Raw genomic sequence first — 72,089 nt, 5'->3', positions numbered from 1 at the left:
GCCCATCTCACAGGGTTGATGTTGTAGGTAAAATAGCCAGCTGGAAAGATCACAAATGGCAATCACAGGACCTGGGCCACCACAACCATCCTAAGTACAGGTAGTCCTCAACTTACAACAGTTTGTTTAGTGACTGTTCAAGGTTACAACAGCACTGGAAAAAGTGACTTATGACCTTTTTTCATACTTACGACTATTGCAGCATCACCATGGTCACGTGATCAAAATTCAAAGGCTTGGCAACTGACTCGTTTATGACGGTTATAGTGTCCCAGGATCATATGACAAACTTTCTGACAAACAAAGTCAACGAGGAAGCCAGATTCACTTAACAACCAACCATGTTACTAACTTAACAAGTGCACTGATTCACTTAATAAGTGTGACAAGAAAGGTGTAGAAATGACACAAAATTCACTTTACAAATGTTTCACTTAGCAATATAAATGTTGGGCTCAATTGTGATCATAGGTTGAGGACTACCTGTACATGCCAGTTGCCAAGCACCTGAATTTTGATCACGTGATCTTGGGGAGGTACAATGCTGCATTGATTGTAAATATGAGTACTGGTTGTAAGTCCCTTTTTTCATTGTAGTTTCAAATGGTCACTAAATGAACGGTTATAAGTCAACTACTTGTAATTAAAAACACTACTCCTACAACTGTTTCTTTCCTTGAATATCATTCTCCTTTACATTTTTAAGCTCCCACTTAAAAAAAAATCAGTTTTCTGGAATGAGCAAAATGAAAATTAAGTTAACACAGTAGCACATTTCATTCTTTTGCATTTTTTTACTGGAAGAAAACACTCAAAAATTATGATTGCCGAATAATGCTAAAAGTGGCTAATTCTGTTAACAATCCATTAGGAAAAAAATTAAACATCAATTAAGTAAGGTCCACAAGGATGGAAAAAAGAAAAAAAATGCTGGAGGATTACAGTTGCTATAATGAAATAAACATTGTTGTGCTAAAAACTATATCAGAAGTCAAGAAACTAATGCTGGTGAGTTAAAACTAGAGGTGATCATATGTATATAGTTCCTTTTATACTCAGTGGGATTTGAACCAACTGAATAACAAAATAACAGAATAACAGAGTTGGGAGGGATCTTCCTGCTCAGGCAGGAAGCCCTATACCATTTCAGACAAATGGTTGTCCAATCTCTTCTTAAAAACCTTCAGTGATGGAGCATCCACAACCTTTGGAGGCAAGCTATTCCACTGATTAATTGTTCTGTCAGGAAATTTCTCCTTCATTCTAGGTTGCTTCTCTCCTTGATTAGTTTCCATCCATTGCTTCTTGTCCTGCCTTCAGGTTCTTTGGAGAATAGGTTGACTCCCCCCTCTTTTCTTGTGGCAGCCCCTCAAATACTGGAACACTGCTATTATGTCACTCTTAGTCCTTCTTTTCACTATACTAGACATACTCAATTCCTGCAATTGCTCTTTATATGTTTTCACCTTCAGCTCCCTAATCCTTTTTATTGCTATACTCTGCACTTTTTCCAGAGTCTCAACATTCTAGAGTCACAGCAATCAAGGTTAAACTCTTATTTCATCTGCTCTAAGTATGGATCCAGAGCTCTCGCTTTTAATCTTGAACTTTCCAAGATAAGTCATTTGGGTGAAAGGGACTTATAAAGAGTTAAGATGTTGGACCTTCAGAATGAAGGAACTCTTTGTCTTGAAGTTACAACACCTGAACCTAAAGCAGTATTTCCCATTTTTTGGGAATTTTAAGATATGCGGACTTCAGCTCCCAGAATTCCCTAGCCAGCATGTAATTATTTTGTAATTACAGATCAGGCAGGCCAAAGGCCTGACTTGGTAGATGGCCATTTTATTTTTATGGCTCCAAGATATTAACCAACTGCAGAAAGATGGAAAGGCTCCAGCCATTCCAGAAGGTTGAAATCCACAAATCTTAAAGTTGCCATGTTTGGAGATCCCTTGTCTAAAGGTAAGGTAATATAGGTAAGTGGACACTCCTAGATGGGGAAAGGAGCAAGGAATAGTGTGGATGGCCCGCATGAGGGCAGAGTGACTGCAAGAGATTGCATGGGTATGGGAGACTTACCCAAGCAACTTGGAACCTTCCTTGCAAGGTTCTCCACTGATTTTCTCCCTGAAAGCTTTCCAGGAAGGAAGTTGCAAGTTCAAATCCAGTGCTCTACTCCCATCAGCCACAGTCATGTGATCCCCATTGACTTTCTCCCTGCTGTTTTCCCGCCCATTGATTTGAGGGAAGGTAACGTTATAAATGAGGATTACATGATCATGACAGCACAGCAGCACTGAAATGGCAAGAACTTTCCAAAATTTATTTTCCCACAGGAGTATTGGGTCTTGGCGTTCTGTAAGGTAGCCCACAAGATTTTGCCCTACGATGATGCACTGTTTAACTCAGTTAAAGGTTAAAGACTTGAGAGTTTCAGTAGCATATAGATAGGATATGACTGAATGCATTCATATGTTCTTGATGTTGCGAACCATCTTAAGATGTTTTGCGGGCATATAACAGCTTCACAGAAACTAACCACAGCATGGCTTAACTTAATATAATGTTAATAATAATAATAATAATAAAGTTGGAAGGGACCTTGGAGGTCATCGAGTCCAACCCCCTGCTCAGGCAGGAAACCCTACACCATTTCGGACAAATGGCTGTCCAGTCTTTTCTTAAAAACTTCCAGTGTTGGAACATTCACCGCTTTTGGAGGCAGATTGTTCCATTGGTTAATTGTTCTAACTGTCAGGAAGTTTCTCCTTAGTTCTAGGTTGCTTCTCTCCTTGATTAGTTTCCATCCGTTGCTTCTTGTCCTGCCCTCAGGCACTTTGGAGAATAGCTTGACTCCCTCTTCTTTGTGGCAGCCCCTGAGATATTGGAAGACTGCTATCATGTCCCCCCTCGTCCTTCTCTTCATTAAACTAGACATACCCAATTCCAGCAACCGTTCCTCATATGCTTTAGCCTCCAGTCCCCTAATCATCTTTGTTGCTCTTCTCTGTACTTTTTCTAGAGTCTCAGCATCTTTTTTACATCGTGGTGACCAAAACTGGATGCAGTATTCCAAGTGTGGCCTTACCAAGGCATTGTAAAGTGGTATTAATACTTCACGTGATCTTGATTCTATCCCTCTGTTAATGCAGCCCAGCACTGAGTTGGCCTTTTGGGCAGCTGCAGCACACTGCTGGCTCATATTTAAGTGATTGTCCATTAGGACTCCGAGATCCCTCTCACAGTTGCTACTATTGAGCAAGGTACCCCCTATACTATACCTGTACATTTGGTTTTTCTTGCCTAAATGTAGAACCTTACTTTTTTCACCATTGAATTTCATTTTGTTAGATAGCACCCAGTGTTCAAGTCTGTCCAGGTCCTCCTATATCTTAAGCCTGTCTTCTGGAGTGTTGGCTATTCCTGCCAGCTTGGTGTCATCCGCAAATTTGATGAGTTCCCCATCTATCCCCTCGTCCAAATTGTTGATGAAGATGTTGAAGAGCACTGGGCCTAGAACAGAGCCCTGGGGCACCCCACTACACACTTCCCTCCATGTAGATGCGGTTCCATTGAGGACCACACGCTGAGTACGGCCGGTCAGCCAGCTACGAATCCATCTGGTGGTGATGCTGTCTAACCCATATTTTTCTATCTTTTCGAGTAGTAGGTTGTGATCTACTTTATCAAATGCCTTACTGAAGTCCAAGTAAATTATATTCACAGCATTCCTCTGATCCACTAATTTTGTCACTTGGTCAAAGAATGCAATAAGGTTTGTCTGGCATGATCTGTTTTTGACAAACCCATGTTGGTTTTTAGTAGTGATTTTGTTTGCCTCTAGGTGTTCGCTGATTCATTGTTTGATTATCTTTTCCAGAATCTTCCCAGGTATTGAGGTCAGACTGATAGGTCTGTAATTTCCTGGATCCATTGAAAGCCAACTTTTAATCTTTAAGAAGCTGCAAAATTTACTGTTGACCTTCTGCAAAAAGAACAACATAGATTCTCCTCCGGATGACTCTTTCTTTTCCTCCAGGAGAGGCTGAATCTCTCAACCAAAATGAGTGACCCACAGCCTCTCTGTGACAGCAGCTGCTTCTCTCTCCAGGTCTGGTGATTTTTCAGCTGGAGCTGGCTGGAGTTCTGCATGCCAAAATTAACAAGAAGCAGATCCGATCTTTCATCCGAATTAAGATGTGTCATGAGCTTTTATCACATCTGACAGATCTTTAGGAGAAAAAGATGCATGTCTATGTGTGAGAAAGAGCAAGACACGGGCCAGAGAGCTATGTGATAAGGGGAAACCACAACACACAGAACAATCTGATCTTAATCCTCTTGTCTTCTTGGTTTTATGTATGTTTAATTAAATTAATTGTTCTAAGTGATGTGTATAATGTGTTTTAATCACTGGGTTTACTGTATGCTACCCACGACTTGAACAGAGGAAACCTTTACCTTTATCTTTATAAGTAGTCCTTGACTTATGACTACAATAGGGGCCAGAAAATTTGTCATTAAGCAGTGCAGTTGTTAAGTGAGGCATCACATGAACACTCCAGAAGATAGGCTTAAGATATAGAAGGATCTGGACAGACTTGAACTTTGGGCGCTATCTAACAAAATGAAATTCAGTGGTGAGAAAAATAAGGTTCTACATTTAGGCAAGAAAAACCAAATGCACAGGTATAGTATGGATGATACCTGGCTCAATAGTAGTAACTGTGAGAGGGATCTTGGAGTCCTTGTGGACAATCACTTAAATATGAGCCAGCAGTTTGCTGCAGCTGCCAAAAAAGCCAACACAATGCTAGACTGCATTAATAGAAGGATAGAATCAAGATCACATGAAGTATTAATACCACTTTACAATGTCTTGGTAAGACCACACTTGAAATACTGCATCCAATTTTGGTTGCCACAATGGAAAAAAGATGTTGAGACTCTAGAAAGAGTGCAGAGACGAGCAACAAAGATGATTAGGGGATTGGAGGCTAAAACATATAAAGAACGATTGCTGGAATTGGGTATGTCTAATTTAATGAAAAGAAGGACTATGGGTGACATGATAGCAGTATTCCAATATCTCAGGAGCTGCCACAAAGAAAAGGGGATCAACCTATTCTCCACAGCACCTGAAGGCAGGACAAGAAGCAATGGATGGAAACTAATCAAGGAAAGAAGCAACTTAGAACTAAGGAGAAATTTCCTGACAGTTAGAACAAATTAACCAGTGGAATAACCTGCCTCCAACAACCTGTTGGAGTTGTGAAGGCTCCAACAATGGAAGTTTTTTTAGAAGAGATTGAACAACCATTTGTCGGAAATGGTATAGGGCTTCCTGCCTGAGCAGGGGGTTGGACTAGAAGACCTCCAAGGTCCCTGCCAACTCTTGTTATTCTGTTATTCCACAATGGTAGTTCAGCAAATCACTGTGGTGACATTATGTGACAGTGACTTGTGAGTTTCCTGCCAACTTCCCCATTGATTTTTCTTGACAGACGTCAGCTAGGGAGAGCTGTTAGAAGCCCTCTGCCCTTGAGTTTTCCTCAAGGTCTCTAAAGACTGTTTTGATGTATTGGATTGCAGTTCCCATCACCCTAGAGCAGGGTCTCCAAACTTGGCAATTTTAAGACTTGTGAACTTCAACTCCCATAATTCCTTAGTCAGCTATGTGTTGAAGTCTACATATCTCAAAGTTCCCAAGGTTGGGAAACACTGCTCTGGAGTCTTGTAACCTGCTGGCTGAGGAATTCTGGGTGTTGAAGTCCATAAATCTTAAAAGTTGCCAAGTTTGGAGACCCCATCCCCTAGAAATCACAGCTAATTGTCAGAGTGGTGGAAGCTACGGACCAATTTATAATGAATCCAGAATGTCAATTGGTTTAGAGCTTCGAGTGGCTCCATTTTTGCAAAAGCTGATGAAATTTGTAGTCTAACCCAACCAAAAAGAAACATATTGGAGAAGTCTGGCCCAGAAATTAGCAGAATATGTGCATTAGAGATTGTATTTTAACTCTCTACGAAGAGTGAAAAAGGCTCCACAGCGTGCAACTTTGGCAGACATTGTGCAATGTTCTGGCTGCAGCAATTGAGCTTGATAATTTATTATAACTTATCAGAGAATGAATAATAGAAAAGATTTTCCTCTAGGCATGAGTAATTGCACATTCAGTTACAATGAATATCCCTGTCAGGGAAGAAAGGGGTCAATGATGTTTGCATGGCCTTACTGGAAGATGACCTTCCTGCTTCCCCCAAATTCCTAACCCCAAATATAAAGGAAGGAGTCTCCAATCCCATCTTCCCCCATGCAGCTTCAACTATGCAACCTTTTCTAGAGAAAATATTGGGGGAAGAGAGGAGAACCACAGCAAAACTTCTTGCAGCCCTGATGACCTCTAAGCAAGGACTGACCCGCCAGTGCCAAACTACAACTCCCAGCAGCTCCAGGCAGGATAGAAATGTATGGTGGGCCACAGGTTCTCCAGGTCTAGTGGACCCCACAGTTCAAAGTTCAGCCAGTTGCACTCTGTTGTTTAGAGATGCCTTGCAATGGTAGCTCCTAGCAGGTGTCAAAAAATATCAAGAAATTTCAATCATGCCACCATCTTGCCTTTTTTCAACTCCCCTGCCCTTTGTGGACCATCGAAAAGCCATTCTCTCTATCGATTCTTGCCTTTTCTATAGTTGCCACATAACTGCTGACCTTCCTCTTGGCTGTCAAGTTAGGAAGGGAGAGGATCAAAACCATTGTACATGCATCCCCTGAATCAGGGGCCTTCAAATTTGGCGACTTTAAGACTTGTGGACTTTAACTTCCAGAATTCCCCAACCCACATGGCTGGCTGAAGAATTCTGGGAGCTGAAGTTCACAAGTCTTAAAGATGCCAAGTTTGGAGCCCCCTGCTCTAAATCATGGTGTGTAGAAACCTGGTTTATTGTCCTGGACCTCAATTGCAGCAATCTGCGTTCTCACAGTACCTCCTTTGGAGTTAAACAAAATATTTGCCCTAACTCACTTTACCTTCATTTTTAGATTCTTTGATTTCTTTAAAAAAGGGAAGGAGGCGAGCACCATCATCTAGAATCATCTTTATTTACAGTATTTTCAACAATAGACCTTCAAGAATGAAGGCAGAAGGTATCTACAATCTCTCCTATCTTGTGAAATATAATAATAATAATAATAATAATAATAATAATAATAATAATAATAATAATAATAATAATAATAATAATAGTAAAGTTGGAAGGGACCTTGAAGGTCATCTAGTCCAACCCCCTGCTCAGGCAGGAAACCCTATACCATTTCGGACAAATGGCTGTCCAGTCTCTTCTTAAAAACTTCCAGTGTTGGAGCATTCACNCATCGCGGTGACCAAAACTGGATGCAGTATTCCAAGTGTGGCCTTACCAAGGCATTGTAAAGTGGTATTAACACTTCACGTGATCTTGATTCTATCCCTCTGTTAATGCATCCTAGCACTGTGTTGGCCTTTTTGGCAGCTGCAGCACACTGCTGGCTCATATTTAGGTGATTGTCCACTAGGACTCCGAGGTCCCTCTCACAGTTACTACTATTGAGCAAGGTGCCACCTATGCTGTACTTGTGCAATTGGTTTTTCAGGAAGATAACATCACACAATTTCACTATCACACCCTAGGCTATTAATATTAGTTGAAATTTAATCTGTTATGCAAATTTCATGTATTCTGTTTCAAATTGCCTTCTGATTTTGGCTCTGCCAAAGATTTTTGTTTGATCTTCTTCCTCCTAAAAACTTCATAAGGTAATTCAATGCATCTCTATTCAAATGTAAGCTCCTCTTTCTTCAGAGAATCTGAATATAGGAACCTGCATAGGACTGCAGCATTTAACATATACGGTATAGCAGCTGCTGCTTTGGGAGGCTTATATGGAATTTGGAAACATGTAATCAATATTTTTACCAAATGGCACATGGGCTTATCAGTCATAAATTGTTGCTATGATGGGTGGGGCCAGTCCAAAGCACCTATATACAAGAAGAAATTAGACTTCAAAGATGTTCTCCAGCTTATTTTCTTATATGTGTTCTAAATTCAGAGAATCTAAGACAAAGTCATGTGGTTCATGGAAAAGCCTATTTTCCCATTCTTGTTTTAACATAATACAAGACCTTGTGGTATTTTTCAGTCTTTGTTTCTGTTTCATGGAAATAGAATGAATTATCCTCTGAGAATCTGGCCGTTGGACTATATAGTTCAATAATGTCTACGATTCTAACTAGAGTAACATGTATTAGACAAGAATTGTTTAGTATTGAACTGGGAATAGACTGTAAACAGTGCTTGTGCTCTACTACTATTTCTAGAGCCTTTTCCCTTAAAAAAAGTAGGTCGTGTTATATCTGCAGCTTTGCTGTCATTCACACACACAAAAATAGTAGTAACTAGGAAAAGAAAGGTACTTAAGTACACCTGAAAAAAAAAGCCTTACACAGAGACAGGCTGTCAAAGAAAATATTAGTGTCCATTGTAAATGTCATTATTCATTTTGCAATAGTAGTTGCACTGCATTTTAAATTATGGGGTGTACATTACTATTTGATGTGCAACCAACTCACTCATAACATAGCACAGTACGAAGATGCTCACATACCCATTTAGAGCCAGGATGACATAACAATAAATATATCTGAACAAATATTCTATGGAACATAATGAAATAAAATTAGTACAACTATTGAATGAATGCCTCCAGCTTCATAACTTTAGTTTAAATAGTGATATTTTAATACATAAGTAATCCTTGAAGTGAGCTCCTGGGTGGTGGGGTTTTATGTTTCTGTTATTTCTCTATATAATCACCATCATTCACTACATATGTCTGCCAAACAATGTACAAGCTTCTTAAAGCTATTATTTAAGAACCCAACTTTTTGTTTCTTCGACACAGTCCTTTCCACTGCTTCATTTGAGTCAAAACGATGCTCACAGAAGTAGTCCTTGAATTTGGAGAAAAGATGGAAGTCCTATGGCGACAACTCTGGACTTTATAGTAGATGGAAAAAGACAGTAACAATCAACTTTGTAATTTCCTCCTGGATGTCACATGAGATGTAAAGCCCAGCATTATGTTGCACCAAAATTTCCTTCTGCTTCTCAATGCTGCTTAGCCATCCTGTGAAAGTTTTGATTGCTGCAATATAGTGCTTTGAGTTCATAGTGATGTCAGGTTTAAAGATATCTATGTGAATAACACCATTTGCACACACACACCCAATGTAACCATCAATCTTCCTGCCAAATCCTGATTTTTGATTCTGCCCAGTTAAGCTTTGGGTGATATTTGAGGAATCTGCACTTTGTGTCTGGACCATAATGTTGAATCCATGTTTCACTGGCAGTTGTGATGCAATAAAGGAATCCATCACCTTTACTAGCATGATAGCAATTGTTGGCAAATATCAACCTTTGAAGCTTTTATCTCTGCCCATCAATATTTGAGCAACCCATTTTGCACAAACCTTTCAGTATTGAAGAACATCAACACAGTGACCCACACGGTCCTGCGAAATGCCAAGCTGACAGCAATTTCCCTTTGACTGATCTTTGATTGTCTTTAATCAGTTCATCAAAGTTCCTCATGTGTAACTCAGTTGCTGTTATAGATCATTCTTGAATACACAAATCAGCTCTCCCTGGTTCACTGTCTTTATGTATTTTGGTTCCACTGTGCCCATTTATCACATCAACGCAGCCAACATAATAAGGAACCTGCATTTGAAGGTGAATTTTAGTGGAGGTTAAATCATGGTGCATTGCTTAAAGCACATTGTTGAGTAGTCATTGTAGGCTTCCATTTAACAACCAACGGCAACACAACATTTGCTGACAGCAATCTATTTCTGGTTAGTTTTTTTATCCCTTTCTCCAAGAAAATCAGGAAAGTATATACATTCATGTACATAACCCTGAGATTAAATAACCTGGGATTACTCTGTAAGATTTAGGGCATTTAAATCTTATTTGCCTTAAGTAGTTCAACTATAAATCAACACCCAGGACTTTTTTTCTCATAGAACGCCCAGAACAGAGTTCCGGCCCCTTTTTTGGATGGAACCTTGTAGGGTAGGCAAGGCGGGTTGTATGACGTGTGTGAGTTCCGGCACCTTTTTTTTTTTTTTTTTAGAAAAAAAGCACTGTCAACACCTATTGTTCACTCTGAAGTAGGGAATCTATTGTTACTGTACTAGAATTTGCCTCAGATTGGGTATAATAGAGGACCATATGTTCCCCACCTTTTATGCTTAAGAGAATTAAATTCTGGAACAGCTTGAGGGTTTGTTATCGCAAGAGCAAAGTGTCCTAAGGGGTCTTCCTTCCATCATCCTATACTGACAGGTGTGGAAGTTTGCTGGATGACTTTGAGCTAGTCACCCTCTCTCACTCCCACTTTCATGACAGAGTTGCAATGGAAAGAAAATGAGAAGAGGGAACACTACATACCCTGGCTTGAGCTTCTGAATGTAAAGTGGGATGTACAGCTAACAAATATAGGTTTTTTTTTCAATCATAGTTATAAATAGGGGCAATATCACACTGACAGCAAAAACAATTGATAATACAGCTTCAGCTGTGTTATGACTCATTGGCAACATCATTCTGAATCATCACCTGTTCTGATGGCTATATTCTTTCACAGCTCCTATTCATTTCAGAACATTTAAGACAGGGGTGTAGAGTGTGCCTCTTGTCTCTGATGGTGATGATCATTATTCCACAGCCTCAAGGCCAGAATGAAGAAGACATCTTTTATGCAATACTATCATGCTAGATACCATCTTTGCCCCAGGTTAATTACTTAAACAAATTCAAAGGACCTGCTGACTGGCCATTCAAACAATACAGCATGCAATTCTCAACTGCTCTTCCCAGAGGCAAATGCAAGAATATATTTCTCTCTGATCATCATCTTTTCTTTCCTGAGTAAATTGAGGGAGGAAGACAAAGATTATTTCAGTATTGAACAATATGCTACAGGCCACAGTGCTATTGATCCCAATCCAAGCCTGACGGTGATTGAATAAACCAATTTACTACATACAATATTTCTCTCAAACTATATTATCTGCTANGGCTTTTAGTAATGACTTTGTTTGCCTCTAGGTGTTCGTTGATTCGTTGTTTGATTATCTTTTCCAGGATCTTCCCAGGTATTGAGGTCAGGCTGATAGGTCTGTAATTTCCTGGGTCCATTTTTTTTCCTTTTTTGAGGATGGGAACTACATCAGCTCTTTTCCAGTCCTCTGGTAGTTCCCCTGTGCTCCAGGATCTGCTTGTCTATTAAGAGGCAAAGATAAACTGAGGATAATAAAGAGGAGAAGGATGAATGGTTTTTCACACAACCATTGCAGCATCCTGATGGCCACGTGATCAAAATTCAGGAACTTGGCAACTGGCATGTATGTACTGTATGACGGTTGCAGTGTCCCAGGGCCACGTGATCCCCTTTTTCCAACCTTCTGATAAGCAAAGTCAATGGGGAAACCGGATTCACTTAACGACCGTGTGACTAAGTTAACAACGGCAATGATTCACTTGACAACTGTGGCAAGAAAGGTCATAAAATAGGGCAACGTTCACAACAACTGGCCAACTTAGCCACAGAAATGTTGGGCTCAATTGTGACCGTAAGTTAAAGACAGTTATAGTTACTCAACTCTACAGCACACAAAGCTCTAAACCAGGGGAGTCCAACCTTGGCAACTTTTAAGACTTATAGACTTCAACTCTCAGAATCCCCCAGCTAGCATGGCTGGCTGGGAAATTCTGAGAGTTGACGTCCACAGGTCTTAAAGTTGCCAAGGTTGGACACCCTTGTTGTAAACTCTGCTCTATAAAGCACAGTTGCAATTACACAGGAAACTACAAACAAGCAAACCACACTGCACTTCAGTTCAACATGTGCGTGCATGTGTCCAACCCAAACTAAAGTTTTGAATGATAGCTTCTCTCATGTTGCCATTTACTGTGATGGTTGAGTTGAAGGAGCCACTTGAACAAGCTGGAGGACATCCATGCCTCACCTAGCCTGCGAGATGTTGCACCATTCATCTTTTCAGCTCTAACATTAGAGCTGTTTGTAGACTTGTCACACTAGCCAGAGGATTTGAGTGCAAGTGTCACTGTGACAAGAAGCTTAAATTTGTCGTAAGGGTGATCCTTGACTTAGCAACCAGTCTGGGGGATTTTTATGACCCATATTCGAAGTTCAAACAGTTGCTACTCCCACGGTCATAAAATCAAGTTGGTGACATGACCAACCTGCTTTACAACTATCACAAGCTATGACTGTTGATAGGATGGCACCATTACAGTTCATAACTTGAGGACTACCTGTACCTAGAATATCACTGCTACAATAAGATGCCAAGAACCCTGCTTTTGCCTAAAATATCATAACCAAAAAGCCCTGAAGCCAGGCTTAACGTTCATATTTCTTCTCCTTTATCTTAATAGCTTCAGCTCCTCTTCCTTTTCCCCCTTCTGTCCCTTATCAGATCTTGCAAGAAACCAAAGAAGTTTGAACCCCCAAACTCTGCAAGTTCATTGCTAACCACAAAGCATCAAACGGAAAGAAAACCGGTCACAGAGGCAGTTGGGAGACTAGCAGAGTGGGAGAATCCTAATTTGTCAGAGATTCAGCTTGATGGAAATAACCCAAAGTTAACGGGTTCTTTGCCATATATGGAGAACAGAGGTGAAAAAACCAATCAGAGGAATAACTGTTGACAAAAGATCTTTTCAACTTTAAAATGATGCTGTGAAGGAGATGAAGATGATTCAGTCACTTTCCATCTCTCTGTGTTTATTTTTCTCCCACTAATCACTTTTTGCTTCATCTATCAGATATCTGAATAGATTAACATATATTTATTTCTGGCTGGAGTGATTCAAGAAGAAGAGAAAGAACTGGAGAGAAAAAAAACACAAAATATGAAGACCTGCAAATAGAAATGGAACAACTATGGCAAAAGAAATTCCAAAACATCTGGAGCACCACTTGAATACCATGGGCATTGCCAAAATCTCCATCACTCAATTTCAAAAGGCAGCTTTACTTGGAACAACTTACATCCTATAATGATACCTTTAACACAATCAAACAACGTCTGCCTATCCCAGGTCCTTGGGAAAGATTCAATAGGTGGAGAAAAATGCCTAATCCAGTCTAAACAACTGGTTGATTTGCAACCAACCCTAATAATAATTATTATAATGTATTAGCCACCCAGGACTGAAAAATCCATAAAAGCAGGTAAAACATTAAAACAAATAGACAGCCCAGAGAAAAACAATCTTAAAAATAACCCAGAGAGTTCACCGGGATCTCCACCCCATAATAGGAACAAAAGGGGAAAGGCAGGTATTAAAAAGAGCATCAAAATCTCTTTAGCAATCCTTATCTTTTTTTTAAACAAATAAGTGAGATTTTTTAACAATTATTTTCTTTTAAATGGAGCCTCCACAAACAGGTAGGATCTATCGGAAAACATAGTTTGGGTTCATCATTTTATTTTGTACTGAAAGCAATCCCTGTTGTGTTGAGAACAATTTTTAGTTAGGCTTTTCACTTTCATTCCTTCTTAGCTTCCCTTCGCACTTTCCCTTTTATTTCTGGTCTGAGCATGAAGATAGAAAAGCACCATGTTTATGAGACTGAAGCTGGTCTCTTGGTTATAGCTGCAACTAAGATGGAATGATGCAGAGAAAAGGGAGAGGATGAGGGGTATCCACAGGGGAGTCAAAAAAGTCAAAATAGCAACACCTTATGGACTTTTTGCTGAAAATGGAGGAAAAAAATTAATTTGTGATTTATGGGTTTGATGATTAGAACAGTGAAATATGGGAAGAAAGGAGCCATGAGGTAACCTTATAGAGAGAGAGGATAAAGTATAAATGCATCTATAACCCATTAGCACTGATAATGTTACCTAATTGGGTAATGAAATGTCTGCAAACCAACAAACCAATAGAGCTCAAAGAACTCTGCAATTATAACTAATGTAAAACGAGATTGGAAGCCACTTCTTTATAGCTTTCTTTTTCGTCTTCCTGATTTGTCTTTGTCTTTTTTCTTTAATTTCTTTTCTATTTACTGAACACTTTTCTTTACTTTCTTCTTTAAATTTGTATTGTTTTTGCAAAAAAATTACTTCATAAAAATGAATTTTTTAAAAAAAATCAAAATGGCAGCTGAGATTGCGTGTTCGAAAACCTGCCCCCTTTTCGTAGCTGACATTTTGTATGTTTTGAACACAACACCCACCCACCCCGGATGCCTCTGACAGAATGCATGATTGTGACAGTATGACAATATGATTGTGAGTTATGCTGTATGTATATGTTTAAGAGAAATGTTTGTGGCATGGTTAAGCGTAACTCAGCATTACCATTTATGCGTGTGGGATGATTTACTTTTGAAGTGAGTCACAAACACAGACACAGAAGAACTATAAAACACTTCAGAGCAGTAATATTACCCATTTATCATGCACTTATAAAAAATAAAGATCCACTATAACATTGGTTTTTAAAACATTTCCTAGAGACTGTGTTAATCTTTTCCTTAGCAGTAAATAACTTATGGCTGGGGAAATCTGGGCAGTTGAGCATAGCTGGCTGGGGAATTCTGGGCAGTTGAAGTCTGTTCATGTGTCTTAACGTTGCCAAGGTTGGGAAACCCTGCTTTATTGAATAGTGGGGCTTCTATGTGGTAAATAGGGGCTATCATATATCATGTATTGATATTGACTATAATATGTTGCTTTTGAATTATACTTTGGAAGATTTTGTGCAAATTTTCTTAGGTTTGTACATTTTAACTCTCTGAGGAGGGTGCTGTTACAATTTTTGGCCTCATGGGTCACTGAAATTATAAACAGTTACAAATGTTTTTTGTAAATATTAGACACACAGAAGTTCTGATTTGGTCTGGTTTAAACTCAGTTCCCATTTTATTAATTGGTCTGGTTGGAAAAGCCAGAGAAACTTCTTTACCCATGCTGGGTTATAACAAGAAACTGTCTCCCCCTTGAGTTATGTTCAAGATTCAATAGGCAAGACAAGCTGAAAAACCCATGGCATAAATATAGCCTTTTTGAGAAATAATAGCGATGTCACTTTGGGACAATGTTTAGAACATAGAATAATAGAATTGGAAGGGACCTTGGAGATCTTCTAGTCCAACCCCCTGTTCGAGCAGGAGACAGTATACCATTTAAGACATATGGTTGTCCAGTCTCTTTTTGAAAGCCTCCAGTAGTGGAGCACCCACAATTTCTGAAGGTAAGTTGTTCAGTTGTTGATTGCTTTCACGGTTAGGAAATTTCTCCTTAATCTTTCTCCTTGACTCCCCTCTTCTTTTTGGCAACTCCTCAAATATTGGAACATTGCTATCATGACTGCCCTAGTTCTTCTTTTCATTAGACTAGACCAGGGGTAGGCAATCTTGGCTCTTTTATGACTCGTGGACTTCAACTCCCAGAATTCCTGAGCCAGCACAGCTGGCTCAGGAATTCTGGGAGTTGAAGTCCACGAGTCATAAAAGAGCCAAGGTTGCCTACCCCTGGACTAGACATACCTAATTCCTGTAACGATTCTTTGTATGTTTTAGCCTCCAGCTCCCTATTGTTGCTGTTCTTTTATCTGTTTTGTCCATTCAAAATTCCCACTCAGGGAGACCAGATGTCTTCTCAAAGCCCTTTTGGACTCCTTTTTGGGTTCAATTATTAAAATCACCCTGGGAACCTATTGCTGGATATTCAATATTCAACCTACTGCTGAAAAGAAGGACGAGGGGGTGACATGATAGCAGTGTTCCAATATTTGAGGGGTGGCCACAAAAAAGGGGAAGTCAATCTATTCTCCAAAACACTGGTAGGCAGGACAAGAAGCAATGGATGAAAACTAATCAATGAAAGAACTGAGGTAGAACTAAGAAGAAATTTCCTGACAGTTAGAACAATTAATCAGTGAAATGACTTGCCTCCAGAAGTTGTGGGGGCTCCAACACTAGTCTAGAAGAGACTAGACAGTGACTTGTCTGAAATGGTATAAAGTCTCCTCCTTGAGCAGAGGGCTGGACTAGAAGACCTCCAAGGTCTCTCCCAACTCTGTATTCTGTTATTCTGGGCTGATGTTGAGAGCAGCTTCCTGCTTGTTCAAAGAAAAAAATTAGCTGCCTATCTGGCGGAAGCAGAAGACGCATCTGCTAAGGCTTCATGTTCAGAGCAGTATAGATGGTTCTCCTTCCCTCCCTCCCCACCTTCTCTTTTGCCTTGTTCTCTGTAAGCCCAACAGAACTGAAACAGAAAAAAAAACAGCTTGGATGTGGATGTATTAATTAATTTCTTAAATTTATTTGCCACCTTTTTTGCCATGGGGCTACTCTAGGCAGCCTACAATAAGAAAATGGAAGAAAAATGAAGAGTATAAACAGAAGTAAAATAATAGAATGATAAAATAAAGAATGACAAAGGAACACAATGAAAATAATACATCAATATGATAAGCCAAAAGATGGATGGCTGGAAAGCAGAGAGCTGGAGGGTGGAGGTGGAGTCTGCCATTAATCTAGCAGCCAAAGGTGCTTTTTCAAAAGGCAATTGGACTTTGTTTTTCCTTGAAGACATTTCGCTTCTCATCCAAGAAGCTTCTTCAGTTCTGTCTGAATGCTGGAGAATGGAAGGATTTATATTCCTTGCAGTCATCGGGTTGTTAACATTCTTTCTGAGAGGCATTGAGGAAGTTTATCTATGCCAGTGGTGGCGAACCTATGGCACGAGTGCCAGAGGTGGCACTCGGAGCCCTCTCTGTGGGCACACGTGCCGTCGCCCCAGCCCCGCCTCCCCCCACGGCTCCCTCCACACCAGCAGCCCACCTGGAGGAGAGTCGGCCCCAGGCACGGCCCGTCTGGAGCAGCGCAGCCAAGGACATAGTAGCCGGGCAGTGGGGACAAGACTCTACCCTTGCGCCCCATCGCAAACAGATGATGCTCTGGGGCATGGGTGGAGGGTGTGGCTGCCATGGCGCTGCTGAGCCGCTTGGGTGATCTACAGCGGGCCGTGGAGATGGTGGGTGGCCCTGCGGGTGGGTGGGGGCGGGACAGGGGTGGAGTGGGGGTGGGGAAGTTTTTGGGCACTTGGTCTCTAAAAGATTCGCCATTACTGATCTATGCCCTTGGGATTACCTGAATTGTGCAGAAAGAGTGCTAACAACCAAACTGGGGTTGTTAAGGGGAAGCTAAAATATATACAGACTCCAGTCCAGGGGACTGGAAGCTAAAACATATAAAGAACGGTTGCTGTAATTGGGTATGTCTAGTCTAATGAAGAGAAGGATGAGGGGTGAAATGACAGCAGTCTTCCAATATCTCAGGGGCTGCCAACAAGAAGAGGGGGTCAAACTATTCTCCAAATCACCTGAAGGCAGGGCAAGAAACAATGGATGGAAACTAATCAAGGAGAGAAGCAACCTAGAACTAAGGAGAAATTTCCTGACAGAACAATTAATCAGTGGAACAACTTGTCTCCAGAAGCTGTGAATGCTCCAACACTGGAAGTTTTTAAGAAGAGCCTGGACAGCCATTTGTCTGAAATCATATAGGGTCTCCTGCCCGAGCAGGGGGTTGGATTAGAAGATGTCCAAGATCCCTTCCAGTTCTGTTATTCCATTAGATCACTGCAAGTAATATAAATCCTTCCATTCTCCATGAGTCAGAACTGAAGGAGCTTCTTGGATGAGAAGCAAAACATCTTCAAGGAAAAACAAAATCCAATTGCCTTTTGGAAAAGCATCTTTGGGACAAGCATCACCTGGATGACTGAGAATCTCCACAAAAATTGAACATCCGCCTCCACCATGGAATTCCTCCATCTGGTCCCCAGGCCAACTAGCAGAGTCAAATCTTTAGGCTCTTGCGGAAGGATATTTGGCTTCATAGCCAAGCAGAGACTACTCTAGAGCGAACAGAGGGCTTGGCTATCCCATAGCTTCCAAGAATGGTGGGGCTGTGGGAATGGAATGACCCCACTGAGAGTTAAATGCACGGCAGTCACAAGAGAGCTGCTTAGGGGCTGATGATAATCCAGGATATCCCTGGTGATCCAAAGGTTGGAAGCCGTGAATTCCAGTTGCCAACAGCTGATTTTGCTGCATCCCATTCTGTTGTTGTTGTTTTTTAAAGTTTTTTTTTAGTAACTTGCTTGACAGTGAGACAGGCGGCATATAAATTTAATAAATAGATAAAATAAAAAGTCATAGTGTTTGATAGATTTGAATATTTATATGGGTTGCTATATGTGTATGTGCATGTGGGCACCGTAAGCCGTTTCTATTTCTTTTTTTAAAAAGCAGTTTGTGTTTGTGTCTCAGTCACACAAATGCATTCTTGATGGATCTGTTCAACTGTGTCCGATTCTCACTGATTCTATAGACCAGCTCTCTGTACATTTTCCAATCTTGCCTAACTTTTCAGTTGTTTTATGCTCTGCCTGCTTATGCCAGAGGCGTAGCGTGGGGGGTACAGGGGGGGCCGGCCGCACCGGGCACAACATCTGGGGGGGCGCGCTCGCACTCGCAGCTCTCTGCCCCTGCCTGGCTCACTCACTCTCTCTGCAGTGCTGGCTGTGCGAATCCGATCCGAGCCGCCGGGTCACCGACGCCGCCCACTGTGGAGGGGGGCACAAATTACTTGCCCCGGGTGCTGACAACCCACGCTACGCCACTGGCTTATGCTATGATGTTGTCTAGCCACTGTGTTTTTTGACAGTCTCTTTTCCTTTTTCCACAGACTCCTGGATTTACAACTCTTTTTAGTGACTGTTCAAAGTTACAAAGGCACTGAAAAAAGGTGACTTATGATGGTTTTTCACACAACCATTGCAGCATCCTGATGGCCACGTGATCAAAATTCAGGAACTTGGCAACTGGCATGTATTTACTGTACGCCAGTTGCAGATCACGTGATCCCCTTTTTCCAACCTTCTGACAAGCAAAGTCAATGGGGAATCCGGATTTACTTAACAACCGTGTTATTAAGTTAACAATGGCAATGATTCGCTTGACAACTGTGGCAAGAAAGGTCACAAAATAGGGCAAAGTTCCCAACTTAGGAACAGAAATTTTGGGCTTAATTGTGGCCGTAAGTTGAAGACTACCTGATTCCAAGCATAAGTGCCTTTTCCAATAAGTTGGATCGATGGGCATGGCCAAAATAAGTTTGTGGGTTTGCTTTCCAGACATATGTCTGGTTTTATAAGCTGCATTACTTGTATTCTCTGTGAAGGAGATAGGCGGTTTCAAAATTTGATAAATAAATAAATACTTACAGCATTACAAATACCCTTTTCTTCATTTTAGCACATATTTGGAATTGTTTTTTAGCCATTTGATAGGATTTTCTGTTGACGAACCTCTCTCCTTTCCATTTGGAGTTTATTTTGTGAAGAAATCTCAATAAACAATTATAAATAAATAGAACAAAGTTAAGTGTTGGAAGGGGTGAGTTAAAGTAATCGACTGAATGAACTCCAAACCACAGCTAGAACTGGGTAACATTTCATTCCCTCATAAAAAAAACAGAACCTTAAAAGTAGACGAATGCTTAAAAAAAATGGCATTCTACATAGAAAAATAAGGGTAAGTATGAGGGTGAAGATTCGTTCGTGTAAGTTATGTCTGGAGAGTGAAACCCAAAAATGGTAACTGGTGCCTCACCCAAGATCATGAACCCTTCAGTCTCCCTAGAGAGGCTGGCAGCAGCTAAACTGCAATTGAAGGAGGAGAAATGCTGAGAAACGGGAGAAGTTTAAATTTCCAGAAACTAAGTGGGAGCATCTTCTAGATCCTGTTACCTCATCAGACTTTTAAATCTTTTAAATGTACAAAAGCAGACGTTGAATTCCATTTGGAACTCAGTTCCTTCCAATAAGTCCATTAAGCAGTTATGAAACAAATTATTCATTTGTTTGTTAGGAGGAGTTGATGGGTCTCTATTCACCGCCTTTCTTCCGTGTGAAAAAAACCCTGATGAACTTCAGGCTGACTCAGAAGTTGAGGTCGAATGAAATTCAAAAGAAACGCAACAGTATGGGCTGAGTGTTGAACCCCATTCCAGGATAATTTTAGCATTGATTAAAGCAGAAGCACAGAAAGGCGGATTATATTCGCCTTTCAAAATTCTCTAACCAGGATGTTGGTGGAGAAATTGGGTGTTTTCTTCAACTTCCTTAGGAAAAGGAAAGATTCTCTATCAATTTTTTTGAGTAAGTCGCCACTGTTATTATGCCTTCAAGTCACTGTTAACTTCTAGAGATTGCCTGCCCTGCAGTTTTTGTGGCAAGATGTTTGCCATTGCCTTCTTGCTAGGGCTGAGAGAATGACTGGCCCAAGGTTATCAAGCCTAAGATGGGACTAGAACTCCCAACCTCCCAGTTTCTGACTTGGAATACACTGGAGTGGCTCTCTGTTTAGGACTCTATTAACAATGCACAGCCTTCCTACTTGAGCATCTTCCCCTCTCTTTACACACATACCCGTCCCCTTTAATAATAATAATAATAATAATAATAATAATAATAATAATAATAATAATAATAATAATAATAATAATAATAATAGTAATAATAAAGTTGGAAGGGACCTTGGAGGTCATCAAGTCCAACCCCCTGCTCAGGCAGGTACCCTACACCATTTCAGACAAATCGCTGTCCAGTCTCTTCTTAAAAACTTCCAGTGTTGGAGCATTCACCACTTCTGGAGGCAGGTTGTTCCACTGGTTAATTGTTCTAACTGTCAGGAAGTTTCTCCTTAGTTCTAAGTTGCTTCTCTCCTTGATCAGTTTCCACCCGTTGCTTCTCGTCCTGCCTTCAGGCACCTTGGAGAATAGCTTGACTCCCTCTTCTTTGTGGCAGTTCCTGAGATATTGGAACACTGCTATCATGTCCCCCCTCGTCCTTCTATTCGTTAAACTATATTTGGAGAGGGCAAAGATAATAAGCAGACCAGAGCATAGAAAATGTGTGGGTGAATGCCTTTATGCTAAAGTAAAAATACCTGATTCCACACATACTTTTTGCTGCAATAGTCTGCAAAATGTAGAGCTAAGACACCAAATCTTTTCAGGTAAAGCTGCTGGTGTTACACAGGTTCCTTGCTTCTAAACATGGATGTTTTGTTCACGTCTTACACAAACAGCCATCATGACTCTGACGATACAGGGGAGGCTGGTGGTGAAAAGGAGAAAATGTTAGACTGCGTGAACTAAAGCTTTGGTTCTGGAATTGGATAGTTTGTAGTATTTATTAGGGGCACGGACTGTATTTAAAAGGGCAATTGCGAAGTGCATTGATGCAAACAATGTCCGCCTCGCAGAACATTGAAAAGTTGATGCAATTGTCTTGAAAGGTTTTCCATGAAAGTGTGTGCAGGCATAACCACAGTATTGTCATTTGCTAGTGGTGTTGGTGGAAGCGCTGTCTGCACATGCACAATGTAAGACAGCTAGCGAAGGCGTCTAGAACAATGTGACAAAGCTTCCAGAAGTTGTGGCTGCTTTAATGCTTTGAGGAAGTGTGTTCTGCTTGTTCGAACGTTCTTTGCGTAGTTTGAATGCTTTACAAACTAGTCATCATACTAGTGAAACCAAAAATAGATGCAGTCCAGTCTGCCATGTCTATAAGAACTCACAAAATCTACACAGTTCTACACAGATAGTCCTCGACTTACAGCTACTGGCATTTGTTCTGCAACTTCTGAACTTACAATGGCACTGAAAAAAAGTGACTTACAATCAATCCTCTCAATTACAACCATCGCAAACGTCCCCGCCTTCTTGCTATCAAAATTTGGGCATTTGGCAACTGGCATGTATTTACGAAGGTTGAAGCATCCCAGAGTTATGTGATCACCATTTGTAAACTTGCCAGCTAGCTTCTGACAAGCTGGATTCACATAACAATTGTGTGATTCAATTAACTGTAGTGATTCACTTAACAACCGTGGCAAAATAAGTTGTAAAATCAGGCCCAACGCACTTAAAAATTGCTTTGCTCAGCAACAGAAATTCTAGTCTCAATTGTGGTTGTAAGTCAAGGACCACCTGTATTGCTCCCTGCTATGGTGGAATGAGAGTGGATCCAATCACAGGTAATCCTTGACTTACAACCATTTGTTTAGTGACCATTTAAAACACTGGAAAAAATTAGTTATGACCATTTTTTACACTAACAACTGTTGCAGCGTTCTCATGACTATGCAATCAAAATCTGGATGCTTGGCAGTGTCCCGGGGTCATGTGATCACCTTTTGCGACCTTCTGACAAGCAGAATCAATGGGGACGCCAGATTCACTTTACAACCATGTTACTAGCTTAACAACTGCAGTTATTCACTTAGTAACTGTGGTAAGAAAGGTCGTAAAATGGAGCAAAACTCACTTAACAATTGTCTTCCTTAGCCATGGAAATTTGGGGCTCAATTATAGATGTAAGTAAATGCCCCATATAGTAATCCTAGGGCAGCATCCCTGACAGAAGGCCATCCAATCTCTACTTATGCATCTTCCAAGGCAGTTTGTTTCATTGTTAAACAGTTCTGTAAGAAATGGACTCAGTTGGTCACGAGTCATCACCATTGGAATACTTGAAAGTCCAGGTTAGGGACAGCTCATCATGGAGAAAATCTGTCTGGGTGGTTAGGACTGGAAATAACTCAGTGACACATAATCTATTAGAAACTTTTTTGTGATGTCCAACTGGAATATATTTCTACTATACCAGGGGTAGGCAACCTTGGCTCTTTTATGACTTGTGGACTTCAATTCCCAGAATTCCTGAGCCAGCCATGCTGAGGGGAAAGGGAGAGGTTTCCCAAGCTGAGCCATGCTGGCTCAGGAATTCTGGGCGTTGAAGTCCACAAGCCATGAAGGGGCCACAGTTCCCCCATGCTGGCTCAGGAATTCTGGGAGTTGAAGTCCACGAGTCATAAAAGAGCCAAGGTTGCCTACCCCTATACTATACAGTATGTAATTCATACCGTGTTCCACCGAAAATAAGACCCAATCGGAAAATAAGCCCTAGCATGATTTTTCAGGACGCTTGTAATATAAGCCCCACCCCAAAAATAAGCCCCCAGTTAAGATTGTCAGCCATATGGATGCAATTTAGTATCGTATTTCCCCCAAAATAAGACCTAACCGGAAAATAAGCCCTAATGAGTCTTTTGGAGCAAAAATTAATATAAGACCCGGTTTTATTTTCGGGGAAATGCGGGTATTCACTAATTTTTTTTCCTGTCTTTTGGAACAGCCCCGTTTTCTACTTAGCAGCCTTTCAGATACTTAAACGCCGCCATCATGTCTCCCTAGAGTCTCCTTTTCTCTAGGCTAAACGTATCTGTCTCCAAACATTTCTCAAAGCAATTTCTTTCTAGCCTCTTTATCGTTGCATTGCCATCTTGATTACTTTCCTCTCATACTTTTATCAATGTTCTTTTCAAAACGCAGTGCCTAGTACTGAATCCAGAAGAGTATAGAAAAGAGAACAATGTTCTTGACACTATATTTCTATTGACACAGCTTAGGATAGCAACTGGGTTCAGGAGGATGATTAACCAAACCTTCTGCCTGGCTGGGTGGTTTTCTATACAAGTTTATATTCTTTGCCCAGATGCTGCCAACTGGGCCCTGGATTTCAATGCATGTGCACTTCTCCTCACATGTCACCTCTCCTGCCCTTTTCTCAGTTCCTCTTCTTATGGGAGGGGGCAAACCCAGCAACCTTGAAAGGTACATCCCATGCTTAAGAAGCTCTTCCTGGATCCAGAGGTGATAGACCAGCGGTTCTCAACCTATGGGTCGCGACCCCATTTGGGGTCGATCGACCATTTCACGGGGGTCGCCAAGCAAGGCTGTCTGCCATTTTTTTCCCCTTTTCCGGCGGGTGCCTTACCTTCCTTGGGCTGGGCCAGCTGGTGGTCGGCCTGCTCCGTCTCTGCCGCTTGCCAGCTACGCTTCGGCCAGCGCAGGGGGCGGAACCACGCATGCGCGACGCTCCCAGGCAGGGAAAGTCCTCGACTTACAACCGGTTGGGTAGTCCTCGACTTACGACCGGTTTAGTCCTCGACTTACAACCGGTTTAGTCCTCGACTTACGACCGGTTGGGGGTCGCGGCATTAAAAAGGTTGAGAACCACTGTGTTAGACAACTATCTCCTGGTCTCCAAACTTCCTTTTTTAGCAGAAGTAAAGTATAATTTTTTAATATTGTATTATTTGTCAAGATAGGCTGGCAAATAACACTGATTTCAAGGACCCCTGAGAGGATTTTGGAGGACCACAATTCAAGGAACACTGATCTGAGAATAATGGTTTTTTTTTTTATTATCCTACCTTTTTTTCTCCATATACAACTCAAGTAACAAACATATTGAATATTCCTTCCTCCTTTTATTTTCCTCACAAGAACAACCCTGCGTGAAGTATGTTAGGCTGACTGGCCCAAAGTCACCCAGCCATTTTATCAGACCTAAGGTGGGACTAGAACTCAGGTCCCCTGGTTTCTAACCACGACACCAAACTGGTTTTGATTATCACAGATCCTAGCCATGATCCAGTGCTGGCTGGGAGATGTTTATCAGATTGTACACAGAGAGAAAGGAGTCAATCTAAGCCATCGTTAGCCAAAACTAACCAGCAATGACCATACTTGTTATAATATACAGCGCACCACAGGAATCCAAACTACTAGGTCAAAGAAATTAAAGACATGGGTTGCTTTCGGCAAACCTTTAAAGAGCAAAGGGTCCACTCCTCCTCCATAGGTGCCTGTAGGGGCAAAGGATATGTCTGATGATGTCAACACACTAACCCTTGTGTCGAATGTGAGGAGGCCAATATGTAATGGAGGCATTTGGGTAATGACCACATTGTGCAGTTTACCATTTTGGTGTTGCTGTGGCTTGCCCCACTTCCCACACAACATCCTTGTTACTCAACTCCCATCCCCTTTCAAAAAAAAGAAAAAGCCCCTCTGAGTCACAGCGTCCCCACATCTCTACCACTGATGGAACTATTTTCTTTTGTAACCATTTATTTAATCCGTTTCGAAAGCTACCAGCTGCTCCTCATAGCTGCATCCTTCAGCTTAGTTTATTGATCAGCACGGAACAATCTGCACAGCTGGAGAAGACTGTGCATATACTTGTGTAACTGAGACTTCTTACAGCCCTCTTTAGAACAGGAAGCCTGTCTTTTCCCTTTTATGTTCTCCCATATTGGAGTAAAAAATACCAAACAAGTAGCACATATCCAAAATCTTTATCATAGTTGGACACCTTCTCCCACCTTCCCATATCTATACATTGTCAGAAAACAAGGATAATCTCAGTCAAGATATCAGCCACCTTGGTTAGGCACTTTAAACTGACAGGCCTCAGATGTCACTGCCTAGCAGAGGAAATAGCTCCATCTACTGCCAGAAAGACAATTCCCCCAGAGTTGAATGGCTGCTCAACATCAGGGCAGCCTTGGAACATTTTTAAAAAAAGATAAAATTTCTGACAGTAGTAGTCCTAACACTTTAGAAAAGCTGTCCAGCCTGATGCTCCTATCTTGAAAGCCGCCATTTTGGTCCATGTTCAAGGAATCAGTTCTCTGTGCCTCTTATCCGCATTTGTCCCTTCATAAAATCAGCCCACTCCCAGTCACCTCTTCAGCGCCTGTAACGGTAGCGTTTGAAGTGGAACCAGAGCTGGAAGATGCCGTTGGCAAACTGGCAGCGGAAGCCATGCCGGTGAGAGTATTCCCACTCTCGGTTGACTATCTTGAAGGCAATATCTTCGTAGGGAGGTCCAGCATGGAAGCGCAGGGTGGCAAAATCCTTGTTGTCTGGGCAAGCTTCCAGAAAATATTCTGGGGTGGAGCGTTTGTTAATCAGGTCCGGGTAGAAGATATTAAACTTGTAACCCTGCACAATCTTGGGCGGGGGGTTGTCAAAATCGTAGTGGGTCTGGTTATACTTGTTCCACTCAAATCCGGTGTGCACTCGATTGAAGAAACGCGGCTTGCGAGGACGGTACTTGTCAGCCCACAGGTAGGCCTTGCCGGTCAAGGGCATTTCCACGCTGAACTGGGCCTCATCGGCTCCCATCCCTTCTTTGGCCCGGCGGAAAAAAATATCCTCAGCGCTCTCGCTAGCATCACCTGTAAGGGGAGAACACTGGGATTGGTGTGTGGCCTTGTGCACGACTGGCCAGAGAATGCCTAAACATCTAATAATAATAAAGTTGGAAGGGGCCTTGGAGGTCATCTGTTTTATCTTTACAATTTTTTAGCCGGTGACTGGTAAGAAACAGAAGGCCCAAATACATCTGGGAACATCTTCACTATGGGATTCTACAGCAGTAAGCTGTCACCCAATTGTATTCCACCATTAAAGTAGCTGAACTTTAATAAACATTTCATATTGATCTGGACTTCTATCCCAACCACAATAAACATTATGTTGCCTCTAGACGAGATGGGCAGCACACAAATCTAATAAATAAATAAAATATCAAGTACAATTTTGATTAGGGGACTGACAGACTAAAACAAACATGTTCAGTTTTATAGCCTGCTTAAAACAGATTTCTAATCAAACTGGTTTCCAGCCTCATTTTTTAAAATTAAAGATCTGATTTCAATTGCCCTGAAATGTGAAGGGTGAGGTTTAGAGTTATGCCAAAAACTTGAAATGATGGCCAAATCTACCTTCTTACTTTTTTTTAATATTTAAAAGTCTGGCATGTAAATAGCAGCAGGAGGCTCCTTAAAATGTCTCCATCAAGAGGCTTTCTGTAATTTTCCCATCCAGGATTCTGATAGTAAATGCAATACAGGTAGGCCTCATTTAGCAACTGGTTGCTTAGCAACCATTTGAAGTTACGATGGTCTCCCTAAAAGGTACTTACGACCCCGTTCTCGAGTTCTGATCCTGGCAGAATGACTACATTTTAGATGCTTGGCCATTGGCTTATTGCAACAGTCATGTGATGCAATTTATGTTTTTTGCCAGAAATTGGCTTTTTTATTACTTTCTGGGGGGAAAAACCCATAGGAATGCATTCTCACTTAAAGATCACCACAAAAAAGATCATAAAATCAGTTTGATCATATGGTGCCTCAACCTATGACGGTCAGGATTTGTGACAGAAATTCCAGACTCTATTATGTTCATACGTCAAGGACTACATCTATTCATTTGTCTTCCTTCTGGATTCAGGGATAATTTGTTTTAATTTCTGTTGTCTAATTGGTTTATTATCTAAGGATGTTTCAAATGGGGCTGGGGGATGAGGGAGGGCTAGTTGGGCATTTTGGAAATGGGAGATTTATTCTTCTCCTTTCTTCTTTCCCCAGGCCAGGGGTAGGCAACCTTGGGTCTTTTATGACTCGTGGACTTCAACTCCCAGAATTCCTGAGCCAGCCATGCTGAGGGGAAAGGGAGAGGTTTCCAAGTTGAGCCATGCTAGCTCAGGAATTCTGGGAGTTGAAGTCCACGAGTCATAAAAGAGCCAAGGTTGCCTACCCCTGCCCCAGGCCCTTTGCATTTCAGAACGTGAATTCCTTTTGTGGCACTGCGCTACATACACATTGACTGCATTACATACACTGCCATTATGGAACCCAGGTGAAGTCTCCGGCCATCCTCCCACTCCTTACCTGTGACCTGGAGCTGCTGCCGGGACAGCTGGAGGCGCTGGAGATCCTCGTCCGCGCCCACCACATGGGCATCAAAGGGGAGCTCGTGGGAGGTGAGCAGCCGGGGGCTGTATTTGCCGGCATCGTAGTCATCCAGGCTCTGCTGAATCAGGTCCTCCTCAATCAGCACTGCTTCTCCGTCTCCCTCGGCTTTGGCTTCAGTTTCCGGTTCAGTGCGAGGCTCCGCGGAGGAGGGACCAGGCTGCGCTGGGCCTTTTTCCTCTGGCACTAGCCTGAGTAGAAGATGGGGAAGAGGTTAGCCCATCTCTTTAGCAAAAAGAGTGCAGCAATTGGGGAAGCCAGGACCTCTACAACGTTTTGACTTGAACCATGCTTTTCACGTTCAAACCTTCATTTGCTTTTCATCTCCCTAGGGCAGGGGTAGGCAACCTCTGCTCTTTTATGACTCGTGGACTTCAACTCCCAGAATTCCTGAGCCAGCATGGCTCAGCTTGGAAACCTCTCCCTTTCCCCTCAGCATGGCTGGCTCAGGAATTCTGGGAGTTGAAGTCCACGAGTCATAAAAGAGCCAAGGTTGCCTACCCCTGGTATAGCAGAAATAGATTTTCAGCTTGGAAACCTCTCCCTTTCCCCTCAGCATGGCTGGCTCAGGAATTCTGGGAGTTGAAGTCCACGAGTCATAAAAGAGCCGAGGTTGCCTACCCCTGCCCTAGGGTAACAAGCCCACTTCTTGAATCGGGATTCCCCAACCTTGGCAATTTCTAGCTATATGAACTTCAACTCCCAGAATTCCACAGCCAGCTGAGGATTCTGGGAGTTGCAGTCCACTCATCTTCAACTTTCCAAGGTTGAGAAACACTGTAATTGTAAGCAATTTCAGGCAAGGAACCAGGTCTGCTTAAGTTTGGCTTATGTAATCCTCTAAAACAGGGGTGGGGCACGACGGCCCTTTTATGACTTGTGGACTTCAACTCCCAACATTCCTGAGCCAGCATGTTGAAGTCTACAAGTCATAAAAGGGCCTTCGTTCCCCAACCCTGCTCTAAAGGGTCATATATTTTGATGAGACCCAAGTTTTGCCTCTCTAAAAATGGATAATCGTGGCTTTACAATCAAGAGGAAAATATACAATGTATTCTTTTAGTTTAGCTTCCTCTTGAACTCCCCCAACCTGCCTATTCCTCCTTCCCGAAATCTCTGCCCTTTTGGCCCTCTGGCTACTCACTGTCACCAGTTGCCCCCACTGCCCAGATCTGAATGCCACACTGCATGTCCCTGCCTTATCATCCGGAGCCTCCTGTCATATCGGTGGAGCCAGGACTTTTTTTTGTGCTCCAGTCAGAGTCTTCTTTCATGAAAGAAGCTGGGTGCATAAAAGGAGGCCCTGGCTAAAGAAGAAGAATAGAAGAATAGAATAGAGCTGGAAGGGACCTTGGAGGTCTTCTAGTCCAGCCCCCTGCTCAAGCAGGAGAACCTATACCATCTCAGACAAGTGACTGTCTAGCCTCTTCTTAAAAATCTCCAGTGATGGAGCACCCACGATTTCTGGGGGTAAGCTGTTCCACTAGTTGATTGTCCTCACTTTCAGGAAGTTTCTCCTTAATTCCAGGTTACCTCTCTCTTTGATCATTTTTCAACCATTGTTTCTCGTCCTTCCCGCCGGTGCTTTGGTGAATAACGTGACCCCCTCTTCTTTATGGCAGCCTCCTCAAATACTGGAATACTGCTATCATGTCTCCCCTATTTCTTCTTTTCTTTAGACTAGCCAAACCCAAGTCCTGCAACCGTTCTTCATATGTTTTAGTCTCCAGGCCTCTGATCATCTTAGTTGCTCTTCTCTGGATTTTTTCCAGTCTCTCAGCATCTTTTTTGTGATATGGTGACCAAAATTGGCTGCAGTATTCCAGGTGTGGTCTTACTAGGGTTTTATAAAGCAGCACTAATACTTCACGTGATCTTGATTCTGTCCCTCTGTTTATACAACTCAGGATTGTATTAGCTTTTTTGGCTGCTGCTGTACACTGCTGGCTCATAGTCAAGTGATCGTCCACTAGGACTCCAAGGTCCCTCTCACAGTTACTGTTTTTTTTGCAGACCAAGCTTCTTTTGCAATCAATCAATCAATCAATCAATCAATCAATCAATCAATAAATGTTCTGGGCAGGACACAAGAGAAACCCCAGTGCAAAAGAAGGCCCTAGACAGTACGGTAGTGGCACACAGTGCTGTGGACATGGTGGTGAACAGGGCCATGTCACAGCTGGCAGCAGTAGGTAGACAGGCAGCCAAAAGTAGGTAGACGGGCAGTCGTAAATGTGGACCTGAATTTTATTCCCATGACTGAGGGATGCTGCAGTGGCCAAAACTTCAATGGCTGGTTGTTAGCCTCTTTGTTCAGCACTATCACACTGTAATGTTAGTCACTGAACAAATAAACATTAAGCGACGTCTATAATCTATAGGTCTGTATTTAATCCTTGTAATTTTAATTTGCCTTATGTGTATAATTGTTTTTATATTTATATTTTTACTGTATTGTAAGCCGTCCAGGGTTGCTTTGGATGGCGAGATGGGTAGCATTTGAATTTAATAAACAAACAAATAAATATAATCCAAAACACACTTACTAGGGCAGCTTTTCTCAAATTGGGTAACTCCAGATATCTGGACTTCAACTCCCAGAACTCTCAGTAAGGGCCACAGGGAATTTTGGGAGCTGAAGTCCATGTATCTGGAGGGAGCCCAGATTGAGCAACATACTAGAGCAGTGGTTCTCAACCTTTTTAATGCCGCGACCCCAACCGGTCGTAAGTCGAGGACTAAACCGGTCGTAAGTTGAGGACTAAACCGGTCGTAAGACGAGGACTACCCAACCAGTCGTAAGTCAAGGACTTTCCCTGCCCGGGAGCGCCGCGCATGCGTGGTTCCGCCCCCTGCGCCGGCCGAGGCGTAGCTGGCAAGCGGCAGAGACGGAGCAGGCTGACCACCAGCTGGCCCAGCCCAAGGGAGGTAAGGCACCCGCCGGAAAAGGGGAAAAAAATGGCGGACAAAAAAAATGGCGGACAGCCTTGCTTGGCAACCCCCGTGAAATGGTCTATCGACCCCAAATGGGGTCCCATCCCACAGGTTGAGAACCACTGTACTAGAGAATATATAAAACAGCAAGGGTTCTCCTTGCATAGGAAGGATAATACTGCTCTGATAATGTTATTTATGTCACATAGCAGCTATGCATATAAATAGAAAAGGCACATGAGTCTTTATGCACTGGAATGAAAACGTTAAGTGTTAAGGATGAAGGAAGCAGGTAACAGCATCCCAATAGTTACCTGTGACTGCTACTGGCAGCTTCTGGGGATGGCGGCTCTTTTTTCATGATGGGGAAAAGGGGTTCACTTTCCACACCTTGTTCTTGTTTGAGCTTGTACAGCTTCTGGCGCAGGACGTCCTGATGCCGTTCTCGCAGCCTGTGACCCAGGAGGGAGAGAACACAGAATTAGTTCCTATAGCCAGATGTGTGTCTATGTATGTGTGAGAGAGAAAGAAAGAGTCTGTAGCAGGAAATGACAGCCAAGCTTCATGCTCCTTCCATGAAATCTATTCAGTCTGATTCCAATTCCCTGAATAAGGGCCCTACGCCAATGATGCTCAGGCGACAGGCATCGTACTGGGACAGCACAGCTCTCTGAAAATTTTGCCTTGATATTCACTATTCTTTGGCAATATGCCCTTTCTAATGTCATTTTCATCATTCTCCCCCTTTCCATTCCCCACATTTATAATCCCAATATGGTTGAGCTCTTCTGTGGCTAACCCACTAAAACAGCCTCTTTAGTTAATCTTAAGAGGCACCTCTCCATCTCCAACCGGCACCTTCCAGTTGGATTAAAAGTCTCTTTTGAACTAAGCTTATTTTCCTGAAGACAATATGGATAAATCCATGTAGTTTTCCTGGTAACAACAAGGATGGGGTTGGCCAATGCTTTCTTTTGGGACATGGGTTCAATTTTCCCATCAGATCTGACTTCATGGTGGACCCCAGAGGGAGCACTAACCCCTGTCTGATGCTGCTTAGCTTTCTGAGATCAGCTAAGGACGGTTGATAAAGCCAATTTTTTCCACCAAAGCCAGCCAGCCAGCCAGGATGCTAGCCAGTCTGGTTTGGTCCAGTCATTTGGGAAAGTCTTGCCAAATTTGGAAGGAACATGGTATAAACCACTGAGTCCCCCCTCTGGATGGAGGTGGATATAAATCAGGTACATGACTATTTACCTGGCCCGTGCCATGTATGCCTTTAGCTGCTGGAGCAGGCTCTCCCAGTAGCCAATGTCCAAGTTGGGTCCCCCAGCCAGGATCTTGCCCTCGATTCCCTGGTAGATCACTTGCAACTGGTTGTAGGTCTTCCCTTTGAAGACAGATTGTACATCAGAACTAACTGAGGCATTCACCCCTTCACGGCGCTCTCCTGCAAGACACACAAAAAAGGAACATATGACTGGAGGAAGATACTCCTTAAATCCGTAGGCCAGACGAGGACATGGAGACAATCGTTTCCAGTGGCCAGGAAGAGTGTCTCTTGATCTCAGACAATAGGACACGACATATTTTTTTACAGGATTTTGAAAGGATATTTGGAGATGGGACGATCCAGGTGCTCATTTTAATTGCACTAAGTCTATTCAAAGAACTAGCAAGCCATATTTCCTTACATTTTCCATTATAAAACAGCAAAATTGCCTAGGTTCTAAAGCTTCTTCAGCTGAGTGCCCACAGCAGTACTGGACTTCAATTCCCAGAATTCTTAGCTACATGGAGGGAATTCTAGGATCCAAAGTTCAACACTGGTAGGATGATTCACCCAATCAGAATACAAGGAGTGAAGGATGATTGTTCAAATGGAACAGAAGTAACAGAAAAGAAAGAATTGCCCCTACATTCAAGTATTCATGTCTGCTCAGATATTCAAGGAGATGAACTTGGCAATAATGTGAAGAGTGCAACGAACCTGGCTGCAGCCATCTTGCTGGTTCTAGTTGCCACACACAATAGGGAGGGGGAATGGAGTATCTCTGTTAGTCTAAACCAGCGGTTCTCAACCTATGGGTCGCGACCCCATTTGGGGTCGATCGACCATTTCACGGGGGTCGCCAAGCAAGGCTGTCCGCCATTTTTTTCCCCTTTTCCGGCGGGTGCCTTACCTCCCTTGAGCTGGGCCAGCTGGTGGTCGGCCTGCTCCGTCTCTGCCGCTTGCCAGCTACGCCTCGGCCGGCGCAGGGGGCGGAACCACGCATGCGCGGCGCTCCCAGGCAGGGAAAGTCCTCGACTTACGACCGGTTGGGTAGTCCTCGACTTACAACCGGTTTAGTCCTCGACTTACGTCCAGTTTAGTCCTCGACGTACGACCGGTTTAGTCCTCGACTTACGACCGGTTGGGGGTCGCGGCATTAAAAAGGTTGAGAACCACTGGTCTAAACAATATTGTGTCCTGTGGGAATCAAGGTCACTCACTCACTGGGAAGAAGAGGGTTGGATGTTTTGTTAGAAAGCCCACCAAACTATTCTATGGGGTAACATAGTCATTGCATAGCCCTGAGGTGGGAACTTTTACTTTGTAATAGTGTAACTCTTTGGAGGGGATTTCAGACTTGGTTTCACTTTTGACTGTGCCGATATTTTGTATCCAATAAACATGTTCTTTGAGGAAGATGCAAGCCTCGGAGTTCTGATTTATTCAGTTCTATCTATTCTATCGGAACCATGACAGTCTGGTTAAAACAAATAGAAGAACACATAAAAGCCACACTGTTGGTGGTGTCTACTATGCTCTGCCCAATCTAGAAGAGAAGATGATGCTTTTCAGAAGCAAAGTAGAGATCTATCAAAGAGGTATGATGTAGGAATGATGGGGAATCTGATCATCTTGATCTCTGTTAGAAACAACATTTGCCAAGTATGATCTTTCCAGAAAAGTCTTGGAAGTGCAATTAGTTGCCAATGTAAAATTCCCCAGTTGGCCAGGCCTGGGGAGAGGAGTAAATAAATTCTGTTTTGAATTGTATTCCTTTTATATGATTTTACGGCTTTTATCTGTAAAAATGCCCAAAGTCATTTGGATAGTGAGATGGGTGGTATCTAAATTTGATTAAACAAACAAATATATAAAATAAATAGGTATTGATGAGAATATGAAGAGGAATTAGAGTTCAGCGGAATGGGTAATATCAAATGCCTTCAGAAAATGGAAAATACCCTATTTTGCTGAAAACCAGCAATGGGTAAGGAACGATCTTTGGCTGAATTAACTAAGTCCTAATTTTTTGTCTTTCTGCCCCTACCTGGTCCCTTCCCAGAAGCCTCCAGTTTCCGGAGTTTGGCTATTTCATCTTCGGTGATGATGGTCATGTCTCTCCAGAAATCCACATTCTTCCCTTGCTCCAACTCCATGTAAACCTGAAACAACAGGAGAAAAGAGATGAGAAGAGGAAGAAAAGAAGAAAGAAAGAAAGAAAGAAAGAAAGAAAGAAAGAAAGAAAGAAAGAAAGAAAGAAAGAAAGAAAGAAAGAAAGGCTACAATGCTTGTTTTCAATTGTTATCTCTTCTTGTAATTTGAAGCGAGGGAGGAATGGATGTTATAACAGGGACAGTAGGCATATCTGCAAAAGTTAATTTTTTTTCTCCTGCCAAATGGGGAGGAGAGAATGGGGGGGGGGACATAGTATTTGAAAAAAATTAAACTTGAAAAAAGAAAGAGAAGCAGAGAGAAGAAACTAGAAAATACTGTAGCAAAATAGCTTCTTGAAAATAATTTGCATTTATTCTTTCCTTTTGTTTATAGTCATCTGGACTAGACAAATTGCTTAGCTACAACTTTCATGGTTGTATTAAATTGCAATTGTTAACTAGCCCAGCCTCCTCCAGCCTGTTACAGGTAGTCCTCGACTTATGACCGGCCACTTGGCTTCCATTCAAACTTAGGACAGTTCCCCCCGCAAGGCTTTGATGACCTGGTTCCAAAGTTCCAGTGGCCACAGCCCTGTGATAACATGATGTCAGCCACTCAGCAACTGGTCTGCATTTATGACCGTTTGCAGCATTCCATGGTCATGCCACCTTGACTTACAACATTTTTGCTGAAAATCAGCCTCTGCTTCGGGTTTATGGCAAAACCAGCTCATCACGTTTAATGACCAGCTCAAAAAAAGTCATAAAATCAGGTTGGTTATGTGGGTGACCCACTTTACAACTGTCATGACTTACGACCATAGTGGGCAGGCTCCATTATGGTCATAAGTTGAGGACTACCTGTTATCTTCCAGATGGCTGGGTATGTGAGCCTTAATATATTTGCAAGCCACCGAGGAGAGGAAAGCTGAGCTGGATAAACTTTGAATCAGGGACAGGAAAAAGAACAGGACAGCCACCATCGGCTGGATACCTGGATGTCTTCTAGTAGATCCTCCATGTCGGAGACGGTGAGTCCATTTAGAAATGTGTAAGGCTCATGCATCTCCACTGCCAAGTCATCATCTTCAGCACTGATGTATTTTGCCAAGAGATCAATTGGCTTGGCCCGCCCATCTCGGATCCGGATTTTGGAGCTGCCAGAAAAGGGATATCCAGGAAAAAGGGTCAGAGCAATGGAGCTCAGGATAAAGATTTTGGGAAGGGTTCAGTAGCTCTACATCTGCTTGGTATCCAAAGTTAGATCTCAGACATCTCCAAAGAAAGGAATTTTCCTTGCTACCCTCCAGAAGCATCTTGCTGATCAACCTTGGTGCAACCGGCAAAATGCCCTTGCAGGTAAGGCAACTTTCTGTCTTAATCTATCTATATATATATAAATAAAAATGTAAATGTTTGTTTGTTCAAAATCTTAAATCTCCGAAAGTTCTTCACCGATTGCTTTGAAATTTTGACACAACGTTGCATTCGAATACGCGCGTGTTTTTATATACCTACTATTATATAGATGTCACACCTGTGACAAACGTGCGCTTTCTCTTTTCTTTCTTTTCCATTTAACCAGACTGAGCCACAGCAACGCGTGGCTGGGTACAGCTAGTTCTGAATATAATTGCTGGCACCAACTGTTCAAAGTTATTGCTGCATGCAGACAGTAGGATTCATTCATTCTTTCAGGTTTTCCAGTCCTGGCAGGACAGACCACAAATTATAAGGTATCACCAATGGAAACGGTATGGCAGCCACGGAGGTACCTCTTATAGTGATCTCTATCCCAAGTTGATATAGGAGGTTTTATGATATTAAACTGTAACCCTGTGGTTCAGGTCTTGGGGGGGGGGAGCATGATATTTTAAAAAAACTTTCCAATTAAGTGGACATCACTTTCTATAGTCATCTAGACAGGTTTGCTGTGTCCATCCTGCAGACATGTCCAAGCCAACAAAAGCATCATTGCTGGATCATATTTTTAATTGTGGGGCTGTTGCCTGCCTATCTGCCTATCAAAGGTCCTCATTTTGTCATCAAATGCTTAAAGGAATGACAGGTTTGTCCTGAAAGATCTCATCTGAAATGCCTCCATTTCCTCTTGATCCTAACCCAGGGGTAGGCAACCTTGGCTCTTTTATGACTCGTGGCACAGCTGGCTCAGGAATTCTGGGAGTTGAAGTCCACAAGTCATAAAAGAACCAAGGTTGCCTACCCCTATCCTAAACAAATAGTGTCCACATTTCTGCTGCACAAAGTAAAACTGCCATATGATAGTATTTGAATACTTAAATCTTCATATTTTTCAGGCTGGTATTTTTTCTTCTTCCAGAGATATCATGATAAGCTAGCAAAAGCCACTTAAGTGCTACCAATTTGTGCAACATCAGTGGATGGGACAATCTTTGATGATGAGATCAAATGGCCTAAGTATCAGAACATCTAATACCGTGCCTAATATTAGCTAACATATTATACATTATTATTGTATAACTACAGGCAATCCTCAACTTACAACCAGACATTCCACGACTGATTGATGTTACAACAGACCTACCTCTCCCCCCCCCCCCNCCCCCCCCCCCCAGGTGCTTAACAACCTGGTTCAAAGCACTGACTGCCACCCCCCTCCATGGTCACATGACTACATGTCAGGTGCTCAGCAACTGGTCTGCATTTATTGCTGTTTGTAGTGACTCATGGTCACATGACCACATTTTACAATATTTTTGCTAACAACCAGCATTTACTTCCAGATTTCAGCAAAACTGGCCCATAGCAAACAATGGGTTTGCTTCATGAGTGTGGTGCTGATTAAACAGCAGCCATTAAAAAAGGTTCAGCTTGGTCACATGGGTGATCCATTTTACAACTTTATGGACTTACAACCTTAATGGGCAGTTTCCACTGCATTCAAGATCCGCTATAATGCCATATATATATATATATAAAATACCTAGTACCTCAGTAAGATTAGTCAGCGGCTCTTTCAAAGAGTTCCTATGCTTGTAAATATGATTACAAAGCTGGATTTGATGGAAAATATGAAGGACAGCTCAAGTCAAGCTCCTGATCCATCTGATCCAGTACTGCGGAGTCTTCTTGACTAAAGGAAACCATTCCCCCAAATCCTAGCAGTTGGAGAACCCAAGAAATTCCAAACTAGATGTTTCACTGTTAGGCGATCAATTTTTCCCTGCTCTTCAACTGATCATATTGGTTTTGCTTCCCTTAGGACTTCAAAGAAATATACTGGCAAATCAGATCTGAGAATTATGCTGTGGACTAGTAAGTTCAACAAGTGGTTTTATTATTCTTTTACACTTGGGAACTTGATTTCTCTGTCCCCTGAAGACCTAGCTTCCATCCATCGTCCCCGCTTACCGTAGCTTGGCTTGCTGAAGATGGAAATTGTCCTCTTGCTCCTCCCACGTCTTGAAATGCTCCGCCTCTTTCTCCCGCTGCAGCATCTCCAGCTCTTGCTCCCTCATGGCTTTTTCCCGCTCTCGCTCCAGGCGGAGCTGCTTCACCTGGTATACGTGGGGAAGGGAGGGGTTAGAAACACTCCAGGGCAGTGACTCTCAACCTCGGCCATTTTAAGATGTGTGACTTCAACAGTTGAACTCCACATGTCTTAAAGCTGCTGAGATTGAGAAACACTGCTCCAGAGACATGGAGCAGAGCAGTAGTGGGCCCTCCATGAATTCAGCATCAGAATTCATGGAGGACATCCTAGGTTCACAACTCAGAGATGTGGGTTTTCTGAAAACACGTGGAACCAGAAGAATGTCTTATGCAAATGAGCAAGGCTCCCGTTAGCATGCTGATGTCAATACAGATGGTTCTCGACTTACAACAGTTCATTTAGTGATCATTCAAAGTTACAATAGCACTGAAAAAAGTGACTTATGACCATTTTTCACACTTACATCTATTACAGCAGGGATCTGCAACCTTGACAACTTTAAGAGTTGTGGACTTCAGTTCCCAGAATTCTGGGAGCTGAAGTCCACAAGTCTTAAAGTTGTCAAGGTTGCAGACCCCTGTATCACAGCATCCCCATGGTCACATGATCAAAACTCATGACGCTTGACAACTGACTCATAGTTATGATGGTTGCAGTGTCCCAGGGTCATGTGGTCGCCTTTTGTGACCTTCTGAGAAGCAAAGTCAATGGGGAAGCCAGATTCATTTAACAACCGTGTTACTAGATTAAGAATTGCATTTAACATTTGTGGCAAGAAAAGTCGTAAAATGGGGGCAAAACTCACTTAATAAATGTCTCACTTAGCAACAGAAATTTTGGGCTCAATTGTGGTCATAAGTAAAGAACTAGCTGTAGTTATAGTGAGTGCAAAAATTTAAAGTACATTGATATGGGGGGGAAAAGAAGGCTAGGCCTCTTTGCGATCTCTGAAGACTACATTCAAAGAAACGAAAAGCTTCTTTGGTGCTATGGTGGTGCAGTGTTACAATGCAGTATTGCAGACTAACTCTGCCCATAGCCAGACATTCAATCCTGACTGACTCAAGGTTGACCCCAGCCTTCCAAGATGGATAAAATGAGGAGCCAGATTGTTGGGGGGGACGACAATATGCTGACTCTGTAAATTGCTTAGAGAGGGCTGTTAAAGCATTGTGAAGCGGTATATAAGTCTAAGTGCTATTGCTATTTGAATGTGGAGAAAAATGATGTTTATTGGAAATAAAACACATTATATCTTTGAAATGGCAGCTTTCCCAAATACCGATTCCAGATAAATTTCTGATCAGTATCTCTGGTTTAATTTCTGGCATTTTAGAAAAGTATAAGAAAAAGCTGTTTCCAAATCTGGAAGGGTTGATGTCACCAATCATTTAGACTGAGTTTGACAAAACAGCAGTTTCATTCTATACAACACAGCTTCTTCTGTTCAACCCAACAACATGAAACCAGAATTTCACTGCTGTTGTTGAAAAATTTCCTTAATGGAAATGTTTACAAAGAAGAAACATCTGCATTTCCCAAAAGAAAATGGTTCATTCCAAAAAATACATAAAATTAACTTTGAGTATAAAGTTAAGATCTCAGTAGCTTTGTTCCCCTTATAACATCTAATAAATTAAGACAAGCTGTGTGAGCAAACAACTTGTCTTAACATACATTTTTTGAAAATGAGCTGGGAGGCATATAAATTTAATGGGTAAATAAAATAAACTATTAAATAAAATATTTATAATTAGTTCCATTACAAATAAAATATCCTAGGTCCCTATCTATTTCAGGATTTCTCAATCAGGACTTTATCTCTCAAAATTCTCTGCAATGGCTAAAAGTCAGACATTTGGAATTTGTCCAGCTAGAGAAACACCGATTAGGGAAAACTTTGTCTTGGATTTCACTCCATGTATTTGGACCATTTTGTGTGAAAATGTAGGTCTTAAGAAAGGTGGTACCTTAAATTCAGAACTGAAATGTGCTATCTGAATGATAACCGAAAGAACTTAAATACAGAAAAATAATTTGGGTCAGTTCACCCATGTACACTGCAAGTTCATATCTTGGAATTAAACAAGTGGTTCTGGGTTAAACCAGCAGTGCAAGATTCAAAGAATTCTCTCCATTTATTTTATTTTGATTCTTACCTTCTGCAACTCAAGGCGATTTTCTTCTTGGATCCGCTTGTTCCGATCTTTCAGTTCTTTCTCCTCTAAGTGTCCAATTCCCTTTTTTTCCAAAGCCTAAAAAAAACCAAAAACACAAACCACCAAACTCTTAAGTCAAACTAATATCAAAGAAAAGGGAGGTGGTGGTGGTGGTGGTGAAGGAGGAAGGAAGGAAGGAAGGAAGGAAGGAAGGAAGGAAGGAAGGAAGGAAGGAAGGAAGGAAGGAAGGAAGGAAGGAAGGAAGGAAGGAAGGAAGATTTTGGTCAGGCTCAACTGGCAGCAATAAGTCCCTGTAGTTTTCTGGACAACACTGGAAGTGATTTGCCATTGTATTCTTCCTCCCATGTCCCAAATATGTTGTTCAAAAGGCAACTGGACATTCTTTTTTTCTTTGAAAATATTTCGCTTCTTATCCAAGAAGCTTCTTAGTTCTTCAGCAGAACTGAAGAAGCTTATTGGATGAGAAGCGAAATGTTTTCAAAGAAAAAACAAAAAAAAGTCCAGCTGCCTTTTGAAAGGTATCTTTGGGACAACCATGACCTGTATGATTGAGAATCTCCATAGACATCTTCTTTCCAGCATTGTTAGGGAGCAAGACTGGCCCAAAGGTACCCAACTGGCTTTGTGGCTAAGACAAAACTCACAGTCTCTTGGTTTTTAGCCCAGCCTTTGGCCAATACACCAAACTGGCTTTCTCGTATGCCTATAGTTCAGTTAAATAAAGCTTTAGATATTGTTTATGAGTACCTTCAAATCAATGTTGACTCCTGGGACTGCCTGGACTAGTCCTTGCATTTTTCTAGGCAAGATTTTGGAAGTGATTTTCCCTGTTTTCTACTTCCAGGCCTATCATCAGTTTACACTCTGTTGATGAAAGCCCAGATGCGCTGGGCAGGCCACGTTGTAAGGATGCCAGACCACCGCATCCCTAAACAGCTCTTCCATGGTGAGCTGTCTCAAGGAAAGCGATCGCACGGGGGACAAAAGAAGCGATACAAAGACACGCTGAAAGCATCTCTCAAGTCCCTGGATATCAACACCATCTCTTGGGAATTTTTGGCGCATGATCGACCGACATGGCGTACCCTGGTTTACCAGGGTTGCCAGACATATGAACACAGAAGGACAATCTTGGCACAAGAGAAGCGAGCACTCCGTAAAGCCAGAGCTTCAAATGCTGAAGCAATAGTGTCCACATTTCTATGTTCAGTATGTGGTAGAACATTCCGTGCTAACATCGGTCTCATCAGCCATCTACGGACACACCGCTGATGGCCCATAATCCATAAGATGTCAAGGTCTTCATCGAAATCGATGGACGAACAACAACACTTCCTAAAACTGAAACAGCATGACTGGTCCAAGGTCACCCACCTTTGTGCACAAGATAGGACTAGAACTCACCATCTTCTGCTTTCTAGCCTGGTGCCTTAACCACTACACCAAACAGGCTCTCTATATGCATTTTAGCCAATGATAATCTTATAATATTAACTTTGTACCTGAATGGAATATTATTGAAATAAGAAATGTAAGAAACAACCTTTTAAATCATGGGTCACTCTATGTGGACTTACGCTATAATGAATATTGCTTTAAGGCAGTATTTGCCCTCTGTTAATTTTTATCAAGGCTTGAATAAACATTTTGAGATTATGTACACATTCTTTGCCTCAGACAAGAGCAGCCAATCTGCCTGGGTAAAATAATTGATCTGAGAATATGATTTGCCTCAAACATATACTTCAAATTTTCCCACCCCTTTCATGTCGCCAGCAACAAATTCCATCTATTTCTTCTGGAATACCCCCATATCAATTTGAAGTTTTATTGTACTTGTGATTTTCAATAGACTTCCACAGCTTGGTGTTTGGCAGATATTTTACACTTAAACGTCCATCATTCTTCAATCACAGCTATAGGGCATAAATGATGGATTATGGGAACTGAAATGGACAGCCATTTGTCTGAAATGGTGTAGGGTTTCCTGCCTGAGCAGGGGGTTGGACTCGATGACCTCCAAGGTCCCTTCCAACTTTATTATTATTATTACTTTTCTAGACGAGCACCAGGATGAGGAAGACTGCTCAAGGAAGGAGGTTGGTCTATTATCTGCTTAAGATACAGAAGGATCTTGACAGACTAGAACACTGGGCGCTATCTAACAAAATGAAATTCAATGGTGAAAAAAGTAAGGTTCTACATTTAGGCAAGAAAAACCAAATGCACAGGTATAGTATAGGGGGTACCTTGCTCAATAGTAGTAACTGTGAAAGGGATCTCAGAGTCCTAGTGGACAATCACTTAAATATGAGCCAGCAGTGTGCTGCAGCTGCCAAAAAAGCCAACACAGTGCTAGGCTGCATTAACAGAGGGATAGAATCAAGATCACGTGAAGTATTAATTGTTGTGTCCTGGGCCTGATGAGGAAACTTGATAGAATCAAGATCACGTGAAGTGTTAATACCACTTTACAATGCCTTGGTAAGGCAACACTTGGAATACTGCATCCAGTTTTGGTCACCACGATGTAAAAAAAATGTTGAGACTCTAGAAAGAGTACAGAGAAGAGCAACAAAGATGATTAGGGGACTGGAGGCTAAAACATATAAGGAACGGTTGCTGGAATTGGGTATGTCTAGTTTAACGAAGAGAAGGACGAGGGGGGACATGATAGCAGTGTTCCAATATCTCAGGGGTTGCCACAAAGAAGAGGGAGTGAAGCTATTCTCCAAGGCGCCTGAAGGCAGGATAAGAAGCAACGGATGGAAACTAATCAAGGAGAGAAGCAACCTGGAACTAAGGAGAAACTTCCTGACAGAACAATTAACCAATGGAACAGCCTGCCTCCAGAAGTGGTGAATGCTTCAACACTGGAAGTTTTTAAGAAGAGACTGGACAGTCGTTTGTCTGAAATGGTATAGGGTTTCCTGCCTGAGCAGGGGGTTGGACTAGATGACCTCCAAAGACCCTTCCAACTTTATTGTTGTTGTTGTTATTATTATTATTATTGTCTAATCTTAACCTCTCACTCCACAACTTTCACAACAACCTTGAAGGTTGAATCAGATTATGAGCAAGAAACCGTACCTTACAGAGGTGGTTCTCTTGAGATGATTCACTGCTACCCTGCACCACCTGTCTTGAGACAGTGGACATGAATTCAGGACTTACCTTGCTCCAGATGAAAGCCCCTAGTAGGTTGTTGTCTCCAAAAGGGTTGTCGGTATTGGTGTAACCCATATACTCTTCTCCCCATCCCATCTTCTCCCGTTTTTTCCGTTCCTTGGCCTCCTTCTTGGCTAGACGTCGGGCCCGTTTCTCTTCAGGGGTTTCCAGAGCCTTCATCAGCTCCTTTTGGTTTTTTTCCTCTTCTTTCAATCTCAAGCGTTCCTGGAGGCTTAGCTGCTCACCAAAGTCACCCTTGGAGCTCTGTGAGTGGGAGGATGATTGGGATGTCATGGAAGACACGGAGGACCTGGATTCAGAACGCTTCCGGTACTTCTTCCCCCTCCTCTCGCTTTTATGGCCCCTTTTTTCTGAAGAGGAATCTGAGTTGGAAGACCACTCCCGGTGACGTGAAGAATGTCTCTTGTGTCTCTTGTGATGCTGGTCCTTGCTTTTTTCTTTTTTCTTTCCCCATTTTTGGCTCTCTTCCTCTGAGCTTAAAAATAAAAGCTTTGATGTTAGTTTAACACTTATGGCCTCTGAGACACTTCTTTGTGATCCTTACAGCCCCCTCTGAGCATAATAGCTGCAAACCAATAACGCTTTGTGGTAGAAAAAAAGAGGGAAAGTTGCATCTTAAATTTTAAAATAGGCATATCACTATTAAAAAAGAACAAAACCCTTCCCCGTCCTAGTCTTTGCTCTTTTGTGATGTAACCCCATGCACTCTGAAGACTTCAGTCCCCCAAACTGTTAAAAGCAGCCCTTGGCCCCCAAATCTTTCTCATCCTTGTTGTATATTTACATTTTTGCATTCAGCTTAAGAGCTTATTGGCTCAGCTAAATCAGCATTCATCAATACATTACACCCACCAACCTGAATTGCCAAAGATCTTGCTGAACTGGCCCAGAATTTATCTCCCACAAAATCTACTGTAAAACAATTAAGGACCATCTGATGCAGACAAAATCCGAGCTATTTACATTGAGGTGACTTGAACTGAAAACACTGATACCTTTCAATCTATTATTCCCTGGCTTTTTCATATGGCCACTTAAGGTTGACATAAGAGTGACTTTCAGCAGACTACCTGCTTGTTCTTAGTTTGTCATAGTTGAAATAAGGGAGTCCATAAAATCCTGCTTACAATGAGAAGTTGGACACTTCTCAGAAAGCTTTCTCTCATTGTGACAAATGGTTTATAGTGAAATGAGATTACAAACATTTATTCCCCACATCAGATTATTCTGTAAAATAATCTCAAATAACTATTACTGCACATGCTTTTAATTTATTAAGCTTCCACTTCCCTCTTCTTGTTACCTAATTCAGACAGCAAATTAGATTCTTATGCTCTATTAATAGAGTGTAATGAAGACAAATGCCCTGTAAGACTCCAATGGAAAAAAACTTGGTTATACAGATAATCCTCGTTTAGTGACTCATGTAATGACCATTATGAAGGTGATGAAAAAGTAACTTTATAACCAATTCTTGCATTTACAATTTTTGCATATCCGTAAAGCAAAGAAAAGCTGAAGCAAGATCCTAAGCACAGTCACAGTCACAGTTTCATTTAGCAACTTCTTTGCTAACAACAATAACAGTGGATACTGTTATTACTGTTATTGAGACAATTGGGTTTTGAGGTCTAGTACGTTGTTTCTCAACTTTGGCAAGTTTAAGATGCATGGACCTCAACTCCCAGAATCCCCCAACCTGCATACTGGGAGTTGAGGTCCACCCATCTTAAACTTGCCAAGATTGAAAAACACTGGTCTAAAGGTAGAACTTACTGAGTTCTACCATGAAATATGGAGTTTCATATTTTCACTCCCAAGAGTGCTGGAGATGCCAGGCAGCAGATTCTGCCTTCAAAGTTATAGCTAACTCAGAGGGATTTGCTCCCCAGCCATTACCCCTTAAAAACTGCTCCATTGCTTATCCAAACTTCACAGGATAGGAAGCAGGACTTCGGGTTTAAAATTCTCACCGGTAAACTCTCATTTGAGTCCAGCTCCCTAAATATAAATTATTCACTCTAGACAAGAAGCACCCACCAGGAGCTTATTCCTAAATCCTTTCTACAATCGAGTAACTCTATGATCCTGCACTCTATGATCCTGAATCTCGGAACCGCATTCGTTCATCTCACCTCCCTTCCCGATTTCTTCTTCTTGTCCTCCCCCGACTTTCTCGCTCTTCAGACCTAGATCGACTTCTCCGCCGACGCCGTTCTCTAGATCTAGATCTGGACCTGGACCCCATGGCCGCTCGAGGACTGTCCCCCAGGACACTTCCTATTTCGCGAAGAGGTCCTTCCTTTCTCTTGTCGCGATGAAGGGTGCCCATTGCAGTGCCTGAACGGGTTCGACCCTAGTTCAATTTGAGAGCGCAATTTTTGCTGGTTTTCTTTCTAAAGAGGAAGGGGGAATGTGAAAAGCAGATGCCTGTGGCGAGAAAAAAATAACTATTGAGGCAGCGTGTTAGATACTTTTTTCTCGGCTCTAAATAACGCCGATTTAACAGAATAACAGAATTGGAAGGGACCTTGGAGGTCTTCTAGTCCAACCCCCTGCTCAAGCAGGAGGCCCTATATACCATGTGTCTCTTTTCAGCTGAACCCCAACATTTAAACAAACATCAGATTCATCATTATTGGGACTAAATTCATGTAGGATCTGGAGAAGAGAAAAGATGAAGCAAAGAACTTTTGGTTGCAGGTAGCTTTGCAGAAGTCACCATTATTGTCCTGGGACTAATATATGAAGATTATGCATTATTCCCATTAGATTAAACTGATTAGGGAGAAACAAGCATTTTCAATCAGACAGAGCTTTCTTAGAGCATAGAATAATAGGGTTGGAGGTCTTCCAGTCCAACACCCTGCTCGAGAAGATTTTATACCATTCTGGACAAATGGCTGTCCAGTTTCTTCATGAAACTCTCCAGTGATGGAGCACCTACAACAACTGGAGGTAAGCTGTTCCACTGAACAGTGAGATAGTTCTCACTGTCAGGAGATTTTTCCTTAATTCTCCCTTTAATGGATCTCTCTTTAATGATCTTCCTTCCATCCATTGCTTTTTATTCTGCCTTCAGGTAGCTTTGGAGATTACATCTGTGGGAAGAATCTAGAGAAAGAAGTATTTTGGGGAATATTAAAAAGGCAGAATATATTTCCCCAAAGGATCTTAAAGGCAGAAAAGCAAGCCCCAGTTTTTCTTAATAGCCCCAAGCAGAATCTCAGCAGAAACCAGCTTTTAGAAATGCAGATGTAATAATCCATTCAGGAAGGTTGGAGCCAGGAAGCAAGAAACTGATGAGATTAGGAAGATAAAGACCCCTAAAATCTGCATAACCCACCCAAACTCTAAAAGACATGACCTTTGGGGACATGATAGAATTAACACACCAATACTAAAAGGGCACACAAGGACTCAGGTCAAAGTACATGGCACAGGAAATACAAAGCCTCAAACATGAACAGGAAACAACCTCAAAAGCCCAAGAAGATATAAAAACCCACCACTCCGAGCTACATTTGGTCAGCTTTCCCAGAGCCATCTTTCTGTCTGGCTCTCCTCTTCAATAAACTACAACCTTCTTTCTAAAGCAGTCTCCATTTTGTTTATTCCCGGCTTGGACTGGGCCCTGAGTTTTCTTTCAACACATCTATCCTCTGTTCTCTGTAACAGCCCCTCAAATATTGGAAGACTGCTGTCATGTCACCCATTGTCCTTTTCTTTGTTAGACTGGACATACCTAATTTCCTCAATCATTCATCATATGGTTTAGTCTCCAGACCCCTTATCTTAATTTAAGTCTCCTCAAATAATCAATCAGAATAGAGCTGGAAGGGACCTTGGAGGTCTTCTAGTCCAACCCCCTGCACATCACAGGTTATATCTCATGACTGAATTAATCCAGTTTTTTTTAGTTTGCGCAGTATATTTAACTCTGTATCAGTCAAAGAGACAATTTGTACGACACCCTAAGCCACAAACAACAACCAAATTTAGCGTGTTGAACCAGTGCAGGTGGCTAACACAGAATGCTTAACCAAGTCAAAGATCTTGCAACTGCAAGCTTGGTTAATGTTAACCATTTAGTGCAGGTAGTCGTGATTTAACAACCACAATTGAATCCAACATCTCTATTGCTAAGCAAGACAGTTGTTAAGTTAATTTTGCTCCATTTCTTACCACAGTTGCTAAGTGAACTACTGCAGTTCTCTATTAACTTTGCTTGTCAGAAAATCTCAAAAGGTGATCACATGACCCCATGACACTGCAACCAGCATAATTACAAGCCAGTTTGCCAAGCATCCAAATTTTGATCACATGACTATGAGGATGCTTAAATGGCCATAAGTGTGAAAAATGGTCATGAGTCACTTTTTTCAGTACTAACTTCAAAGGATCACTAAATGAATGGTTGTAAGTGGAGGACTATCTGTAGTTGAGGTTTTTACAGCATAGTGTGCTATTCTAATTGAGCAAGCTGATTACACTAGGATTACTACGCTGATCCTAAAAATGGATTATTTCAGGAACCAGATTTATACAAGTGGGGTAACTATATTCATTCGTCTGCCACAATTTTTCTTTCATTGCAGTTTTAAATATACAGGTAATAGCCTGAATCCTAAGGCTGTTTCTTTAACGTGCAGGGTTGGAAGTAGCTTCCTTACAACATCAAAGTACGATTTAGGTATGGCATTAAAAACAGCTATAGCTGCCTAGAGTTGTTAAGGATCTGGTGGCATACACATTTAATAATTTATTGTTATTATTAATGACATAGCAGACTCCACTAGCATCCTGGTCCCCCTGCCTGATGAAAAAGCCAGTTTCTCTAGGTCTAAATCCCTTCCTAGGAGAAGGCAGAAAGGGAAGAATGCAGAAGAAATATGGAGATAGATGCCTTCATTCTTCACACACAAAAATACTTTAGCCAGAGATGGACTTCACATCTGTTCAAATCAAAATACCAGCCTCAGACTTAAATTCCTGATTTTGCAATTTTCTGTGGGTGCATCGAAGGTCACCTAGGCAAGATGGAAGAGTTGCTTTTGGGAGCTAAAATGTTTTGCTGGTTCCTTCTTCTGGAAACTCGATTGGATGAAAAACTGATGATTCTGTCCCTATTTATATTAGGAATCTGATCTCTGGCTGATCAAACCAATGGTGGAATGAAAACTGGTTTTTTTTATTGAAGGACTTGAGAATGGAAGTGCCAACCTGAAAATTCTGGTCTAAATCATGACATTGTATTTTAATTCATTATTGTTGCTGCCTTGAATAAAATGTATTCAGCCATCTGCATTGATACATGTACAAGAGTCAGGCTTCAATTGTACAGTGGAGACCCCTTGACTTTTTTTAAGAACCACCACACCACCACCTAGACCCTGAAAGTTTATGGGGACCTCCCCATGTATGGGATCCAGGTGGTGGCAAAGATATAAAATACATCATACATATATATGAGCAATCTAGGATTTTTGCTTTTTAGGGTTGTTTCCCAACTGTAATTATATTTTGATGACTGGAATTTTCAGAGTTGGCCTTGCCTCAGAATGATATAAAAACCCTGATTTTCATGAAGTGCAGCTCCAAAATGTAGTATATGTAGTCCTCGACTTATGACCTCAATCGAGCCCAAAAGACAGCTGTTAAGTGAGTTTTTGCTGCATTTTATGACCTTTCTTGCCACAGTTGTTAAATGAACTACTGCAGTTGTTAAGTTAGTAACGTGGTTGTTAAGTGAATCTGGCTTCTCTATTGACTTTGCTTGTCAGAAGGTCACAAGAGGTGATCACATGACCCCAGGAACACTGCAACCATTATAAATACATACCAATTACCAAGCGCCCAAATGTTCATATGACTGTGTGGATGCTGCAGTGCTTGTGTGAAAAATGGTCATAAGTCAACGTTTTTCAGTGCTGTAATTTTGAATGGTCACTAAATGAATGGTTGTAAGTTGAGGACTACCTGTAGCACAGATGTTGGAGGCTGATTGTCTGTTTATAGAGAGTAAGGAAAATGACCTTGAGGCAGATGTGCAGGAACTGTTCCCTAGGTGAAAGGGGCTGAAACATTTTTAAATCCAGAACTATGCAATAATACTCAGAAGCAGCTCAAGCAAACATCTCTCCCTGATTCACTGGATTATAAGAAGGATCAGAAGGGGAGGTTTGCAAGATTCGGTAATTACAGCCTATCACAATAAAAGTAGTTTTAGCCTTCTGTGGAGTTGATTTCCTGTTGTGGTCTGGTCTGCCTAAGGGGAGACTGAGTAGTTGTTAGAACCTTGTTTATTTCAGAAAAGAGCGGCATTGTGGGAATAAAATGTATATAACATAAATCAGAGGAAAATATCTCTAGTTTCCTGCCCCTGAACACCAAACAAAAATGTATTTTAAGCTCTCCTTCCTTCAAGCCCAGTTCTTTAACAAAACATCTGGAGAACCTGAAAGTTTACAAATGGCTGTCCTGCTAACATCAAAGTGTTTTTGAAAGCAATGCCATTTTTAATATTTATTCTACAAATATTGGGATGGTTGAAGATGCCAGGGAATCTTGAAAAAAATTGAGATAAGTCTTCTTTTCCTGGAACCAGGCTTGGGGTTGTAAATGATATACCCCCAGAGCGGTAATACGAGACAGCCTGATTTATGCACATCTTGAAAAGAACATCTAAAAACCAACTGTGAGTGGAATTTGCCCAGCCTTTTCTGTCTTGGTTGTACTTGGAACAGGGTCAGAATCAATTTTGGAACCTGAAGGGTGTTTGAGACATGCCCAGTTGTTATTGTTAGAGTTGGGGGAGAAATTTGATTTTCATTTTAACACACCCTGTTTTGCATTTTTCCTGAAGACATAGATCGAAATGTAGCTATATTTCAAAATCAACATTTTTCTACATTTAATTATTTCTCCAGTCCACTGAGTATGTACCCAGAGGTAGAAAAAAAACATGGACCCATGTGCAAATGGGCATATATTAGGGAAAGTTTAAAAAAATGTTATAAAAATAGGATAAATGTGAAGAAAAAAAATGTATATCAATTTTGATAAGGATATTTAAATACAAGTACAGGTAGTCCTCAAGCTACGAGTGTAATGGAGCCTGCCCATTCCACTCGTAAATCGAAAACTCGTAGAGTGAATCTCATTCAAGGTACGAGATCGTTCCCTTTCTCATTAAAATGCACGCGGCTTGTTAAGCGAACATGAGGTATCTCAGGGTGGGGAAGTCCATGGAGGGCCTAGTGATGGAACAGGCCCTCAAGGCCTCCTCAACCCACAAAGATACCGCATGCTTCCCCCTCCCTTCCTCCCACGCTGGACTCTCCTGGAAAAGATCCATCTCCTGTCTGCCTGTTGCCCGTATTTGAGGCCGGGAAACACTTTGGAGCATCCCGCATGGCCCAATCTGGACTCCAGAGGCCTTTTCCGGGCCTCTGCTACCCGGATTTGCGGCCAGGGAATGCTTCTGCGCCCCCCCTCCTCCCCCCACGGCCCGATCCAGGCTTCAGAGGCCTTTTCCAGTCTGCTGCCGCCTGGATTTGAGGGAACACTTCCGCGACACACACACCCCATGGCCTGATCGGACCTGGAAAAGGCCTCCGGAGCCCCGATCGGGCCGCGGGGGGGGCGCAGAAGCATTCCCTGGCTGCAAATCTGGGCAGCAGAGGCCTGGAAAAGGCCTCTGGAGTCTGGATCAGACTGTGGGGGTGGGGTACAGAAGCTTCCAAGGGCCTGATCCAAGCCTCGGTTTTCCTAGCCGTTTGCCCCAGGAACGGAGGTTGGGGGGGACTTCTGCATGCCTCCGAGGCTTGGATCAGGCCCGTGGAAACTCTGTTCTGAGTGGCAGCAGCTTGGAGCAGTTCTCCGAGGGCTGGATCCAGCCTCCAGAGGCATGCCGAAGCCTCCCCCGGCTTCCGTTCTGGGCCGCTTGGAGGAAGGCACCAGGGACAATGGGGTCACTTTCTCCTCCAGCGCAGTGACCTCCAGCGGGCTGGATGCGGGTGCGAGGGACCTGGCCTTCTCCCTCAATTGAAGGCTTCAGGCTTGCTGTCAGGCAAAAAAGGAGTTGGGGGTAGGAGCAGGAGACAGGCACTTTTTGCATCGAGAATGAAAATTTCTGAGGTCCATGATTTGGCGCAACTTCAAACACTCGCGCAAGATCACAGACTCCAGAAAGTTCCATTTTCGGTGCAAAAAACATTTCCAAGCCAACTCTCCTCTCTTTCAAAGGGAAAGAAACCGTGGCAGAGAAGATTTTTGTAAGGTGAGTCCGGCGCGGCAGGAAGAGAGGGGGAAGCAGTTGTGAGAAGTGGGGGGGAAGTAGGGTGAATGTTACAGTGCCACTGAAGTTGCTCATAAGGGTGAACGACTGTCGTGGTGCTGCAATATTCGTAACTTCAGGACTTGCTCGTAAGCACTAGGGGGCGCTCATCACGTAACTTCGAGCGAGTGTTAAGCGAACGCTCGTAACTTGGGGATTACCTGTAGTCCTCAACTTAACAATCACAATTGAGCCCAAAATTTATGTTGCTAAGTGAGATATTTGTTAAGTGAGTTTTATTCCATTTTATGACCTTTTTTGCCACAGTTGTGAAGTGAATCAGTGTAGTTGTTAAGTTAGTGATATGGTTGTGAAGTGGATCTGGCTTCCCCATTGACTCTGCAGTAGGTGATCACATGATCCCAGGACATCGCAACCCGTCATAAATATGAACCAGTTACCAAGCATCTGAATTTTGATCACGTGACCATGGGGATGCTGCAACGGTCGTAAGTGTGAAAAATGGTCATAAGCCGCTTTTTTCAGTGCAGTTGTAACTTTTACTTTTACTTTTACTTTACTTTTATTTAATTTCTACCCCGCCCTTCTCCCAACGGACTTTGAACAGTTACTCCTCCTCCCCCTCCTCCTTCTCCTCCCCTTCTTTGTATTTAAGAGGCAAAAGGCCTGCTCCCAATTTATTCTCTTCAAGATGAAATTTAAACAGAAGTGAGACTTTTCAGTCATACATTTCTTGAGAAATCTGCCTTCTGCTTCAACTACTTCAAATGAATGCGTTCTTGCTGAGGGCCAGGTGGCCTTAGACCATACTCTGCATCCCAGACAATTATATTACAAGCTATTTTCTCTTTGACAGGGTCTTCTGCTACTGAATTTTCCAGTGTTCTTTCACCACTCTGAATATGATCAGAGGTGTGTCCGCTAACAAAGGCGCTGCTTAATTCAATCTTCCAATAATGAATATGGTAGCCGGAGAAATAATTGGAGATTCTGTGACTAACTGGATAACTGGATCCGTGAATTTCATAAGCAGAGGGCAAGGGTTGGAGCTGGTTTGGGAAATTTGAAAAGTTACAGTCTTGAGTTGGAGGAAACAGTCACTTGACCCAGCTCCATTCCAAGCTTGGCAGCAAAACAAATTGGTAGCCAGGGTTGGAAAAGGCATCCCTCCTCTTAGATTTATGAGACTCATTGCCAATTACGCAGACTTGGAAAGACCAATCATCTGATGCAACCTTCCCCAGCGTACTGTATACAGGTGGTCCTCAACTTAAAATTACAGTTGGTTCCAGAACTTCCACTGCTAAGTGTGATGATCATTAAGAGAATTGTGCCCAATTTTACAAACATTTTTGCCACGGTTGTTAAATGAACCTGGCTTCTCCCATTTGTCGGCTGGCAAATGGCAAATGGCAATCACATTATGTTGTGATGTTGTGCAATTAGGGATGTTGCAACCTTCATAAACACATGCTGATTGCCAAGTGCCCAAATTTGGATTATGTCACTGCAGGGATGCTGCAACAGTCGTAAGCTGCACCTGATGGCAGAACAAGAATCAGTGGATGGAAATTAATCTAGGAAAGACCCAACTTAGAACTAAGGAGAAATTTCCCGACAGTGAGAACAATTAATCACTGGAATGGCTTGCCTGCAGAAATTGTGGATGCTCCATCACTGGAGGTTTTTAAAAAGTGATTGGACAGCCAGTTTGAAATGACATAGGGCAGTGATGGTGAACCTTTTAGAGACCCAGTGCCCAAACTGCAACCCCAAACCCACTTATTTATCACTGGGTCCTGGGTGGGCGTGGCCGTGGTGGTCAAGGCAGACTGGGTGGGCGGGGCCAGGGCGGCAGGGGCCAGTCCCTCACCATCTCTGGGGCACGGCATGGATGCCCACAGAGAGGGCTCTGAGTGCCGCCTCTGGCACGCGTGCCATAGGTTCGCCACCACTGACATAGGGTCTCCTGCTTGAGCAGTGGGTTGGAGTAGAAGACCTCCAAGGTCCCTTCCAACTCTGTTTTTTTTCCTGTTAGTCTGTAACTGCAAGGACCAGTCATAAGTCACTGTTTTCAATGCTATTGTAAGTTTGAAACACACACTAAACCAGTGGTTCTCAACCTGTGGGTCGGGACCCCATTTGGGGTCAATCGACCATTTCATGGGGGTCGCCAAGCAAGTCTGTACGCCATTTTTTTTGTCCGCCATTTTTTCCCCCTTTTCTGGCGGGTGCCTTACCTCCCTTGGGCTGGGCCAGCTGGTGGTCGGCCTGCTCCGTCTCTGCCGCTTGCCAGCTACGCCTCGGCCGGCGCAGGGGGCGGAACCACGCATGCGCGGCGCTCCCGGGCAGGGAAAGTCCTCGACTTACGACCGGTTGGGTAGTCCTCGACTTACGACCTGGTTTAGTCCTCGACTTATGACCGGTTTAGTCCTCGACTTACGACCGGTTGGGGTCGCGGCATTAAAAAGGTTGAGAACCACTGCACTAAACAAATGGCCGTGAAGTGAGGACTACCTATCCTATACAAAGCCACCAGAGCAGGGAAGACATACAATTATAAGAAAAGACCAACATTGTTTTAAAGCCAAGTGGGATATGAGCTTTAGATGGATCTGCTTTTGAGAACTTTCAAAGAAATGTCATGGAAGTGGGTCTTACCTTCTAGTCCATCTTGACATAAATCATCCTCATTGCATTCTTCTTGGCCATGTATGAATTATTGTCTCTTGGCCAGCGTTTTTCAACTTTGGCAACTTTAAGATACCGGTATGTGGACTTCAACTCCCAGAATTCCCCAGACAGCAGGCAACAACTTAAAAATGCCAAGGTTGAAAAACATTGCTCTACCCTATCCAGAAACCTTTTAGATTAAAGGAGAAGCTCATTGGGTTGTTTCCTAGGGTTTTTAAAAGCCTCTTAACTAGCCTAGTTCATTCATATTCCGAAACTTTCTTCAAGTTTCCGTTTCTGTCCATTTAATTTTCTCTTGGATTTTTAGTCAAGTTAAATCAAAAACCCAGGAAATAGGAGTGTGTGGGGAAAAAAACCTCAATATTCTTTGATTCCAATGGCAATGTGTTTTCTCCTTTTTTTCCCCACTGAAACCCATGGTTCAAGAAACCCAAAATATTTAAATAAATCTTGAGATTCTGTTTCCCTTGATTCATTTTACTGCCTTGCTCTGATGCATTTGATCATTGCAACTGCGGAAACCTACTTCAGAAGGACTACACATAAACACACACAGAGAGACACAGAGAGAGGCGGGGGAGAGAGAGAGAGCTAATTGCCTGCCCCCTTCCCATGGATCTGTTCCCTTCCCCCATGGACTTCCTCTTCTAATAAAGAGAAGCTGAATCACAAACTAAAATATCAGCATGTTTGCACATCCATCCATTTAAACTCAAATCACGTCCCTCGGGAGAAGAAAGAATGTTCAACTTTTCCCAGTTCATTTCATCCTGAAGGGCTTCTTTGTCTTCTGTTGTGCGATCTTTTGTCCAGAGGTGACAGATGGGTATTTTACTGTCAGGCTTCGTCCAGACAACCCCATGGAATTCACATGGAACAGAGCAAAGCCTGGATCTGTTTTAATGGTTGACTGGGAAAACAAGGCATTCCCAAGGCATGGTGATACAGCTCCACTCCAAATCTTCCCGAGTAGCCTTCTCACGTCTATTTATTTTTATTTATTTGTATGTAATCCGCCTTTATTATTTTTATAAATTAATCAAAGGCGGCCAACTACTGCAGTAGTGCAGTACTTTCCATCCCTCTGAGGCAGTGGTGGTGAACCTATGGCACACATGCCAGAGGCGGCACTCGGAGCCCTCTCTGTGGGCACACGAACCGTTGTCCCAGCCCCGCCTCCGCCCACGGCCCCCTCCTCACTAGCAGCCCTCCCAGAGGAGAGTTGCCCCCGGGTGCAGCCCATGCAAAGCACCGCAGCCATGGACATGGTAGCCGGGCAGTGGGGACAAGACTCCGCCCTTGCACCCCGTCGTGCACAGATGATGCTGTGGGGCATGGGTGGAGGGTGTGGCCGCCATGGCGCTGCTGGGCTGCCTGGATGATCTGTGATGGGCCGTGGAGGTGGTGGTAGCCCAGCAGGCAGGGTGGAGCAGGGACGGGGTGGGGGGCGGTTTTGGGGCACTCGGTCTCTAAAAGGTTCGCCATCACTGCTCTGAGGTCAGTAAAATGAGGACCCAAATTGTTGGTGGCAATATGATTCCTCCTCCTCTTGTTGTCTCTGCAACAACAACCTTGTGAGGTGAGTTGGGTTTTGAGAAAGAACATGGGTTTGTCAAAAACAGATCATGTCAGACAAACCTTATTGCATTCTTTGACCAAGTGACAAAATTAGTGGATCAGAGGAATGCTGTGGATATAATTTACTTGGACTTCAGTAAGGCATTTGATAAAGTAGATCACAACCTACTACTCGATAAGATAGAAAAATGTGGGTTAGACAGCATCACCACCAGATGGTTTCGTAGCTGGCTGACCGGCCACACTCAGCGTGTGGTCCTCAATGGAACCACATCTACATGGAGGGAAGTGTGTAGGGGGGGGGTGTCCCAGGGCTCTGTTCTAGGCCCAGTGCTCTTCAACATCTTCATCAATGATTTGGACGAGGGGATAGATGGGGAACTCATCAAATTTGCGGATGACACCAAGCTGGCAGAAATAGCCAACACTCCAGAAGACAGGCTTAAGATACAGGAGGACCTGGACAGACTTGAACACTGGGCGCTATCTAACAAAATGAAATTCAGTGGTGAAAAAAGTAAGGTTCTACATTTAGGCAAGAAAAACCAAATGTATAGGTATAGTATAGGGGGTACCTTGCTCAATAGTAGTAACTGTGAGAGGGATCTCGGAGTCCTAATGGACAATCACTTAAATATGAGCCAGCAGTGTGCTGCAGCTGTCAAAAAAGCCAACACAGTGCTGGGCTGCATTAACAGAGGGATAGAATCAAGATCACGTGAAGTATTAATACCACTTTACAATGCCTTAGTAAGGCCACACTTGGAATACTGCATCCAGTTTTGGTCACCACGATGTAAAAAAGATGCTGAGACTCTAGAAAGAGTACAGAGAAGAGCAACAAAGATGATTAGTGGACTGGAGGCTAAAACATATAAGGAAAGGTTGATGGAATTGGGTATGTCTAGTTTAATGAAAAGAAGGACGAGGGGGGACATGATAGCAGTGTTCCAATATCTCAGGGGCTGCCACAAAGAAGAGGGACTCAAGCTATTCTCCAAAGCGCCTGAAGGCAGGACGAGAAGCAATGGATGGAAACTGATCAAGGAGAGAAGCAACCTAGAACTAAGGAGAAACTTCCTAACAGTTAGAACAATTAACCAATGGAACAACCTGCCTCCAGAAGCGGTGAATGCTCCAACACTGGAAGTTTTTAAGAAGAGACTGGACAGCCATCTGTCAGAAATGGTGTAGAGTCTCCTACTTGGCTGGCAGTTGGACTAGATGACCTAACAAGGTCCCTTCCAACTCTCCTATTCTATTCTATTCTATTCTATTCTATTCCCATTCCATTATTCTATTCTATTCTATTCTATTCTATTCTATTCTATTCTATTCCCATTCCATTATTCTATTCTATTCTATTCTATTCTATTCTATTCTATTCTATTCTATTCTATTCCCATTCCATTATTCTATTCTATTCTATTCTATTCTATTCTATTCTATTCTATTCTATTCTATTCTATTCTATTCTATTCTATTCCCATTCCATTATTCTATTCTATTCTATTCTATTCTATTCTATTCTATTCTATTCTATTCTATTCTATTCTATTCTATTCCCATTCCGTTATTCTATTCTATTCTATTCTATTCTATTCTATTCTATTCTATTCTATTCTATTCTATTCATACATGGCAGTTGCCAAGCATCCAAATGTTTATCATGTGACTATGGAGATGCTGTGGTAGTTGTAAGTGCGAGGACCAGTTGTAAATCACTTTTTTTCAGTGCCACTGTATCTTTGAACTAAACAAATGGTTGTAAGTCAAGGACGACCTACAAAGAAAGATAGGGCAGAGAGCACAGCAAACCCCAAGGGAGGTATCCAAAAGCATCTTTGCACCCCTGAGCACCGCAATATCGGTCCCTGTGCTGCACAAAAGGGCAGTATTTGTGAGTGTTCTCTTTCCTTCTCTCTTAAGCCTCTGTTCTCAGCTAGCAAACACCACCTGGCCTTGAGAAACCAGCAAGTTGGCATCTGGATGAGCCGTTGTTCCTTTGTGGCAACAAAGAATGCCAGCAAGGAGAGCCAACCCGAGGCAGCCAACAACTTGTACATTTGTATTGGGTTTGGGCCACATGTCAAGGCAGGTAATAGTGGTTAGCCTTTGGCAAGAACAATGGGGAAGCTGGAGTGGAGTGAGTGGTTGATTTTGGTCCTTTCTTTGCTTTTATGCTATTGTAGATGCAAGAGCAGCTGAGGCCAACTAGAGAGCTTTCCAAACCCCAGGAATTCTCTGCCTTCTTCCTCTAACACCCTGGCCTGCTTTTCTCATTATTGCTCCTGGATAAACAGAGCAGGATGGAGAAACGGAGGCATGGAGGATGCCAAACCGCAGGCTCTGAGCTAGAGGTGTCTTGTAAAGCTCGATTCCTTCCACCCGGTGGAGGTGGACAAGCAGGCAAGTTCCTCTGTTTCGAGGTGGGGGAGTCAGTTCTGCTAAATTTTCAGGGAGGAAAATGTCTAGCTGAAACCAGTCCATGCTTACTTTTTCCTCCAAATGTAGCCTAAACAGGTTTTTTGGAGGAGAGCAAGTCTCTTATCGGGATGTCTTTCCATGAATAGTATTAAAAAAAAAAAAAACACTCACAAAATTTTTACTGATTGAAAAGCCTAAAGCTCAGTCTAGGGCAGGGGTTCCCAACCCCCGGTCTGGGCCACGGCATGCCAGCAATCGGCCCATACAAGCAAGACTCCTCTGCGGGATTCAAGAATCACACAAAACCACGCACCCTCCGGTCCGTGGAAAAACCTCTCTCCATGGAACCGGTCCCTGGTGCCCAAAAGGTTGTGGACCTCTGGTCTAGAGGACCAAAGATGGCTGGACGTATACAGGTAATCCTGGACTTACAACCACAACTGAGCCTAACTTTTCTGTTGCTAAATGAGACAGTTGTTCAATTTTGTCCCATTTTATTACCTTTCTTACCATAGGTTGTTAAGTGATAATGATAATGATAATAATGATAAAGTTGGAAGGGACCTCAGAGGTCATCTAGTCCAACCCCCTGCTCAGGCAGGAAACCCTATACCATTTCGGACAAATGGCTGTCCAGTCTCTTCTTAAAAACTTCCAGTGTTGGCGCATTCACCACCTCTGGAGGCAGGTTGTTCCACTGGTTAATTGTTCTAACTGTCAGGAAGTTTCTCCTTAGTTCTAGGTTGCTTCTCTCTTTGGTTAGCTTCCATCCGTTGCTCCTTGTCCTGCCTTCAGGCGCTTTGGAAAATAGCTTGGCTCCCTCTTCTTTGGGGCAGCCCCTGAGATATTGGAACATTGCTATCATGTCTCCCCTCGTCCTTCTCTTTGTTAAACTAGACATACCCAATCATTGCAGTTGTTAGTGACTGCAATGTTAGTTAAGTGAATCTGGCTTCCCCATTGACTTTGTTTGTCAGAAAGGTCACAAAAGATGATCTCATGACCCCGGGACACAGCAACTGTCATAAATATGAGTCAGTTGCCAAGTGTCTGAATTTTGATCATGTGACTATGGGGATGCTGCAATGGTCATAAGTGTGAAAAACAGTCATAAGTCACTTTTTTCATATGCTGTTGTGACTTTGAATGGTCACCAAGCAGCTGTGTAAGTCGAGGACTATCTGTAACTCCAGAAAGCAGAGAATTAAAAGATTTCCACTTCCTCTCGTGTCCAATCCAGTCTCACGTCCTCCTTGATAACCTTTGGTTTCCTCTTGAGAAAATCAGGGGGGAAAAAATTAAACACAGGTCCACTAATCATGGATAAAACAGAACCATATATTTTACAATGAATAACGTAGAGATCTAACATAGCTTCCTGCTGCAGAGAAACAGGAACCTCTCATGAAGACAATGTTCAACATCCCATTATTGTAAAAGATTCTTCTCCTTGTCTCCTGCCTTCAAATCCAAACATAGACCCAAATTTTGGGTTCCAAATCAAATGGTCCAAAAATGAAATTTTATTAACAACCCTCTCTTATTTTGTTTTATTAACATCTGAAGATACAACAGAGCAGGAAGGGTATGTACTGTAGCATGTTTTTTTCAATACTTTATTATACTTTCCCACATCCCCATCCATACTACCTATTATAGGTACACATTTATGTAGTTGTTAATAAAACGTTACAAAAAAAGCAATTTGGGTATTATGTGATGGAACATATTAAGATTCTTTTTTGTTTTTTTGTTGTGTTTTAGCTATGTGGTTAAACACCACACATAAAAGATTCTTGCCATATAGCACATACATTGATTTTTTTCAGCATGAGGCTATCTGGAAAGTTCACAAAGAACCTCAAAGAACAGAAAAGTGGACAATTTCCAACACTTTTCTGTGTAGATCCTTTGTGCACTTTCCAAACACCCTCGGGCTAAGAAAAATCAGTGTATGTGCTATATGACAAGAATCTTTTTTGTGGGGGGTGTTTACCCACACTACTAAAACACAACAAAAAAAGAATCTTGGAAATTGCCCAACAATGCATGTGTTCTGAGATTAACTTAGAAATTTTCTGAGAAATAGACATTTGAGTTTAATAATAGGGAAATGCCATGGTTTTTAAGTGAACCCATTGTGGTGTTTGTAGGATCCTAGAAGTAAATTGTAAATTGTAAATTATGGTCTTGTGAATGCTGGTAATGGCCGTAAATGCCAGCCAGTTGCTAAGGTCCCAAAATGCAGTCACATGATTGTGGTGGGTGCCCTGGATGTTAGAATTTTGAATCTGAATCTTAAGTCCCTTTTTCAGTGTCCATTGTAACTTCAAGCAGTCACTAAGTAACCAGTCATAAGTCAAGGACTGCTTGTATAGTGTTTTACTGCCGCTTTGTGTTGATGACGTGGGACTGACAGGAAGATTGTTAAACTGCAAAGGCCAGAGATACTCCATGTGTGGTAAATCTCTTTATCTAAGGGTGTCTATTGAGCAGTGATGCAAAGGAAGGCAAAGACGTGTGCCAGTAGTAGGGGGGAAAAATTGAAAAGAGCTAGTCACGCGTACTTCAGTTCTGAATCAGGTTGTAGCTAAATTGTAACCCCGGAAAAAAATGATGAGCAGAGCAGAAAAGAGAATGGATAAAGGAATGTTACATGAGAAACCATTTTCCTTAGAACAAAAAAAAAGAATACAATAGCGTAGAGGTCAGCCTGGATGGGGAGTGTGCAATTGAAACGCCACCCTTTTTACAATATGCATAAAGGGGCTTGGCTTTGATTGCACAGGGATGGGAGCCATCTTGACTTTGACCCCTTATGAATGCCCCTCCGGGTGGTATAATAGTAGTTTAGAAGTCTCAGGACATAGCAGCTGGGACCTGGAAGGGAGATTTATCACATTGGATTATGGAGATTGCCAGAATGTACTTTATGGTGTGGTACTTTTTAAGATGTATTCTGAAGGTCATGGAATAAAACCTGCTGCAGTCAGTCTCGCCCACTCGGATACCCATCCTGAGATGCTGCCGAGCGGCGTCTGGATCGCAAAGATTAACAAATGTTTCTTCACGCTGCTCACTGTTGGATCGGAGAAGTACCCACTCTTCTTCGGCGGCTTGGACGGCGTTGTGTCCGTAATCCAGATGGGTAAGCCACCACTTGAGAAGGGCCCCGGCGTTGTTCATTGGCTCCCATCTCACGGCGCATCTCGGTCAGCGTCTGGGCTGGGGATTCAAGCAGGCGTTGGAAGAAGCTCTTTGTCCCGACTGGCTTTTCAAAACAGGTAAAAGCCAGAGCTGTGCCCTGATCGGACTTCATCTCACGCGAAAAGCCATCCGAGGTGCCAGAAAAGCAGCGCCCAATTGCAATCTCCTTGGCAAGGTGTGGATTCTGGTCAGTCACGGTGTAGATGCCATAGTTGTGCCCCAAGGGATCTACTGGTGCCAACATGGTGAAAGCCATGTTGTCATTATTCTCCATTACAGGCGGGTGACGGCTTAGATACTCCCTCAAATAGCTGTTGACCGCAGTACGGTGGCAACTCCCTTGTGGGATGATAGATACTACAGTCCTGTCCACCATTTCTTGGTCAAACAACATCCCGCTGCATTTGAATTCAACACAGGCTGCCGAGCTGTTATGTATGTCAACGTCCCGGATGCTGCGGGAATCCCTTAAGCCATACAGTTGTCCCTGAGTCCTTGGATGACTGCCACCCACGTTTCGTGACCTTACCATGTACTCATGTGGCCCATTAATCTTCACTTTGATATAGCAGGCACGGAATTCTTGAGGGTTAGGCCACCAGGAGAGGTAGTCTCCCGTCCAAGTGGTCAGGTCAGTCTCTTTAAAAGGCACAACATTATATTCATACTTGTCCTCTTCCACTCGGTAAAATCGGAAGTGGTTGGCTGTGACCGGGGCTTGATCACAGTCCTTCAGATTTCGATAGGCGTAAATGGGCCCGTTGGTCTCGTCAATGTTGTTCTGGTTGGGTTTGGCAAGGTTGATCTTGAAAGCTGTCTTCTTTAGGGCAGGGTCCTCATGATCAGTTCTCTGGTAGCCAAGCTTGTTGAGGTAAGGCTGAGAAACACCTATAGCACGAGGGTTGAGCTTTGGGCTTGAAGGAACAGCCTCCAATTCCTCTCCTCCCATGGTTGCTGTGACATAGCCTGTGTAGGCATCAGCCCTCTCGCTATCACAGAAAGCAGGCAAACATGCACCATTGGGACCTGTCACCACACTATCAAATCGACCCCAGGCCCGAGGATTAGAAGGATAACCAGGTCTGGGCTCAAGGTTGACAAGAGTCACAACAACTCCCTCCAGCTGCTCACTAGGGTAGAACTTTTCATTGATGTATGTTCTGACTTTGACGAAGCAGCGACGGTTTTCTGCAACATCCAGATTGAATAGACGCCTTTCCCGGATTTCCAAGTTGCCAATCAAGAAATTTCTCTCTTCCCTTTTCTTGCGTTTCCTCTTGGCCAGCTTGAGAGATGCTTCTTCCTCCCACAGGCCAGTTATAGGATTGAGGGACCAGAGTTTCATTTTCTCTGTATGTTCCAGCATTTTGATGAGGTCAGTATCCATCTTTATCTCCACGCGCCCGATTTCTAAGCCCTGGCGTGTTTCTTCTTCCCAGAAATCCATCGAAAACATGCCATATGTTCTGAGAGGGAAGAGATCCCCTTCGGCATTGATGAAATTCAGGTCACTAGAGGCAGTGCTCACTGTACCAGTGTCACGTGGGTCCACAAAAGTAACGCTTGCCTTGACGGTCCCATTGTAGACCTGCCCGTCAGATCTGAAGAAAGATCCAGGTGGGATGACTATTTCCCCAATAGGATTTTCTCCAGGTACTTCTCCCAATGGAATGGTATTAGACTCCGTTGATGCCAGGTCAATGGGCTTCTTCTTCCTCATCAATTTGACTTCCTGGTAAACAGCCCCACCACGTTGGTCAAGTGGGAAAACCTTGATGGCATCTACAAATTTCTGCATCCGATCCACAAACCTGACCACCAGTCTCTCTGTGTTGGGTGGCACCTCTATAGTGAATGTGCCCTTATACCCAGTGAAGCCAATTTTCTCTGCACCCAGATAGATCTCACCAAAGCGGAGAGGTTCACCATTGTCGGCTGCTGATGCTTTGCCCCGAACCAGGACTTTGGGCCGAGTACAGGTGGCACAACCACACTTTGCAATCACTTTAACGGGAAGGATGTATCCTGTGCAATGGATCTCTCTCACTTCCATGCGTTGTGTTCCACAACAATGCTGCGTAGCGTCTTGGCACCGCAGGCCCTCTGAAGTGTTTCCAGCACAGGGGGTACTGGGGCAATGACCAACATTGTAAAAGTAGGAACCTGTTGCCTCTTGAAAACAATCATCAGGGAGTTTTATGAGGTGTTCTTCTGGCTGGGAAATACATGCTGGAACATCTGGACCTGAAACAAGAAAAAGAGGATGAGATTAGGTGTCCTGTAAAGACACAGATGTATTAGATTCATGACATTTAGCAGAAGATATGAATAACAGGCAAAAGTGGGTTGCTGAGATAGCACAAGAGGTAGGTGGCAGAGAGGCTTCTCAGTCCATCTTTTGTTCCTGAGAAGGTAATAGTACAGTGGTGGCGAACCTATGGCACGTGTGCCAGAGGTGGCATTCAGAGCCCTCTCTGTGGGCATGCGCGCCATGTCCCGGAGATGGCAACCATCCTTCTTCAAGCAGCCGCCCGCTAACTCACCAAGGTCCCACGTGGCCGGATGCATCCCAGCACGGCTGGTTTCCCTCCCCCCCCCGTCCGTCCCTCCTGGTCTCGCATGCTCTCCTTTTCCCGCACGACCCACTGCATCGCCTCCTCAACTGTCGGGCGGCCATCGAACTCAGAGGCAGCTTCTCTGAACTGCTGGCAGTGGGCTGCGGAGCCCCAGAGTGTGCCAGTTGAGGGGGCGGCAGGCTGTGGCTGCTGACGGACACTGTCGGCCCCCATGCACTTGCTGGCCTCTGTGTGCAGGGGCCGATGGTGTCAGGCAGCAGCCACCCTGGCCTCTGCCTCACCTTGCCCCGTGGCAATGGCACCCCTACCCTGCCTCGCCTCCCCTCACCCCACAGGATGAGCCTCCTGCCCACTGCCCCATCCACCAGAGACCCCCTGGATCTCCCCCAACCCTGCCCGGCCCTCATAGGCGTCCCTCCCCACGAGCAACATTGAGGTGACCACGCCATCTTGGCCACACCCATCCATTCTGCCATGACCACCACAGCCACGCCCACCCAGTGGGCCATGCCCACCTGGCACCCGGCAATAAATAAGTGGGTTCTGGGTTTCAGTTTGGGCACTCGGTCTCTAAAAGGTTCGCCATCACTATAATAGTGCATATAGATGGCCCTCAGCACCGAGAAAGATTTCAGTCTGAAAACTTAACGGGAATCCTGTAAAATTCAACACTGAACTCAAAGGCACAAAACACACAAAAATTGTTATGATCTTTCAGCTCCTTATAAGCTGCCCACAGTTGCAGTCGGGTGGGCAGCCTTAAGGAATCAAAGAAATTATGATTCATATACCACAGGGGCTATGTTCACCCAATACTGAGCCAAGCTCAAACAAACCACATTATCCTGAAACCAGATATTGCAAGAAGGGTCCTGTCACAAAAAAAGCAGCTACTTACTTATTACTGTCAAATGGGCAGCAGAGGATTTGATTGAACTGTGGTCATTGCTGGCTTTGCAGTGGTATAAGCCAGCTTGGTGAGTTTTCAAATCATGTAACACTAAGCTTCCGCTGTAATTGTACATTTTCCAGTTCAGGAGTGTGCCATTGTGATACCTAGAGAAACAGAAGAAGGGGATGGAGAGAGGCAGAAAGGGGGGGGGGGGAAATCCAACTTATATTTGAATTGGCAGCAATTACCTTCTTCTTTGGTCAGTTCCATACACTGTTTCCACTCACCAAACTTTCAAAAGCCATTTTGCATTAAACCATAGTTATTCTCACTGTTTTGTGCACGACGCGTTGAGATTTTAGGATGAGGCAAATAAATATAAGGATTGCCACAATCAAGCTGAGCTCCTACTTAAGCAAAATTTCCTTTATTTTTTTAGAGAAAGTGATAAATTGGAATACAAAATGGATTTATTAGATTAAGGTTAAAATACAGTATGTATTTTATATACAGTATGTAGTCTTAATAGACTTTTGCAAATTAGGGCTGAATTATAAGTTTTTGTAATTTGATTTTTTTTATTATAAGGGATGAAATGGGAAGATATATATGTTGAGAAAAATAGTTGAACACCGGGATAAATATAAAAACAACTGTTTAATAAACTAACAACTGTTTGATAACACCGGGATAAATATAAAAACAACTGTTTAATAAACTAACAACTGTTTCCTCGGCTAATTGCCAATGTCGTCAGAGTGGAATGCCGGAGGTTTGGAAAGCCTGCTTTAGTATAATTACAGACTATATATGTGTGTGTGTGTGTGTGTGTGTACACATACACACATATCTTTGCACTTCTTTTTCTTCACTTTTTAATTTTTTCTTAATTTGTATTAGTCTTTTATCTTTGTATTGGTAAACTCTAATAGAAAAAAGCTCAGCTCCTACTGACTGTATGAATATGTATATTCTTGGCAGCAAAAGCTGCTTGTGTCGTTCATTGCTCTTCACTTTTCACTTCCCAAACCCAAGACAGCCCTTGGATTCTGGTGTTCTCTCAACTAAAAAAGTGTATCTAGACAAAGCCGCATTTCCATCCATCATCCTCACCTTTAGCTCACCCTGCCATTGGTTTTGAAATTTCTTAAAAAGAGTCTTTTGTTCGATTTAGAAAGCTTGATGAAGTAGCGGTGTGGCAGTAGGGCAGAAAGGGAACAGAGCCAAAGAACCAGGTTTCTCTCTTTTGTTATCCTGGCTTCAAAATTGCTTTTACCTCAGTTCAACCTATAACTTGAAATGTTCTGCAATCCTCTTTGTGTGTGTGTGTGTACGCGCGCGCATCTGTATCCACAAACACACACATAAAGAGTTCCTTTATTTTTTACAAGGGATATTTTGGTGACATTTTCAGAAATGCTTTGATCCACGTTCCCCAGTTGTATAATCTCAACTTTTTATAGGCTTGTTTTTCAAAGAAGTATATATGGAATAGTTTAATGTATTTGGCTTTATAAAACCTAGCTGGATTTTGGGGAAAAGAAAGGCAGTTCTTACTGGCAGCCTTTATTGGACTCAAAAATGGCTGAGGCCAGAGATAGCAAATGTAATGATTGATCAGGATATCCCAACTTTCCACAAATGTCGTCTGGCATCTACTGAAAAGTTGTTTTAGAGCAGGGGTGTCAAACTGCCGGCCCGCGGGCCGTTTGCATCATACGGAGGCTGCGCCCACCCCAGATCCAGCAATGCAAAAAAAGTTACGATATGTCGCAACACATCATGTGACGCAGCGAGTTTGACACCTGTGTTTTAGAGGATTTCAGGTGAATGACAGGTGTCAGGATAGACTGACATTATTTTCTAATAGTTCTTTTGGGGGCTTGTGTTTTAATTGACCCAATCTTACTCTGTTTGCTTGTTTTTTAATCCGATGCTCTCAAATGTCTCAATTAAGAATGGCAAGTTTAAATTTGAAAGAGAAATAAATTTGAATTTAGATTTTCCCAAGAAATGTTAAATCTGCTAATCTTCCTCAACCTGAAATCTACGCTGCAAAAAAACAGTTGATCACTAGATGGCAGCAAAGAGATGCAGAAAACTCTAACTTCCCTTCCACCTGTTATGGAGGCAGTTTTTCCTGTTTGTACCTGCAGCTCCAGCCTCAGTCTTCTCATCTGCAAAATGGTGCATAGCCCTGACTTATCATACAGGGATGTCTGTTGAGAGTATTGCTGGATAATACACAGCAAATTCATGTTTAAAAACGAGAGCAAGTTATGCAAGTTCCAAGGTTGTGATTACAACTTCCTCCCACAAAGAGAGGACTCTTAAGGCAAAAATGATAGTAGCAAGAGAAAGAGGTTGAGGACCACCACCCCCCTTTTTTTGTTCCCTCCATCACTTCAGCTTTTCATTCGAAGAGAATGAGTCAGACACAAGTTCTAGTGTGAGTTTTTCTCTGCTCTCCTGAATTCCACCTTCAGCATGACTCACCAGTAATATTTCTGGGGTTCAGGGGTGCCTTGGGCACTGCAGCAGAACCTCACTTTTTCTCCAACCATCCTCGCTTTTGAGTCAGGACTGGTCACCATGTAAAGTTGTTCTGCCGTGGATTGAAGGGAAGAAAAAAGGGAAGGGAAGAGAAGGAAGAAGGGAAGAAGGGAATGGAAGAGGAAAGGGAAGGGAAAGGAAGAAGGAAGACAGAAGGGAGGGGAAGAGAAGAGAAGAAGGAAGAAGGGAAAGGAAGAGGAAAGGGAAGGGAAAGGAAGAAGGAAGACAGAAGGGAAGAAAAAAGGGAAGAGAAGAAGGGAAGAAGGGAAGGAAAGAGGAAATGTAAGAGGAAAGGGAAGGGAAAGGAAGAAGGAAGACAGAAGGGAAGGGAAGAAGAAAGACAAGGGAAGGGAAAAAAGGAAGATGGAAAGGAAGGGACAAACAAAAACATTAATCTGATAAAAGTAAATTTGTTTCACCAAAACAAGGCAATTTATGGATGATGAGTTTTCTCTTTGCCTTCCTTCAGCGTTTTATGGATTTGCTATGCCTCCAAATTGGCTAGCCGACTTCCAATTTAGCTAGGACATTTTCCAACATTAATTCCAGAATTAAACCATGTGTAATTTGTCAGTTTTCATGACTTTCAAGCGTTACACAACAAAGTTTACATCTAGCAGATGCTGTCACGGGCGTATACTGTTTCACAAGGTTGGGGATTGTTATTTTTTCTGGCCAAGTACAAACGCAGCCAGTTTTTGGGCTGCCTCGCCAGCCAATCTATTGAAAAAATAAATGGGTTAATTCAGTGGCCAGGTTCAGTGTCTTTGACCCAGAGTTCAATTGAAATGCCCAACTCTGCCCAACTCTGAACATCTCCTCTGCTGCCCTCAGTGCCAGTCCCAGGGTTCCCTCTATAGCCTCTATTCCAGTTTTCTGCCAGTTTGTGGTGCCTTGATTTCTTGTATACAGAGAATATTAGTGGTTAAGGTACTGGCCTAGGAACCAGGAGACCATGAGTTCTAGTCCTGCCTTAGACATGAAAAACCAACTGAGTGACTTTGGGCCAGTCACTCTCTCTCAGCCCAGCCCAGCCCAACTCACAGGGTTGTTGTTATGGAGAAAATAGGAGGAGAAAGGAGTATTAGGCATGTTTGCTGCCTTGAATGATTTATAAATCATAATAAAGATAAGATGAAAAAAGTCAAATAAATAACCATTAATTAGACCCTTGTCTAACCATTAACTAGACCAGGGGTAGGCAACCTTGGCTCTTTTATGACTCGTGGACTTCAACTCCCAGAATTCCTGAGCCAGCATGGCTCAGCATGGAAACCTTTCCCTTTCCCCTCAGCATGGCTGGCTCAGGAATTCTGGGAGTTGAAGTCCACAAGTCATAAAAGAGCCAAGGTTGCCTACCCCTGAACTAGACAAAGAGTTTGGCTCTTCATCAAAATCTGGAACCAGCTAATCTATAGGGTGGGTGGGAGCTGCACAGTAAAGCAAACTTCCCATATTTTATTGGGGGGCCTTCCTCACTCTGCAGATCAGATAGTCCTCGACTTATGACTACAATTGAGCCCCAAATTTCCATTGCTAAGCAAGATAGTTGCTACATGAATTTTGCCCCATTTTACGACCTTTCTTGCCACAGTTGTTAAGTGAATCACTGCAGTTGTTAAGTAAGTAACATGGTTGTTAACTGAATCTGGCTCCCCCATTGACTTTGCTGGTCAGAAAGTCACAAAAAGTGATCAAATGATCCTGGGATATTGCAACTGTCATAAATATGAGAGAGTTGCCAAGTGTCTACATTTTGATCATGAGACCAGGGGGATCCTGCAACTGTCATAAGCGTGGAAAACAGTCATAAGTCACTTTTTTCAGTGCCTTTGTAACTTCGAACATTCATTAAAGGAACTGTTGTAAGTCGAGGATTACCTATATAGGGCCTGTCCAGCAAAGCAAGGAAACCAAATTACTGCATGCTCCTACCATGCCTGGCAGCCTCATTGGCTGTCCTGATTGAAAAATGACAGCTGATGGCAAATGGATGGAAGTTGGGGATGTCTGATAAAGTGTTTTTTTATCCCATAGCCCTCGCCTCCCACCTGTGGCCTGGTGGCTTGTTTAGGTATAGCAGAGAGGTAGGCAACCTTGGCTCTTTTATGACTCGTGGACTTCAACTCCCAGAATTCCTGAGCCAGCCAAGGTTGCCTACCCCTGCCCTATACCATTCCAGACAAATGGCTGTCCAATCTCTTCTTGAAAACTCCAATGGCTCTTTTATGACTCGTGGACTTCAACTCCCAGAATTCCCGAGCCAGTAGGCAACCTTGGCTCTTTTATGACTCGTGGACTTCAATTCCCAGAATTCCTGAGCCAGCCATGCTGGCTCGGGAATTCTGGGAGTTGAAGTCCACGAGTCATAAAAGAGCCAAGGTTGCCTACCCCTGGTACTATAGCCCTTTGAAAAGTCAACTAAATCATTCAGAACAAGCCATCCACCAGTTGTCCAGTGACCTGTTTTGAGAAAGGGTGCATCACTTGATGGCCCATCAAGTCCCATCTCAAAACAAGCTACTAGGCAGCTGAGGGGCAGCTTATCTTGCCATGAAGTTCCTCTCCCCATCCACTGGCTGTCTGGAACTGAAGGTACAAAGCACCCAGTGACTGTGTTGAAGAAAGGAAAGAGAGGACCCCAGAGGAAGGGATGCACACAGCCCCATTCCATGGTGACCAACGTATTCCAAAGCATCTGAAGGCAGAACAAGAAGCAATGAATGGAAACTAATCAAGGAGAGAACCTAGAACTAAGGGGAAATTTCCTGACTGTTAGAACAATCCATCAGTGGAACAACCTGCCTCCAGAAGTTGTGGGTGCTCCAACACTGGAGGTTTTTAAGAAGGGACTTGACAACCATTTGTCTGAAATGATATAGGGTCGTCTGCTTGAGTCGGGGGTTGGACTATTAGAAGACTTCCAAGTTGCCTTCCAACACTGTTATTTCTGTTATTCCATGACATGTTTGTCCTGCCGTCTTTAAGTTTCCTGAATATACTCCTTTACGGTTGGAATGACCAAAATGAGTTAAGCCTATCTCCATCATGGGTTAAGGATGAGATGAAGGCAATGACATGGGTAGAAGGCCGAAAAAAGAGGTCTCCAGGGCATCTTCATACTGGGGTTAAAACACAAGTTGGAAGATCCCGTGCATGTTCCAAGAACGCCACATTGCAAAAAAAGGGATGCCTTTTTGCTTGATCGGGAGCCCCAATCAATCAATTTTATCAGCTTCTCAGGGAGCCTGTCATTCTCTATCCATTGGGCTTTAATGTTGGCAGCTTTTAAGATTGGCAGCCACATTAAATACCACCCAAGACTCACTATTCCTGCAAATAAAACCGCTCATGGTGCTTTCTGGAGATTTCTTCCTCGCAAGCTGAGATCTCTCCCTATTTTTCCCACTCCAGCCTGGCTCCACATTGCACTTACCCAGTCTCTGGAGTATGATCTCCACCAAAGAGGTCCCAGAGCCATTGACGACAGATGAGGCACTACCTGGTGCAAAGCGCTCAAGCTTAGCACTGACGTTGGTGCTATTGCCAACACAGATGCCACGGATGGTGAACTGGCCCCAACGATTGCTTTGGGCCAAGGGGTCTAGAGGCTGGTCTGCGAGGGATATCTGGGCATTGGCAAGGGGCATCCCATCGGCCCTCCGTACATTGCCCAAGAGTGTGTGGTTGGGACAAATGCAGCCAGTACAGTCTTTGTTGGGGATGCCAGTGGCGCAGCTGAGCTGGCAAGCTAAGAAGAGAGAACCAAGAGGGTGCATTAAGAGTCAAGGCTTGTTAGAGAAGGGGAAGAGCAAATGGGGACTTATAACTAGGAATTGAGGTCTGGTAGCTTTTTATGAGAGATGCCGCGATCTCAAGAAAAGGGCTTCCAAGAAGCATGGACGATGTGGCAAAATTAGAGAATATCGGGGCACTTTTCTTCAACCAAGGCCGAAAGCTGCCTGTCCTGCACCTGATTGCCTAAAAATTATATTCTTCGAATTTTCTTCTCCCTTTCAGGGAGAATTTCTTCCCTTCCAGAGGAAAGATAGCTTATCTCTTCCTAAACTGCTTTTCTTTGTGTACAAGCTGCACGTCCCTGAAAGGTGCAAATCAGCTCAGCTCTGCAATCACGATTAGCTAATTAGCACCCCTGCTTACCTTGTGCTTGCTGTCTGAAATTGCCATGGTCCTCTTTTGTATCCTAAGAGTAACCAGGAGCACTTAAGCTTGCTGGCACCAAGGCAAGCCTTTCAATGTGTATTCCCTAATGTATGCTTGTAATCTCTTCCTTTGCAGTGAGCATAAAAACAAACATTGATTCCCCCTTGCTAATTATCCCGGAACCAAGGTGAGGATTCCGAAAGGTGGGGGAGTGGGGAAAAAGCCTATAAGATTTGCCCCTTTTCCCCAGCTTCTTTGTGAATTGACTTCCGAAACGTGAACCTTCCCTGCTGTTAGGACTCCTCTGGCTAATTGGGCTGGTATCCTCCTGACATTGTAAGTATTTAGGAGCCATTTCTTAATAAACCTTTTCTAAGATTTATTAAAGTCTTGGTGTCTCTCCTTCTTTGGTATTCATCCTGCAAATTCTAAATCAAGTGTAGAAACTGCCTTTTAGAATTTGTGGTGAGGACAGTGGGGGCCAGAGAAATATGCATACGAGTCACATAACCTTTGAATAAAGCTTAAATACATTCAGAGAGGTTCATTACCTGGACAAGGTATGTTGGAGCATATCTGCACCTCCTGGGGACGCCCCACACAATGTGAGTGCTTAGTTTTTTGACAGCTTCTACGACGTACTTGCTTCCCGCCACTG

General features: G+C 42.9%; 2 protein-coding genes across 2 annotated transcripts in view; both read right to left on the bottom strand.

Moving 5' to 3' along the window:
• Positions 1-25,149: 25,149 nt before the first annotated feature.
• CACTIN (cactin, spliceosome C complex subunit) lies at positions 25,150-45,316 on the bottom strand. Its single transcript, XM_015810010.1, has 10 exons — positions 45,177-45,316; positions 43,027-43,516; positions 39,832-39,927; positions 37,591-37,736; positions 35,192-35,354; positions 34,092-34,206; positions 32,029-32,221; positions 31,086-31,223; positions 27,757-28,028; positions 25,150-26,256 (listed from the first exon to the last, which is right to left on the bottom strand). Exons 1-10 carry the CDS (start codon positions 45,287-45,289, stop codon positions 25,766-25,768), a joined length of 2,217 nt encoding a protein of 738 aa, XP_015665496.1. The 5' UTR covers positions 45,290-45,316; the 3' UTR covers positions 25,150-25,765.
• Positions 45,317-61,115: 15,799 nt separating this feature from the next.
• The window catches only part of CILP2 (cartilage intermediate layer protein 2), a 19,493-nt gene continuing 8,519 nt past the window's right edge, over positions 61,116-72,089 (bottom strand). The window contains exons 3-7 of the mRNA XM_029282980.1: positions 71,983-72,089; positions 70,704-71,018; positions 67,211-67,319; positions 64,721-64,878; positions 61,116-63,490 (exon numbers count right to left, since the gene is read on the bottom strand). The exon at positions 71,983-72,089 is cut by the window's right edge and continues 52 nt beyond it. Coding sequence (XP_029138813.1) covers positions 61,116-63,490; positions 64,721-64,878; positions 67,211-67,319; positions 70,704-71,018; positions 71,983-72,089 — 3,064 coding nt within the window. The remainder of the gene's footprint in view (positions 63,491-64,720; positions 64,879-67,210; positions 67,320-70,703; positions 71,019-71,982) is intronic.

Source organism: Protobothrops mucrosquamatus, unplaced genomic scaffold (assembly GCF_001527695.2).
Source record: "Protobothrops mucrosquamatus isolate PMUCROS unplaced genomic scaffold, P.Mucros_1.0 scaffold6, whole genome shotgun sequence".
Taxonomy (NCBI): Eukaryota; Metazoa; Chordata; class Lepidosauria; order Squamata; family Viperidae; genus Protobothrops; species Protobothrops mucrosquamatus.
This window is presented reverse-complemented; position numbering and strand designations above follow the sequence as displayed.

Excerpts from the sequence above, each read along its gene's own strand:
- CACTIN (XM_015810010.1), bottom strand. The coding sequence starts at position 45,289 with ATGGGGTCCAGGTCCAGATCTAGATCTAGAGAACGGCGTCGGCGGAGA. Across the intron at positions 37,737-39,831 it reads ATCGCCTTGAGTTGCAGAAG|GTGAAGCAGCTCCGCCTGGA; the intron begins GTAAGAATCAAA and ends CACGTATACCAG. Across the intron at positions 28,029-31,085 it reads GCTGCCAGTAGCAGTCACAG|GCTAGTGCCAGAGGAAAAAG; the intron begins GTAACTATTGGG and ends TCTTCTACTCAG.